This window comes from Panthera pardus, unplaced genomic scaffold, assembly GCF_024362965.1.
Source record: "Panthera pardus isolate Hobbes unplaced genomic scaffold, ASM2436296v1 HiC_scaffold_16, whole genome shotgun sequence".
NCBI lineage: Eukaryota > Metazoa > Chordata > Mammalia > Carnivora > Felidae > Panthera > Panthera pardus.
This window is the reverse complement of record NW_026526721.1, coordinates 103,418,760-103,479,707: the sequence shown is the minus strand read 5'-3', so window position 1 is coordinate 103,479,707 and position 60,948 is coordinate 103,418,760. Positions and strand designations below refer to the sequence as shown.

At 39.0% G+C, this 60,948-nt stretch overlaps 1 protein-coding gene and 1 long non-coding RNA gene across 2 annotated transcripts; both read left to right on the top strand.

Annotated features, from left to right (window-relative positions):
• The first annotated feature begins 17,990 nt into the window (after positions 1 to 17,990).
• LOC109262070 (uncharacterized) lies at positions 17,991 to 34,761 on the top strand. The gene is made up of 2 exons (XR_002077620.2): positions 17,991 to 20,506; positions 34,045 to 34,761. It is a non-coding gene; the product is annotated as an uncharacterized LOC109262070 (long non-coding RNA).
• A 22,055-nt stretch (positions 34,762 to 56,816) lies between these two features.
• Positions 56,817 to 58,383, top strand: ARL14 (ADP ribosylation factor like GTPase 14). Its single transcript, XM_019435126.2, has one exon. It carries the CDS (start codon positions 57,307 to 57,309, stop codon positions 57,883 to 57,885), a length of 579 nt encoding a protein of 192 aa, XP_019290671.1. The 5' UTR covers positions 56,817 to 57,306; the 3' UTR covers positions 57,886 to 58,383.
• The last annotated feature ends 2,565 nt before the right edge of the window (positions 58,384 to 60,948 follow it).

The following is a 60,948-nucleotide window of genomic DNA, read 5'->3' as shown; positions in this document are numbered from 1 at the left end:
CTATATGTTGATTGTGTATGCTGTGACTTTCCCGAATTTGTGTATCAGTTGTAGCAATTTTTTGGTGGAGTCTTTGGGTTTTCTATATAGATTGTCATGTTTTTGCAAATAGTGAAGGTTTGACTTCTTTCTTGCCAATTTGGATGCCTTTTGTTTCTTTTTGTTGTCTGATTGCTGAGGCTAGGACTTCTAGTGCTATTTTAAATAACTGGTAAGAATGGATAGCCCTGTCTTGTTCCTCACCATAGGAAAAGCTCTCATTTTTTTCCCATTGAGGATGATATTAGCTGTGGGTTTTTCATATATGGCCTTTATGATGTTGAGTTATGTTCCCTTTCTCCTTACTTTGTTTTTTGTTTTTTTTTTTTATCATGAATGGATGTTGTATTTTGTCAAAAGCTTTCTCTGCATCTATTGAGAGGATCGTATGGTTCTTATCCTTTCTTTTATTAATTTATATCACATTGATTTGCAAATATTGAACCACCCTTGCAGCCCAGGAATAAATCTCACTTGACAATAGTGAATGATTCTTTTAATGCACTGTTAGATTTGATTTGCTAGTATTTTGTTGAGAATTTTTGCATCTATGTTCATCAGGGATATTGGCCTGCTGTTCTCTTTTTTAGTGGAGTCTCTGTCTTGTTTTGAAATCAGGATAATGCTGGTCTCATAGAATGAATCTGGAAGTTTTCCTTCCATTTATATTTTTTGGAACAGTTTGAGAAGAATAGGTATTAACTTCTTTAAATGTTTGGTAGGATTTCCCTCTGAAGCCATATGGCCCTAGCCTTGTTTGTTGGGAGATTACTGATTCAATTTTTTGGCTGGTTACCAGTCAGTTCAAATTTTCTATTTCTTCCTATTTCAGTTTTGGTAGTTTATATGTTTCTAGGAATTTATCTATTTCTTCCAGATTGTCCAATTTGTTGGCATATCATTTTTCATAATATCCTCTTGTAATTGTTTGTATTTCTGTGGTATTGGTTGTTATTTCTCCTCTCCCATTTGTGATTTTATTTGGGTCTTTTCTTTTTTCTTTTTGATAAGTCTGGCTAGGAGTTTGTAAGTTTTATCAATTTTGTTTTTGAAGAATCAGGTCCTGGTTTCTTTGATCTGTTCTACTGGTTTTTTTTTTTTAAACTAAATTTAGTTTAGTTTAGCTTAGTTTAGTTTCCATATCATTTATTTCTGCTCTAATTTTTATTATTTCCCTTCTGCTGACTTTAGGCTTCATTGTCATTTTTCGAACTCTTTTAGGTGTCAGGTTAGGTTGTTTATTCGAGATTTTTCTTGCTTCTTGAAGTAGACCTGTCTTGCTATAGACTTTCCTCTTATGATTGCTTTTGCTGCATCCCAAAGATTTTGGACCTTTGTTTTCATTTTCATTTGATTCCATATATTTTTTAAATTTCTTCTTTAATTTCTTGGTTGACCCATTCATTCTTTTTTTTAAAGTTTATATATTTTGAAAGAGAGAGACAGAGAGAGAGAGCACACCCTCATGAGCAGGGAAAGGGCAGAGAAAGAGAGGGAGGCTCCACATTATTGGCATGGAAGCCAATGTGGCACTCAAACCCATGAACCATGAGATCATGACCTGACCTGAAATCAAGAGTCAGACACTTAACCAACTCTGCCACCCAGGTGCCCTTCCCCATTCATTCTTTAGCAGCAGTTTAACCTCCATGTATTTGTGGTGTTTCCAATTTTTTTCTTGTGGTTGACTTCATGTTTCATAGTCTTGTGGTTAGAAAAGATGTATGGTATGATCTCAATCTTTCTGTACTTCTTGAGGCCTGATTTGTGACCTAGTATGTGATCTATTCTGGAGAATGTTCCATGTGCACTTGAAAAGAATGTGTATTCTGCTGCTTTAGGATGAAATGTTCTGAATATATCTGTTAAGTCCATCTGGCCCAGTGTGTCACTCAAAGCCATTTCCTTGTTGATTTTCTGCTCAGATGTTATCTATTGTTGTAAGTGGGGTGTTAAAACCCCCTACTATTATTGTAATATTATCATTTAGTAACTTTATGTTTGATGTATTTTGATGCTTCTATGTTGGGTGCATAAATATTTACAACTGTTAGATCTTCTTGTTGGATTGTCTCCTTTATTATTATATAGTGTCTTTCTTTGTCTCTTATTTGTAGTCTTTATTTAATTTAATTTATTTAGTTAGTTATTTGTTTATTTTAGAGAGAGAGAGTGCAAGTGGAGGAAAGGGGCAGACAGGTGAGAGAGAGAGAACGAGAATCTCAAACAGTCTCCATGCTCAGTCCAGAGCTTGATCCCATGACCTTGGGATCATGACCTGAGCTGAAATCAAGTCAGATGCTCATCTGACTGAACTACCCAGGTGCCCCGTTATGGTCTTTGTTTTAAAGTCTATTTTGTCTGGTACAAGTATTGCTGCTCTGGCTTTCTTTTCACATCCATTTGCATGACAGATGTTTCTCCATCCCCTCACTTTCAATCTGTAGGTGTCTTTAGGTCTAAAATCAGTCTCTTGTGGGCAACAGATTAGATGTGTCTTTTTTTTTTTTTAATCCATTCTGACACCCTATGTCTTTTGATTGGAGCATTTAGTCTACTCACATTCAGAGTAACTAATGATAGGTATGTTTTTAGTGCCATTTTATGACTTGTTTTGTTGTTTTTTTCTGGAGATTTTCTCTGTTCTTTTCTAGTCTTTGTCACTTTTGGTCTTTTTTCCCACTCAGTCTGTCCCCTTTAATGTTTTTTGCAGGCCTGGTTTAGTGGTCATGAACTCCTTTAGCTTTTGTTTGTCTGGAAAACTCTTTATCTCTCTGTCTATTCAGAAAGATAGCTTTGCTGGATAGAGTATTCTTGGCTGCAGATTTTTCCCATTCAGCACATTGAATATATCATGCCACTCCCTTCTGGCTTGCCAAGTTTCTGTGGAGAGATCTGCAGCTAGCTTTATGGGTATTCCCTTGTAAGTTAGGGACTTCTTTTGTCTTGCTGCTTTTAGGACTTTTTTCTTTATCACTATGTTTTGCAAATTTAACTATAATATGACTTGGTGTTGGCCTGCTTTTGTTGATTTTGATGGGAGTTCTCTGTGCCTCCTAGATTTGGATGTCTGTTTCCTTCCCCAGAAGTTTTCACCTATTATTTCCTCAAATAAACCCTGCCCCCTTTCCTCTCTCTTCTTCTGAGACTCCTATGATATGAATGTTATTATGTTTGATGAAGTCACTGAGTTCCCTAAGTTTATTCTTGTGATCCATAATTCTTCTTTCTCTCTTTTGTTCAGCTTCATCATTTTCCATTATTCTTTCTTCTATATAATTTATTCATTCCTCTGCTTCTTCCATCCTTGTGGTCATTACATCTGGTCAGTTTTGAATCTCAGTTATTGTATTTTTCATTTCTGATGGCTTGTTTTTTTTAACTTTTATCTCTGTGGTAAGGGTCTTTCTGATGTTTTCCATGCTTTTCTCAATCCCAGCGAGTATCCTTATGATTGTTGCCATAAATTCTTCACCAGGCATATTACTTATATCTGTTTTGATTAGATCTCTGGCCATGAGCTTTTCTTGTTCTTTCTTTTGGGCTGAATTCCTCCATCCTGGCATTTTGTCCGAGGTGTGCATACCTAGTTAAATGAAAGACTTGATGCTACTTCCACTAGAACTGAAGTCTTGCAGAAATCTCTGGTGGATAGATGTGGTGTGTGCAGGGGTTTGTGCTGGTATTCTGTGGGAGAGGCCCACTGTTCTGGGTCTTAGGAACACTTGCCTGAGAAAAGCAGTACCAGCAGAGCTTGGGGGCGGGGGGTAGGACTTGGTGTAAGCAGGTTAGACAGCCAGTGTTGGCACTGTGCTGTTTACCGAAGCTAGTTTATGCTGAGGGGTGGGAGAGAGAAATGGTACCAGCATTTCTTTGTCCCCGAAGAGGGGTCTCTGTGCTTGCTACTTTCAGGGAATCCCTTCCAAAAGAGCAAATAATTTCTCCTCGTGTGTTCCAGGAGTTTTCAGATTGCTGATTTCACACTGTCTGTCTCTGGGTTACTTGCCTGTCTGGAGCAGCACAGTGCACTTTGGGCTCTAACCCAGCCAGGCCTGCTGACTTTTAAAACTCCAAACTTTAGGGACCTGCTGTGGCAGGGCCTGTGCTGGTCTTCTAGGGCGTGGTCTTACACACTGGGATGGATGCAGGTTTGATGGAGAATGGCAGTCAAGCCAGAGTGCAGGGGTGTGGCATTTGGAGTAAGTGGGCTAAACAGCCAGTATCCAGGTTAGCTGCCTTCAGCAGGTGTCTTTGCACCTATGCTGAAAGGCAGGGGAAGGAAATGGCACCCACTGGCTCTTTTTCCCCCGAGAGGCATCTCTATGAACACCACTTCTCGCAGATATACTTTAAGAAGAGCGAACAGTCTCTTTCCATGCACCTTAGGCAATCCTTAGATCGCCCTGGGGTGCTTGCCTGCCTTCTCTCTAGGAGTAGGGCAGCACCCTCAGGTCTCTACCCCAGTACAGCCACTGACCTCTAAGACTCCTGTCTTTGAGCACTGCTGATTTCCAAAACTCAAGAAAATCAGCCCCTCTCATTTTCCCAGCATGGCTTTGGGGAAATGTTCTCCTTGTTTGTATCCCTGTGCACTCTGTTCTCACTCCACAGTTGTAACTTCTGATTTATTTCTCTGTCTTGCTGATACACCAGTTCTGTGGAGGCAAGAGCTGTGTCTATTTTGTTCATTGTTAATGATCCCATCACCTAGCAGAGCATCTGGCACTTAAATATTTGTGAGATGAGTGAAAAATGGACACAATAAGGTAGTATATGATAGGAGAGTAATAATTAATTGTTCATTAGTTATTACCTAGAACCATAATTGTCAAAAATTTAGCTAAAATGAAACAAAATTGCATAAGCCTATATCTTCTCCTACAATGATATCAGCAATGGATTTCTTTATACCATTACCAACTTAAAAAATATTTCATTGAGGTACAACTTACAATGATATGTACAAATCTTAAATCTAAAGCTTGACTGGTTTTTTACACACGTACACACCTTGTGAAACCACTACTCAGATCAATATGTAGAACATTTCCAGCACCCCAGAAGGCTCCCTTACCCTCTCTTCCAATCAATATTTTTTCAAAGATAATCATTCTTTTGACCTCCATTACCACAGTTTTGCTTGCCTGATTTTGTACTCCATATAATGGGATCATGAAGATGGATTTTTACATATTTGGTTTCTTTTACTCAATATCATATTGGTGAGATTTGTTCTTTTCATTGTTATTTTCATTCCATTGTATGAATATGCTTTACTTTTCCATTCTATTGCTGAAAGACATTTGGGTTGTTTCAAGTTTGAATATTATCAATAAAGCTATGATGCATATTCTCATGTATAACTTTTGGTGGACATGGCACTAATATATGTTGAGTTTAGACAGGAGAGGATTTGCTAGGCCATAAGATATGTATAAGTTTAGCTTAAGTGGATATATTATTAAATGTTTTACCAAAGTCATTATACCAGCTTATACTCTCATCAATAAATGTATGAGAGTTCCCCATTGTTCTGCAACCTTGATATTAACTTCCTATTAACTTTCACTCACTTATAAAAATTTACACAATCATCTGAGATGAAACTGACATTATGAATTACTGCAATACTATAAAATTATTCAAAATAGGCTTCCTGAGGTTGGTTAGTTTTCAGGCATAAAATAGTAAGAATGGCTAATATATACTGAATATACACTGCTTGCTAGGCATATTTGGGATAGTTTATGTAGGCTACCTCATTTGATCATCACTATACCTCTGTGAAGTAGATACTGTTATTCCCATTTTATGGATGAGAAATTTGTAGCATAGAGAGACATACTTTTAAAGACCTGGCTAGAAGCACCTGTACAGACTAGTTAATGCAACTGCTTATTGTAGACACAAAGCCAGTTCAGAGAGCAGGCTGCATCATATGAAGGAAGATCACTCAGTTTGTTAGAGGTAGAATCTGGATTGACATCCAGATATCTTAACTTCTTGTGTGGCATTGATAACAAATCAGCAGTGTACAAACTATATAATATTAACAACAATGAAAATAAACACTCTTGAAAAAGTACTTCATTCCTTCAGAATTTAGTTATTACAGTTTTGGTTTGTGGAATAAATTCACCATGTTCTAAAATAATTTTAACAATTTTAAATAATTGTCAAGCAAGGTCGTATAAAAAAAGGATTCATGTTTTGTGGTGCCATAAGCTTATACAACTAGGGAGAACTCATTAAGAAAAATAACAGGGGTGCCTGGGTGGCTCAGTCAGTTAAGCATCCGACTTCAGCTCAGGTCATGATCTCATGGTTCATGAGTTCAAGCCCTACATTGGGTTCTCTCCTGTCAGCGCGGGGCACACTGAATCCTCTGTCCTCCTCCTTCTCTGCCCCTCCCCTGCTTGCTCTCTTTCTCTCTCTCCTTATCTCTCAAAAATAAATAAACATTAAAAAAAAAAGAGCATAAAAAAAATCTTTTGCCAATACTACAAAAAACATGTGAATGTATTGCTAGATCCTATTGATACACAGCCTCATATATGAAGATTTCCCCCTTCTTATCCCCCTCTTCTGGTATTCATGCCCTGGTGTACCTCCTCTCTCATATTGCATTGAGGTTGGTCTGTGAGACCAACAGAATTAGGTAGCAGTGATGTCAGTTTGGAGGCTAGGTTATAAAGGGCATTATGACTTTTACCCCTCTCTCCCAGATCATTCACTCTGGGGGAACTCAGCTTCCATGTCTTGAGAACCATCAGACAACCCTGTGGATTAGACCATGCAGTGACAAACTGAAGCCTCCAGCCCACAGCTATGTGATTACCATTTCAGAAGTGGATCCTCCAGCCCTGGTCAAGCCTTTAAATAACTGCATTTTTGGCTGACAGCTTAATATTCTGAGCCAGAGCCACTCAGAGAAGCAGCTCCCAGATTTCAGACTCTCAGGAATTGTGTGAGATAATAAGGTTATTGTTTTAAGCTGATAAGTTTTGGAGTAATTTGTTATCCAAAAATTGCTAAGTAATACAGGCCCCTAAAAGGGCCTTGGAAGAGGCCATGCAAGTGAGAGGCCTAGAAGTTTGAGTTTCATAGTTGTTTTTTTTTTTTTAACTTTAACGTTTATTTATTTTTGAGAGAGCGAGCGAGCGAGTGTGAGTGGGGGAGTGGCAGAGAGAGAGGGAGACACCGAATCCGAAGCAGGCTCCAGGCTGTGAGTTGTCAGCACAGAGCCCAATACGGGGCTGAAACTCACGAACTGTGAGGTCATGACCTGTGCCTAAGTTGGACGCTCAACCAACTGGGCCACCCCGGTGCCCCAAGTTTCATAAGTTTTATGATAAATAGGTCTCTGTCTATGTTAATGGCTAAGTCTACTAGATTGTTGTGGCAGAGACAGCTACCAACAGCTCCACCACCAAAATTTGTTCTTTTTTCTTCCACAGCAGCCTTAACTATCATGGCTGTAGGTCATGCCTGTCCAACCACAAGCCACATTGTGCAGCCTCCTTTGCTGCGGAGTGTTTCATGTGACTGAGCTCTTGATACTGGAATGCATCAGAAGCTATTTGTGCCCTTCTGGACTATGCTTTCAAGGGACTAGACATTGTGCGCCTTTCCTCCTTCTTATGGGCCAGGATGGTGACAAGCAGAGTGACCTTAGAAGCCACATGTTTAGGATGACAGAAACTCTGTTCTGCCAAGTCCCTGAATGACCTGGAGTTCATGGAGCTGAACCCTTCCAAGCTGGAACACCCCTCTGAACCATTTCGTTAGAGAGAAATAAAGCTTCTATTATGTTTGAATGATTATATTTTAAGGTCTATGTTTTCCAACAAGTAAGTCAACTTTAACTAATTAGTTATGATCTTCAAAAATTAGATAGTTTATTTTTCCCCTGGAAGTAGGCTTGATGTTATTTATTGGCTAATTTATTAAGTTTTTGTTCTTCTGAAATAAACCTTTTTTTGAATGTATTTGGTTTTAGGTCCTGGTTCTACACTTAATAGCTTTGTAATCAGGATTATTACTTCTCTGAGCTCAGTTCTTCTCTGAGCTATACAATTCCATCTATAAAATGGGGATGATACCTTCTTCATAGCCTGTTATGAGAGTTAGTGAGATAATGTTTATAAAACACTGCCTGGAACCTAGCAAAAACTCAATAAATAGTAGCAATTTTTATTGTAATAAGAATAATTATTATTTAACATTTATTTACTTATTTAAGTAATATCTACACCCAACGTGGGGCTTGAACTCATGACACCAAGATCAAGAGTCACATGCTCTTCCAACTGAGCCAGCCATGTTCCCCATTTTTATTATTAATACTACCTGTTCAGTGTTGCACTTTGGACAGAGCATGAGGTTTGGAGATATAAAATCTGAGCTCAAATTCAAACTGTCACTTCTGCTTGCTGTGACCTTGGATATGATAACTTATCCAGTCTTTTTCCTTCTTAGACTCATCATCTATATTGCTGAACACATAGTTGCACTAAATATCTTTATGTTTTTATTCTAAGCTTATCCAGGAGAGCTGTAAGTCAGACACATAGCAAATTTGACTAAATGCTTTTGTATTTCTGGGACAGGGGAAGGTGTGACTGAACATGATGGCATGTTCAAGACTAGACTGAACATGGCAGCCGAGCCCAAGTGAACAAGAGACCAGGATGGGGAACCTGGAAAATATTTCTTTTTTTTTTTTTTTTTTTAGTCATGAAGATCCATGTCATCCTACAAGGGAATGTTTGAGTTATTCTGAATTATATTCCTGGGGAGATATGATAATCACCTATCCCTTCTATTGGGGAACTCCTACTTCACTTCCTGTGGCCCTTGAGGCGTTGTCAGTTACAGTGTTCCATTTTACTCCGTCCCCTTCCTCCCTCCACATGACTATAAATGTCAGTAAAAACCTTCCCTACCACAGGGAAAGAGAACCTGTCACAATAGGGGAGATCGAGCTGGAAACAGACAGCAGTGGGAGAGAGCATGATTGGATAGCTTGAGCTCCTGGATTAATCTGTGCCTGAAGCTACACTACTCCCCAGACTTCCAAGCCACATGAGCCAATACAGCCCCTATATTCATTATACATATTTGAGTTGGGGTTTTGTAACTAAAAGTGTCCTGGCTAATATAGGAACTTTTGCAAAATGCACATATTTGGGCTCCAAGTCTGGAGCCTCTGATGTAGTTGGGTCTGAAATGGGACTGAGGCATGTGCGTTCTTTTAAAATTTCTCTAGGGGCGCCTGGGTGGCTCAGTTGATTGAGTCTCCACCTCTTGATTTAGGCTCAGGTCATGATCCCAGGTCGTGGGATGGAGCCCCAGATTGGGCTCCATGCTGAGTGTGGAGTCTGCTGTCTCTCTCTCTCTCCCTCTCCTCCTCTTTCCTGCTCGCACCCCCTCCCAAAATAAAAAAATAAAATCTCTCTAAACTCTACCTCCCTGCTCAAGTTGAGAAACACTACCTTTTTTTTTTTTTTTTTAATTTAGATTTCAAGTTCATAGGACACATTTATCATACTCAGTTCATGGCATACTATCATCATTGGTCCATGCAATGTCCCTCTCTGAGTTTGTTAATTTCATTTTTTTCACCATACTGCACTTCCATTATCACTGCCCACAAAGACCACCACTCTAATGTATTGAATGAGTGTATTCACTTTGTATCTACTTTTGTAAAATGTGTTTTGTTGTTTTCTATGCATGCATTTCTCATTTACAAAAACAGCATTTTGTTACATAACCTATTCTGTTTTTTACTTTAAAAAATTTTAGACTCTTTTTTTAGAGCAGTTTTAGATTTACAGAAAATGTGAGCAGGAAGTACAGAAAGATCCTATATACTCTTCCTGACCCCCAACCCAGTGTCCCCTATGATTAACATCTGCATTAGTGATTAACTTTTGAACTTCAGCTGTCCTAGAAATGAATGATAGGACAGTACTGGGTGGTAAGGGAGCCTTTTGACTCCCAATAAATGACAATGCTTTTCTATGAATGGAAATAAAGAGATGTCTTGGAATATGGAGATAGATTAACAACAAAACTCCAAAGTCTATTATACAAATTGGTGCTAGATCACTTAAAAATTTCTTTTCCTTCTGATTTTAAAACTCTTGACTCATCTTCAAGGAGAAAAAGAACAGAGGTCATGAGAAATATCATAGCCAAGTTGCAAGTTCTGTGATTTTATACTTGTGAGAACTAGTTTCAAAGTAAGTTTTCAATTCAATTCTTTGAATTAAATAGAAAAAGAAAATGAGAGGAAGAGTCAGCATCTGAAGAGAGATGACTGAAGTTCTTCTAATGGCGATTACTATGTGAAGATGTCACAGGGCATCATGACATCCACAGGAAAAAGAAATTTCTGTCTCTGCTGGTAAGGCTGTGGGCAAACAGGCAAACTACATTTCTGGGGAACTCCTCTGAGAGGCATTTTGGCAGTATCTGTCAAATTTCCATATGCATCTACCTTCAAATCCAAGGAAATCTTGCTCAGTTTGGACTCAACTGGAAGTTATTTCTTCCCAAAAGGAACTGAACTGGATGTAAATCTCGCTGAAGCCCTCAGTAGGGGCAGAGCACGAAGATGCTGGTCGGAGGTACACACCAAGGTGTGAGTGTGGAAAAGCTGCCACTCCCTGGAAGTAAGAAGCTGGTAGCAGGTCAGCACAATGTGTTCAAGGAAAGCTAACCCCCCATAGCCATCATCCAGGGAGATACCTTAGTAAAATCTGAACTTTGAGCAAGTGCAGATGCAGATTTTGAGAATTCTTTTAAGTTTATTTATTTGAGAGAGGCGGAAAGAAGGGAGGGAGAGAATCCCAAGCAGGCTCTGTGCTGTCAGGGCAGAGCCTGACTTGGGGCTTGATCCCACCAACTGTGAGATCATGACCTGAGCCAAAACCAAGAATCAGACACTCAACGGCCTGAGCCACCCAGGAGCCCTGTGATTTTGAGAACTTTTAATGACTTGTAAGGAAGGAGTTTTCCTAGGCAAACTTGGTGTGTAGCAAGAATGGCGTTCCTTGGAGGAAGATCAGTAAAGCCTAGATCGTAAGTGAGTAAGTGAAATACAGTTGAGAACAGAAACATCTCCCAAGAGTTGACTAAGAACTCCACCACTCCTTTGGTGTAGAGACACTGGAATATGGCACACAAAACACCTCTGCGCCGTATTCATTGTACTACTTGGTGTGGGCATAATTAGTGAACCACGTGCATTTTCTTTTATACTGTGATTCAGTCAGTTTCTATTAGTCTATATTATTTTCATAGAGCCCCAAGCTGTAGATAATGGCCCAGATGGTGGACTCAGATGACAGTTGCTGTGAGTTGCTCCAATGAGGTGACCTGGTTGGCTGGGGCCCTAACAGCATGGTGCCTGAGTTTTCTGTCTGGTGTGCTGCCTGTTACAATGACACTGGGCAAGAAGTAATGTTTGTCCTAGTGACTCTGGCCCCACAAGAAACAAACACTTTGTGTTTAGCCTGTTCTGTTCCAGAAGGCAAGGAAGTATGTCATATGCTAACGAAATTGTTTTATATAGTGAGTAATGTTTGCCATATATTATAGAAATAGTTTTATATGCGGGGCACCTGGGTGGCTCAGTTGATTAAGCGTCCGACTTCGGCTCAGGTCATGATCTCATGGTTCATGAGTTCAAGCCCTGTGTCGGGCTCTGTGCTGACAGCTCGGAGTCTCGAGCCTGCTTCAGATTCTGTGTCTTCCTTTCTCTCGGCCCCTCCCCTGCTCATACTGTGTCTCACTCTCTCTCTCTCAAAAATAAATAAACATTAAAAAAATAGTTTTATATAGTGAGTAATGTTTAAGGTTTTATGCTCTAAAGCACTGGTTCTCTAAACATTATTGTGCATCACAATTGCCTAGAGTGCTATTAAAACCCAGATTTCTGGGCCCCAACCTCAGAGATTCTGATTCAGTAGGTCTGGAATGGGGCCCAATAATTTGCATGATAAGCTTCCGTTATCTAGAACATTCACAGGTTAAATTTCTTATTCCTCGTGATGCTGAACTTAAAACTTAAGATGTTACTGCCAAGTGATATGGAAAGCAGGATGCTCATTACAACTGTCTCTGCTTCCTTTCCTGCACCAAAGGCTTCTGGGACCACTCTGCTGTACTTCCTCGATCCTCTGCCAAAGTCCCACCTCCAAATTGGAATCTAAAATGGGGATTTCACACTTCTCTGTTATTAATTTCTCTCTTCTCTTTCCTCCATTTCCTGGTGCTAACATGTAAAAGAATAATGACTAATATGGGGCACCTGGGTGGCTCATTTGGGTGAGCATCCGACTTTGGCTCAGATCACTATCTCTCAGTTCATGAGTCTGAGCTCTGCATCAGCTCTCTGCTGTCAGTGCAGGGCCCATTTCAGATCCTCTGTCCCCCTCTCTCTCTGCCCCTCCCCCACTCATTCTCTGTCTCTCTCTCTCTCTCTCTCTCTCTCTCTCTCTCTCCCCCCCTCTCTCTCTGTCTCTCAGAAAAGAAAGAATAATGACTAATATATAGCAGTATATAATTGAACAGTTGTGTTTGAGGAGTTCAAAGAAAAGGACAATCAAGAAAGATCCATGGAAGAATTGAAAAGGAAGCTCAACCTGGACAGAAGGATGTCATCTGGCCAGGCAGATAATAGCATATGTTTCTGACCAAAGCAGCCTCTTGGGCAAAGGTCCAGAAGCAGGACAAGTGGAGAGACAGGTCTGAGAGAGGGGTGTGTGCTGGAGAGAAAGGAAGAAGGAAGACGGAACAGGTAAGGTCGGACTAGAGGGCCAGGCAGAGCTCAGAGTGGATTTAGTAAGACGTGGGAAGGTGCTGAAGGTTTTATAGTGATTACAGGCTTGTTTCAGGCAGATTAGTTAGGCAATGGAGTGTGCGAGATGGCTTGACAGTGGAGGCCACCCAGCAGGCTGTTCTGGAAATTCAAATCTGCACAAGCCAGTACTGGGTTCCTTCTTACAGCCTGAAATGCATTTAATTCATAATCTAAGACATCCTTAGATATTACCTCAATGAGTCTGGGCAAGCTGGGCCACATCATGTTCTGACTTTCTTATATTGAAGCCATCTAAAAATCACTTTTATTTTCAATACTTTATATGTAATTGTTCAAAGTGATTTTAAATAAAGTCTTTTCAAGCTTACACGTCTATTCTTTCCATTTTACAGGGTTGGAACTAGCCTTTTATTTCCTTGCATCACCTCACCTTCTCATCCCTCCAAGCCTTTTCTTTCCTGCCTCAGTAAGTTCTCTCCTCATTTCATCGTCTAAGTCTAAATTATCTGTATATCCTTTTTCCACCTGGCCTAGTTTAGAGGTAAGCATTTCCTTTTGCCTAATGATTAGACTCACAAAAAGATACAGTGACAGATGGATTTTCCTCCCAATGTTGCTTCCATTTAGTTTATGTCATATATGATTCATTGATGATCTCAGGATAAAAGCAGAATATGTTCCTCATTTGAATGAGGGAATATGAGTATTTTCCCCTATGTTATACGTGTAACCACATTTCCCTAGGTCATACTGATGACATAGCAGTGTGTGGCTCAGTCTGTACTAGCAAAATGCAGAGATCCCAGTCCTCAGATCCTTCATAGAAACTTTAGGGTGTCTGCTTCAGAGGGTGTTTTCCTGGCTCTCGTCATCCTCATTTGTGCTCCTAAGGTCAGCCCTGTGGTTCCCACTACCTTGACACCTCCTCAACATAGGCGTATTCATGCTTACTCCTTAATTCCATTGTTTTTTTTTTTTAAATGTTTATTTGTATTTGAGAGAGAGAGACAGAGCACGAGGGGGGTGGGGCAGTGAGAGAGGGATATACAGAATCCGAAGCAGGTTCTAGGCTCTGAGCTGTCAGCATAGAGCTTGACTCAGGACTCGAACCCATGAACCATGAGACCATGACCTGAGCCGAAGTTGGATGCTTAACCCACTGAGCCACCCAGGCACCCCACCTTAATTCCATTCTTAATGGCTGTCATCCCACCCTTCTTTCCTGGCCTACCCTCTTCCAGGGCCCCAAAACAGATGTGCTTTGTGCTCAGAAGCAGTGGTCTTTATTACTGCTCCTTCCAGGATCAAAGCCCAAGCCAGAAGCTAGGCTGAGCTGCAATTACAGGAACAGTCATGGTGCTATCTCATAAGTCATCCTCCCTTTGATGTCCTCCAGTGAATTCATATCAAGCATGTATGCCCCAAATCTCCTCTCAGGGAATAAACAGAACCGTGAATTACACTGCAAGATTTCTATAACTCATTTCTTGAACTTAGGGCAGTTTTATCATGGTTTCTACAAAATTTTGTCTTTGGGTATTTGGAAGTGATGATGAGGCACATTTCTCCACTCCTCCTGTTTCTTTCTCCCCTCCCTAGATACTGTACACCTGGCCTCAATGGGGCCCCCTGAGGTTCTCATTCAAATCAGGTGCAGCTCTGACAGCCCCCAAATACCATCAAAATGTCTAAATATCTGATGTACACAAATTAGGTCCTGTTCATTCATTCAAAATATATTATAAACATCTACTCTATGTCAAGCATCATTCTTAGAACTTGGGTGATAGCAGTGAACTAGGCAGGCAAAATCTCTGCTCTCAGAATTTATGGTAAACAAATAATTTCAGATCGTGCTAAGTGCTGTGATGAAAATAAGGCAGTGATGGGGATGGTAAGGGAAGCCTTGCTGAAGAGGTGACAATCTGAGACCTCTATGGTGAGAGGCAGCCATGAGAAGCCCTGGGCAAAGAACATTCTACACAGGAGGAAGATTAAGTGTAAAGACCTGAGCCAGAAGTGGAAGGCCAGTTAGCCTGCACTGTAATATAAATGGAGGATGGGTGTGAGGGAAGTGATGGGGGGGGTGAGATAAGAAAGGCAGGCAGGGGTCATACCATATAGGGCCTTATAGGGCTAGGTAAGGAGGTTCAATTTTACGTAAGTGCCATAGGAAGTCATTGAAGAGTTTAACCAGTAGAAAATCATGATCTAAGTTTTTTTCCTAACTAGTATTTTTTTAAATTAAGATATAATTCACAGGGTGGCTTAGTCAGTTGAGTTTCCAACCTTGATTTTGGCTCAGGTCATGATCTCACAGTTCATGGGATCAAGCCCCAGGTCGGGCTCTGTGCTGATAGTGCAGAGCCTGCCTGGAATTCTCTCTCTCCCTCTCTCTCTGCCCCTCCCCCACCTGCACGTGCTCTCTCTCTCTCTCTCTCTCTGTCCCAAAATAAATAAACATTTAAAAAGGATATAATTCATATAACACAAACTTCATCATTTTAAAGTGTACAATTCATTGGTTTTAGCATGTCATAATGAGTGCAACCATTATCACTAATTCCAGAGCATTCCTGTCACTCCAAAAAGAAACATCATACCTGTTAGCAGTTCCTCCCCTTTCCCCAGCCCTGGGCAAACAGTAATTTGCTTTTCAAATCTATGGATTTGCCTATTCTGGACATTTTTACATAAATGGAATCATAGAGCCTATTGTGCCAACCTTCTTTCACTTAGCATAATATTTCAAGGTCATTCATGTTGTAGCATGTAATAGTATTTCATTCCTTTTTATGACAATAATATTCCATTTTATGTATAGACCACATTTTATCCATTCATCTGTTAATGGACAGTTGGGCTGGTTCAGTTTTTCGCTTTTATGAATAATGCTGCTATGAACATTTGTGTACAAGTTTTTTATGAATATGTGCTTTCATTTGTCTTGGGTATATACCTACGAGTAGAATTGCTAGATCATTTTGTGTGTAATTCTGTGTGTAACTTCTTGAGGAACTACCAAATTCCTTTCCAAAGTGGCTGCTCCGAGAAAGAGCCATTTTATATTCCAAACAGCAATGTATGAGGATTCTAATTTCTCCACATCCTTGCCAACACTTGTTATTTTATGTTTTTCTGATTAGAGCCATCCTAGTAGGTATAAAGTCACATCTCCTTGTGCTTTTGATTTGTCAATTCTCTAATGACTAATGATGTTGAGAGTCATTTCATGTGCTTTTTAGTTGTTTGTATATTTCTTTGGAGAAATGTCTACCTAAGCCCTTTGTCTATTTTTATCTTGGGTTATTTGTCTTTTTATTGTTGAGCTGTAAGAGCTCTTTTTATATTCAAGATACTTGGCCCTTCTCAGACATATGATCTGCAAAAACTTTCTCCCGTTCTGTGGGTTATCTTTTCATTTCTTGATTTTTTTTTTGACCTCATATAAGTTTTTAGTGACCTTATATAAGGCTATTCTGGCAGCTATGTGGAAGACAGACTATTAGGGAGCAAAAATGGTGGCAGGGAGATGAGTTGGGAACTATTGCAGACAAGACTATCTCTTGTCTCCAGGCAAGAAATGACAATAACTTGGATGGTAGAAAAGGTTCTGGCTTTACATCATCATTGGCAGCTCAAAGTATGCAGTGCTAGGTCAACTGTCTGAAATATTATACTTTATACTGTTTTGAGCCCAAGGGAGAAAATTGTGGCACAACTAATATTCATGTGGCTCATCCATAGACTTAAAAATCAGCTTTATCATGTAGCTTCAAGTGGCTCTGGATTTACTACACCAGTCCTGACCATGGCTACAGATTTTGGAGATCCAAACTGCGAATCTCACTGATAAAAATATGACAAATCTTATTAATAAGCTCATATACAGGAATGGGAACTCTTAAAGTAAAGAGAATGTGCTATTTTGGGAACTGAGGTACAAAAACAACTCAAAGGCCTGTGCCTGGGCCCTCCATCCCCAGTAATGAAGTCTCTTCAGACAACAAAGGAGAAATTTGAAACTTATGGTTTAGTCTGACTGTAAGAGCAAAAACTTTTAAAGGAAACTCTCTTTGTTCAGACTGCTATGACAAAATGCCATAGACTGGGTGGCTTATAAAAACAGAAATTTATAGTTCTGATTGCTGGGAAGTCCAAGATAAGGGCACTGGCAAATTTGGTGTCTGGTGAGAGCTCGCTTCTTGGTCCATAGACTGCCATCTTCTCACTATGACCTCACATGGTGGAAGGGAGCTCTCCGGGGCCTTTTTTGACAGGGCACTAAGCTCACTTAGAAGAGTTCCATCCTCACGACTTAGTCACCTCCCAAAGATGACCACTTCCAAACACCATCTTATTGGCCATTAGGATCTAAAATGAATTTGGGGAGGACACAAACAATCCACAGTAGAAACAGAATGAGAGTTCAGTGGAGAGACTGGACATATAGGAAGATCAACATAAGCTCTTGGCAACAAGAAAGGATATATGCCAAAGGAATAGGAGGTATACTGGGGAGGGGTGGGGGGGCGGGGCTGATTGTTCATAACAAGGGTATTAGAAAAGGTAAAGATGTTTTTAATTATTATTAGTTTAGGAGTCATGATTAGGCCCATTAAAAAAAAAAAAAAGAGGTAAAATCTCTGAGTCCCTGCTCCTAAGAAACCAAATTCAAGAATGAACGGAGAGGCTCCTCTGAAAAGAACAGATGAAGAATCCACACTAAAAGCATTGAAGAATAACCTTTTGAAGACTGGGGTGGTTCTACCAAGTAGTCACAAAGAATGGGGACAGATTTGAGAGGGGAAGACCAGGAAGATAAGCATAATATATTCAAGTCACTGTTACATGAGTTTGATTCAGAGACAGACAGTTAATACAGGTGGCAAGTAGGTCCTGCCTATACCTTGAGGGCACATGTCAGAGAAACTTATGGAATTGGCATTCTAAGGGAAGTCTCGTCAGAGATGAAACATAAAAATGGAAGTCAAACAGAATAATAATCGATAGAGTCCAGGCCCAGATTATAAATTTTTTTAAGTTTATTTATTTATTGGGGGGGGGGAGGAGCAGAGAGAGAGAGAGGGAAAGAGAGAATTCCAAGCAGACTCCATGCTGTCAGCACAGGGCCCGATGTGGGGCTCGATCCCACAACCCTGGGACCAAGACCTGAGCTGAGATCAAGAGTTGGGTGCTCAACCAATAGAGCCACCCAGGTGCCCCCAGGCCCAGATTAGATGTTGATTTGATGGGAAAATATCTTCCAAGTGCAACTATTCAACATGGGCAGGAGAAGGTGGCCAAGATTTGTTTACACGGTGAAGCTTCTGGTTGCCTTAGAAATTATGGATTTCATATCCCTCACTAAGGGATCATCTATACATCAAATGCCAGAGGAATATGCTAGAAAAACTATTTTCTGGGCCAGAAGGCAAAGAGAAAATAAAGAAAGGAAGGCCCTCAATTTTAGCCCTGTGTGTGTTAATAAAGGAGAGGATTCAATTTAAGAAGTAGGTTAAACTTTTAGAGATTCTACAGCCTCTGTGGCAGCAGCAGGGTAATGGCAGAGGGGAATGAAGCAGTATAGGCATATACTAGTGCATCAGTTAAAGATGTCCCAGATGCAAATGCTGTTCGAGACCTGGAATATACCAAAGTTGAGGAAACAGCGAATCAAGGAACCCATTGGGGGAAGAATTGATTCCTACAGACCATGAGAAACATAAGCTCTGAAGCATCAACAATAATCTGGTTCAGGAATCTAAGAGTAATTCTTCAGCTGAATCAAATATGACAACTAAGCAAAAATCTCCTTCCTAGAGAGATTTTATAATCCTAAGCAATTTAATAGCAAGAAGCTATAGAAGCACTTCCTGTGGTGTAGGACCAAAAAAGTCCTGCTCATGAGTTGTTGATGAGGCCTATACTTAGTTCGGCATAGGGATGCCAGAAACATGAGCTAAGGGAAAACAGGAAATCAGAGATTATGAACATGTAGAAAGGCAGGGGCATGTCAAACAAAGTCTGGTGATTCCGGCTGCCATCAACGCAAATTTCTAACTGTGCAAGATTGTAACGTCCCAAATGCTACTATCTTAAAAAGAAGACTATCAGCAGAGCCTCAGCACCCCTCCTATATGACACTACATAGCGTCAAAATGAACTCCCAGATGGGAGTTTGAACCTGATTCTGTGTAAATTCAGATACCAGATACTTCAGATAACTAGCCTGGACTCACTGGCATCATGAAGAGGTTAAACTAAGATATTTTCTTGATGTCACTTCCTTTTGTCCACTACTATTGAATCTCTGCCAGGATCTAAAAAAAAATTTTTTTTAATGTTTATTTATTTGTGAGAGAGAGAGAGGGAGAGAGACAGAGCACGAGAGGGGCAGGGGCAGAGAGAGATACACACACAGAATCCAAAGCAGGCTCCAGGCTCTGAGCTGTCAGCACAGAGCCCAACACCGGGCTCCAACTCATGAACTGTGAGATCATGACCTGAGCTGAAGTTGCACGCTTAACTGATGAGCCATCCAGGCATCCCTCTGCTAGGGTCTTTAGTGACACTAACTCAGGGCTCTGGAAACATCATCCTACTTGTGATAACGCAATTGAGTTGTTTTTCTAGATTTGGTGGTTTCGGGGGTTGCTGTGATAGTCTTTTGTGTTGTTAAGTCTTGGAGCCTTTAAATACAGGACATCCTGGAGACGCAGTCAGTATGCACCCTAGAGGATCTATATCCATTCCACAGAACATAGCCCAGCTTGTAGCTGCCAAAGACACCCCAGCTCTACTTGGCAGCAAAGACCCTTCTAGCTGAGAGTAGACAGAAATAAGAAATCAGAGAGGATGAAGTCTGGACTTCAATTTCTTTGGATCTTTAACTTACAAGTGCAAGAGAATGTGATTTTGCATTTTAATTCTTTTGACCTCTGAAATCTTTGGACTAATTTGCATGGAATTTAATTTTTAACTTCAATTTCCTCCCAGGAAAATCCATTAAAAAAGGCAGTTAAGATTAAATTTAGGACTTTGTATGTTGATGACATTTTTATGAAATGTGTTTATGTTGTTATTTTATTTCTTTGCCAACCTTTGATAAACTACATTGGACAATGTGGCTGGAATAATTTGGGAAGGGAAATAGAATATAGAAAGAATTTTTAGCCTTGGATGCAGGTTTTAGAATTAATTTAATTAATGTGTTATTCTGACCCATTTTAGAGCCTTCCGGAGTTAAAAATAAAACACTGCCCACCAGCATCCCGGAAGAGTTGCAGCTGGTGTTGGGGGAATAGTCTTTTGAAAGTGGGGGATGAGGACTGCCCAGGTAGATTGTTAACTTTGTCTCCAGAGGGCAGCCACACCACTGGTTAATGGTTAAACTAAATGGAGTAAGAGAAGAAAAATGTGGAGAACGTTGGAGGAGGGGAATCTTCTTTCCTATGACTTTCTGGTCTTTCCTCATCATCACTCACTCCTCCCAGAACTTGTCAGACTTACTGCCACTGCCTGCATGATCAGTGCTGGCCAAGCCAGCAGGCTCCTCCACCGTCTCCCTCCTCCTGGCTCCTGGAGATCTGCCTGCCTGCTGCACACATGTGTTCCACCCTGTTTTTGCATTCTGTGAGTATTCCAAGAGCAGCTCTCTGCCCTGCACAGGGGGTCTAAGGTGGCCCACACAGCTTGTGACTGGGTAGGAAGGCTGTCTAGCTGCAGGTTCACAATTTTAGGATGCATTCAACCTGCAGATAGCATGAGTCATCAATAACAGCTCTTTCACTGATAAAGATAAAGGTCATCTTTTTAGAGTGCATGGGTGGCTCAGGATGCAACTCTTGATATCCACTTAGGTCATGATCTTACAGGTCATGGAATTGAGCCATGTCGGATTCTGCACTGACAGAACGAGCCTGCTTGGGATTCTCTCTCTCCCTCTCTCTGCCCCTCCCCGCTTGTGTGTGCTCTGTCTCTCAAAATAAAATAAACGTAAAAAAAATATTTTAAAAAAGGTCATATTGGGGTGCCTGGGTGGCTCAGTCAGTTAAGCGTCCGACTTCGGCTCAGGTCATGATCTCACGGTTTGTGAGTTCAAGCCTTGTGTCGGGCTCTGAGCTGACAGCTTAGAGCCTGGAGCCTGCTTTGGATTTTGTCTCCCTCTCTCTCTGCCCCTCCCTCGCTTGTGCTTTGTCTCTTGTTCTCTCTCAAAAATAAACATTAAAAAATTTTTTTAAATTTTTTTATTAAAAAAAATTTTTAAAGGCCATCTTTTGATTGATGTTTGTGTGACTTCTGTGTTTACTTTTCAGTTGATACTTAACTTGGGCCGGGAATGTGTCATTTTAACTCTTTATCTCTGTTAGAATGACTGTAAAGTTTAGGGGATAGAGCTGACAGGCCTTGGTGACTAATTAGGTGTGGAATATTAAGGAAAATGACAGATCAAAGATGGTTCCTAGGTTCCTGGTTTGCATGACTAGGTAAACAGTGGTGCCATTTAATAATCTAGAAGCCCTAATTCTGAGAATAGTGGTAGGCATGTGGTGAGAATGACTAGTGTGGGTGGAAAGAGCTGTACCTGTGGTGAGGGTTTGGGGAGGGTGAGTGAGCACTATGCATAAAATGAGAATGATTTGGTGGGGGTTGGATGGCTTGGAGGCTGGGAGAGTGAGGAGGAGGCCACTGATAGAGTTCTGTAAGAGATAAGGTCTTTAAGTAGGGTATAGAAAGGGGGATTAATGCTGGAGACATTTAGAAAGTAGACTCAATAGAACTTAGTGACTAGCTGGATATGGATAGAGAGATGAGGGAAGGGGGTCCCGAGACACTCCAAGGTTTTAAGTTTGTGAACTTGCCCATCTAAGTTAAACATTTGGTAATGACAAATGTTGATTTGATAGAGTCTGTCATTTTAAATACAATAACTCTTTTAGCTACAATAAAGGCAAGCAGGATATAGGGAAAGAAAAATGAAAGATGCACTTCTCAAAAGGACAAATCTCCTATTCAAAGAAAAAAGAAGAAGAAACAATCCAAACCCCTTAAATCAGCAGCTCAGAGCAATCTTTTAGGTTGAGGTGACCTTCCTTGTAAATGTGATACACTCTATCAGGGGCTGGCAAAATTTTCTATAAGGAGCCATAGAGTAAATATTTTAGTCTTTGCAGACCATATGGTCACTGCTATAACTACTCAACTTTGCTGTTGTAGAGCAAAAGCAATCATAGACAATAGGTAAATTAATGGGCATGGATGTGTCCAATAAAACTTTACTTATAAAATGGGCAGTGGGCTGGATGTGGCTCACAGGCCACAAGCCACAGTTTGCTGACTTCTGCAGCTTACATAATACCTTACACATGTGGCATGGTTGCCTTGCCTTCGACTCTTAGAAGAGGGCAATGGCTAGTCCCAAGACTAGTTAATAAAAGAGGGTCATGCAATGTTATACAAAGTTGGGAGAAAAATGGTTCTCTTTGACTGATAATAATACGTTATATTAGCAAGGCGAATATGACTCCCATATATGGATGTGTTGAGAAGTACTGGAAGAAGATTAATAATCTGATGCAAGATGTTTGAATTTTTAAATGAAATGGCCAAAGCAGAGAAGTGGTGAGGGTGGGGGGTTAGAAATAGAAAAGAAATCTCGGCAGCCCATGTCCTTCTGACCACATGTCTACCTTCAGGCCGTAGACCTTCCCTCTTTTCCCATCCAGCAGCAGGAACATGTAGAACAAAGAAAGGTGGTGACTCCTGCTTATGGCAGGGACTAAAAGGACTTCCAGGTCACAGGAAGAGGGCAAAAGCTTGATGGTGTTGGCGAAGGGCCACTGCTGAAGAGGGAAGGTGGGGACCACACAGAGGGAGAAACAAAGTGAGAGCATCATAGGGGTGGGGGAGAAGAGGGTGGTATGATGGCAGATAAGGCATCTATGGGGATGTTTTCCATCCCCATGGGAACATCCATGGGGGAACAACCTCAAAGGATGGTCAGTGAGGCCTATGCTCATGGACCATGCTCAGGGATGAATCGGTTTGATAAGGAGGGCAGTGGTGTACTTCTTTCCTCTACCACAGTCATACAGTTTGGAATCTGTCTATGGAAATACTCGAGTTCAGAATTATCTGACCCTCCTTCTGTGGTGTGCATGTGTGTGTTCACTTGGCAGGGAAGGGGCATAGATCATCCCCCAGCAATACCAGTCAATGGCAAATAGGAGAGACAACGAATGATATAAATGAAAGCCAGAGAAACCAAGATAATTCTGATGTGCTATTATGATCATACTGATTTTATGATCATAAAACCACAGAACTAGAAAGGACTGTGGGAGAGTATCTGACCTAGTCTTCTGCCTTTATGAAAAGTTAGTCTTTCTTAATGAGGTATGTGACAAAAGACCAGGCATTCCTCCTCAATAATCCATTCCAGTCTTTTTTTCACTCTGGCAGTCTGGAAATTCTTCTTTATGTCTAATAGAAATCTCTCCTACTTTAATCCCATTTTCTCTTATTTGATCTTCTGTGCCATAGACAAAACAAAAACCCTTTACACTCTTTAAGACATAGTAAAGGATCATTTATTAGGGCATTTGAACATTGAGAATATTCAAACTACAGAACTGTGATGATGATTCCTTCTGCCAGTGTTGGCTCAGTGGCCCAGATCACTTAGTGCAGTCAGGGTGGTGCAGGGTATAATGGACAAATAAAAAATAACCTTGTCAGTGGCTATTTCAGGTGAAAGAACACCACACATTTTATGAAATAAAGGTCATTTACTACTGAGTAGAAAAAGTATTGTGGTACAGTCCAGATAGACATTTGAAAAGGAAAAGGGCTGCAAAAGCAAGTAGACATTGATGAATGTGTTCAAGTGAGAGTAGCATTCACGTCTCCTTTAGTTTTGCTGGAAGCAATTTCAACAAATCCTGTTAGCAATTTTCTCACACTTCTTTCTTCAGACAATCAAGAATCTCACAATAAGTAAATATGGTTTGCTTTTTTACTATTGTATATGGCTTTTGGAGGATTATTTTAAGGAAATATGCATCACAAATTCTACCTTTTGTAGTGTAAGAATTGAAAAGCATAACCTATCTGTTGTTTTTAAGATCATTTAATATTTGAAGTTTCTTATAATGTGTTACATTTTTTTTATAATGTGTTACATTGTTGTTGCTTTCAGGTAAGCCCAGATATCTTTACTTGATGCAAAACGATGACAAATCCTGAATCCGTTCTTTATTTGATGTAGCTTTATTAGATAAAATGTTTCCTAGCCATACAAAACTTTTGAATTTATATACTTATTTATTTTGATCATTAAACACATCCCATTTTAGATTCCGTTGTGTATTTATCATGGCTATGCCATGGTAACAAATTAACTCACAAATCTCAGTGGCCTAACGTAACAGAGGTTTATTTCTTGCTCACATTACATCCAACTCCTATTTGGATCAGTGGGGAGCTCTCTTCTACTCAGTCTTTAAATGTTAAAGATCTTTTATTTGATCACAGTGTTCTTTTCAAGTTCAGAATGATCTTCTCATTAATTGCTTTACCCCTCATTCACCTTTTCTCAGGTGAATTCCAGTTTCCCAGGTGATTCCAGTCCCACTTTTCTATCTGTTAGCATTCTTAGATATAGACAAAAGAATCAACTCTAGATCACTTAAATGAGAAGGGACTTATTAAGGGAAATACGAAAATCCAGGTAATCATTGGAAAGACTGGAGGAACAGGTGCCAGGCCAAGCTACCACCTAGAATCTAACTGTCTTTGTTGCAATGGGGAAGCTACTGCTCCCACTGTTGCCCCCCCCCCCCCAACAATGACATTGAAGTCACCTGTGTTGGCAGAATGGTTATCTGGACACTACCTGTTCTTCAGGTAGTTTCTGATATGTGCAATGGAGAGCCAGAAAACTAAGTTCTAGAAATTCACCCTAGACTCAGAGGCAAGGGAGATTAGGAAGTGTTTAATTTAATTTTTTTAAGTTTATTTATTTATTTTGAGAGAGACAGAATGGGGGGAGAGGGAGACAGAGGAACCGTGCACGCACACGCACATGCGAGTGGGAAAGGAGCAGAGAGAGAAAAGTAGAATCCCAAGTAGGATCGTGCTGTCAAGCACAGAGCCCTATGCGGGCTCAGTCCCATGAACCTGAGATCATGATGTGAGCAGAGATCAAGAGTCGGAAGCTTGACCAACTGAATCACCCAGGTGCCCCAGGAAATGTTTAATTTTAGAATTTACTTTGGGAAGACAGAAGTCACATGTGGGAAGCTATCAAAATGTGGGGTGGTTTCAAAAAATTTAGGACTGCTACAAATACCAGATGTTTACTATACTTTCTTTTATAGAACTCATTTTCTGTGCACTTGTAAATTTCTTTTTTTGTTATAGAGGTAATATAACTAGGAATAAGAAAGAAGTACTCATATTGCCACCACCCTAACACAGCTACTGTTGTTATTTTGGTATATCTCCTTTTGTCCCTTTTCATTGCAGAATTCTCTTCTATAAAATTGTGTCACAGTGAATACTGATTTCCTAGTGATATATTAAAACACAAACATTTTTCCTCATGTTGCCACATTATCTTCAAAATCATGAATGTGAGAGGCTGCTCAGTATTGCAACAGTTGGAATGGCTCCACTGTGTGAATTTACTATGTAAATATAATATTGTGACACAAGTCAATATGTATAACTTTTCTGATTGCAGTTGTATGCTTAGTTTTTCATTTATGCTGTGATTATATCAACATCTTGATGGTTTCTTATTTTCCTGTTTTCATCAAGATGGGTGACCTCACAGAGATATAGTTTAAGACTCAGTGTAGATAGGAAAAGAAATGTAAAATTTTTCAGGCAACTGTTTCATTTAAGTACAGAAACATAACGTTCACTCTTTAGAATAAGGTGCTTTTAGTATGTATCATCCATGCTGGCAGCCAGTCTTCCTTTATAAAATGCCAGATAATTTTTTAAAATTCCAGATAACTGTTCCATTATTCATTTGCTTATGTCATCATAAACTTAGTATAATTTGTAACCATTATATACAACAAAATCCAATTTTGTTGAACTATACTTCCCAAAAGAAAAAGTCACACACACACTATAGCCATAAGAAAAATCCATTAATTCATTTGAAATATATGTATTGTGCACTCACTATTCCAAAGAATTCTGCTAACTCCTGTGTGAACAAAACGATAACATATGATTTCTACCAAGGGGACATGTAAAATCTCTGATCAGAAAACTTTTTTTTTTAAGCAGCAATATGTTTTTTAAGTTTTATTTAAAGGCACTAAAAGAACATTAGATTGGTAGAGTTTTCACAAGTCTAGCACTGTATGACTTTGAACATGCCCAAACTCTCTGGGCCTTGGTTTCCTCATCTGTGAAGAAAAGTTGTTAAGCTCAGATTTCCTATCTGTAAGATCCTGAAAATAATGAAATATTCCACAGGCTGTCAGTGGTTCTCTATCAAAAAAATAATAATAAACATATATGTACTTACTATATGTGTGTATGTTTATACACACACATACAGACACACACACAAAAATGATACTACGTTGAGAAAACTGACAAAATGGGGATCCCATGTAAAATTCACGAAGTACTAATCTAGAATCTATCATGAGAAGAACAACTGTGCCTAAGAGTTCTTGATAGCACTTGCAGTGATAGAAGTCTTGATCTGCTTCTAAATGCCAATCAACTGCTGGGCAAGATTGTCTCAAATGGGATCATTTAGGCTCATGTAGGTACAGCATGCAGTTAAAAGAGAACAGTTACTATTTTTAACTGACTAATGGACAGCCAGGCTCTGAATAGGTTACTTTTCAAACGTAATCTTATGTAATCCTCAACAACAGCCCAATGCCGGAGGTATTGTTGATTGTTTTACAGGCATGGAAATTGAGCCTCAGGAGGTTAAGTATTTTGTCCAAAGCCATGAAGCCAGCAAGCAAGCAGCAGAGCCAGTTTCCTAACTTGGGTCTGTCTGACTCCAAAGTCCACACTCCTTCAATCCCAACCTATTTTTGCATAGCTCTCTAACTGGAATTAATTAATATTGATATTCCTGTTATAACAGTTCTTGTGAAATTATCAAAACTAATAATGATGTGGTCAAAAAGAGCAAAGTCACTTAGAGAATAGAGGTGATTTTCCAAATAAAGTTTAAAATATAATATTAACTAAAATGTGGTCATTTTACACTTACACACACACACACACACATACACACACACACACATGCATATACACTGGCATTAGTGGAAGGCATCATTATTTAGGGCATAAATAATTCCCTTTATATTCTGTTTTTCCCATGTAGCTTTTTGAAATGAAGTAAAGAAGAGTTTGCTCCCCCTGAATCCCTAGCGGCTTATGAACATTTGAATCACTTTCTTTCTGGGTCTCAATCATTCTCAAGTGAACCCCAAAGTAGTTTCCTTTTTTCTCTATGCTTCTTTTGAAGGATCCTCATTTGTAATCATTATTATTAGCATGCAACTAGCACATCAGACTTGCAAAGCCTTTTATAATTATTGTCAAATACATTTTTCTAGTATGGGAGACCAACATTTTACAGACACGCAAAATAAGATGTGGATACATTAATTACCTTGGCCAGAGTGACACAGTGACTTTCTGCAGACACAGCCAAGGGAGAGCTGAAGCAGTCTTCGATTTTAGGACAGAAACTCTGCTCCTTGGATGATAACATTTAACAGTTGCACTCATCCTATGATTGCAGAAAACCCACTTCACAAACAAATCAGTGATAGAAGTGCCTTAAAAAAAAACAAAAACAAAAACAAAAAAACCCTAGAGTTCCAATTTATTACCCAGAATTGACTCACCTTATTTTCCAGTTACTCTTCAAGTATTTGTCCTTGAGTTAATTGATAAAAAGCTGCTTTAGCTCTCCATCCTTATCTTTAATTTGTGCACTGATTTAAAAAAAATTTTAATGTTTATTTATTTGTGAGAGAGAGACAGAGTGTGAGTGGGGGAGGAGCAGAGAGAAAGGGAGACACAGAATCCAAAGCAGACTCCAGGCTGTGAGTTGTCAGCACAGAGCCCTACGCGGGGCTCGAACTCACAGACTGGGAGATCAAGACCCGAGCCGAAGTTGGACACTTAACTGACTGAGCCACCCAGGTGCCCCCTAATTTGTGCACTGATTTTAAAATAAGAGACACAATGCTATTTCATGTACAATAGACTTCCTTGCTACTATTTTGGTTTGCTCTCTCAAATTCTTGTGTTAACATAAGGCTTGATGGTAAATAAATGTGAGAGAAAAGTTGCTGCTGTCCCCAGAAACGGAAGTCCTCCTGTATTTGACTTCTAGCCAGATCCACCTGAACATGGCCCCTGTTTTTAAATCAATATTTTAAAATTCACTTTATTGCTCACTCTTGGCCAGAGGAGCTTCCATCTTTTAACCTTTCTGATGACTAAGCTGAAAATGTCTTTGATTTGGATGAAAAATAATACAGTTAAGAGAAGGTAGTGAATCTTTGCTGTATGGCTAATAAATAAGACCATGGCATTTTATATTTGATTTCATGAGGCTTTGAATTTGTAGTTAAGAAGCAGACTCTCCAGCATATTAGAAATGAAATGCCAACTTTATTTAAAATTTCATATTAGGTCATGTGACAATTTGACAATAATTTTGATAGCTACAAAGGAAATGAGCACCAACAGAGTTTAAGAAGCTGTGTCATCCTGTTCATTTAGGAGCAGAAAAATAAAACTCCAGGAACAGAAGCACTAGTTTGTTTTATTAGGTAGAATCTGAGCAATAATCTTTAGGTTGATTTATTGGTAATTTTACAGATGAGATATTTGCTAATTTCTCTGAAGTATAATTTGGAAGACAGAGAATTTCATTACTTGACAAATATTGGCAGTCTTCCTTGCAGATGATTTTTCTCTGAACTGTCTGCTAAGAATGTTTTCTTAATTATGATGCTATTTTACAACTAGTTTTATTTAATCTTTTGAATTAAATTATGTCTTTGAAAATATTTATGGAAGGTCAGATTTTTTGGGAAATCTGGAATCAGTGAAAATAAATTTATGCAGCTGAGAAACTTAACATGTATATCTAAAGTGTAAACACAAATTCAAACATTTCTGTTTGATGGCTCTAGTGTGATGCACTTTAGTCTTTATAGAACAAGGAAAAAATTGAATTAATAAAATGTTGTTTCTGTCACCAGATTAGTTAATTGACTCATTTCTTGGCACAGGGAGTGAGGCAGTCCATATGCAGTAGTCATTGGACTGGGGATCCAGAATTACTAGGTGTATCAGATACTCACCAATCTAATGTTGTAATTTATAGACTTAGGTGGCTGGTGAAGGATATTTTATCAAGTAACTACAAAATACTTTGAAGGTTGCAAGTCCTGAACGTTATTAGATCATAATATATAGAGTAGATAGATGTTAAAAAACTGCTCACTCATTACTGTCATGTTTGAATGGATTTCCTAGGATTGAGAAACTTACTTAGCTAAATATAGAGCCCAGTTGCTAGTGTTTGGAGGAAAACTGCTATACTAGACTCCCTGAGCAATAATATGTCAGTCTCTAATGTAACATGGATATAGAATTACATACTCTATTGACTTATTTTGGTTCTTTCAAACTGGTCCCCTGGAGATTTCGTAATTTTAACTTTGAATTATTTATTTTCATATTTCTTTTGGTCCCATCCAATCCTTATGGTCAGGGAGATATTTGCTTGAATCCAATCAGAGAAACATAAATGGGTCCACTACATATTGGTCTAACTATGACTCTTTTATTACCAATGCTCTGATTATTGTGTCACTGACTACTGGGGGCTCCAGTTTGGGACTGACTTGGTTGTATGAATTTGACGGTCTTCCCAACTGGTAACGGTCCTGGGAATGACTTTTCCTTTCTAAATCACCCATTACAGAAATACCTTCATTAAAAGTACTTCTGAGAATCTCCAAACAAAAAAACAAACAAAAAGTCTCAAAATCCAGAATATTAGCAGACACATAAAATTACATGATTATTAAAGCCTCTTCTTGTCCAAATTCTACAATTTAAAGGGGGGAAAAAAGCTCTCCCAGCAATTTCTACTTATCCCACCCAGTGGATGTTACCCGGAGTTGACCCGCGACTGTGTTGCAATTTCTTCATTGTTCCAGGGGGATGTGGTTGCTTGGGAGAGACCTGGGACACTGAGGTGGGAACAAGGCTGTCCACAAAGACAGACTACAGGAGAGGCCAGGTGCCAGAAGCTGTTTTATTTCTAGGTAATAGAAAGTGACAGGGCCTAGGTGAGGGTGAGGCAGTGAGTACGTGGGATGCAAAATTTAAGAAGGTGCCTGCTCTCAGGGGCAGCCAGAGAGTGAATGCCTCCTTGAATTTGGTACCCAAGGAATCTGGCCCTGGAAAAAGGTCTTAACGAGGTCTGTGTCAAGCAGAAAACCAGCCACAAACCTGGGAATCTTGAAGCCGGGAGTGTAAGTTGGAGAAGCCAATCAAATCAAAAGGAGAGCTAGACAGAGAAATTCTCTGTGTTCTATTGTGTCCTATCTCTAATCTCAAGTACCAAAATCCAGGAGTTTCACAGGAATTGTAAAATCTCTCCCTGCTAATTCCTTGTTCTCCCAGGAGCACCCACAAAGAGGAAGGGACAATTCCAGGAGTCAGAATGGAGACTGCAGAAAAGAAATAGGTGTGAAACGGAGGGGGGAAAAAAAGGCCAGGTCAAATGAATTATGCATGCAAAGACTTAGTCATGGTGTTCCTCCTAGGCCAACAATCTCTCTGCTGAGCTAGGCATGGGTCTTTGATGGAGGCATCTTGCCAGGTGGCTTTAAAGCTGCTGGTTGTGCTTTGAGGGATGCTTTCACTCTCTTGGTAGTTACTGTTCTCTTTTGCACAGAGTCCAGGGTAGCTAGACCTATGTTTTTATTTCACAAAACTGAACTTAACTTGTAACTCAACTTAAATTTCTATTTCAAGAATCCATTCTGCTTGATAGCAGAAATATAGTTCAGTAGACTGCAGATAAGTGTATTTCTGGTTTCTTTCATCATTTCTGGTAGACTCCATGAATTTAGAATTTTGTCCTTTCCCTTCTCTCTCCCCAGAGTGGCATCTAAGTTCTAGGGACATAGGGTGAAGTGTTGGGTTCTTGGACGCTAATGGCCCTCCAGGCTGCCATTCATGGCTATGTCTATGACATTACTATCATCTTTGGTCCTGGAAACCTGTAGCTCCCTGACTGTGATGGCTCTCCCAGAGCCATGTCTTCATCCTTCTTAGGGATTGGAAAATTGTTGGATGTGCCATTCTGGAGACTATGGGCACCGTGGAAGACTTGTCAGGGGGGAGGGGGGGCTGTATTAGACACATCTGGATGCCACTTCTACCTTTTTCTGTTTACCATGTCAACACCTGAGAAGTGAGCACAGGTCCCTCTGCTCTCAGATTCCCAACATTTGCCTGGGAATTCTATCAGTCATCATGACTCCTTCTCAACCCCTTCTCTTGGGACATCAGCCATCTCTTGGGACCACTCTCTCTTGCTCTCTTATTTGAGTTCTCTCTTCAGCTTAGAGAATTATCTGACACTACATTGTCCAATATGATAGCCACTAGTCACATGTGGTTGCTAAGCTCTTGAAATGTGGCTAGTCCAAAATGAGATGTACTGAAGCAAATTTCAAATACTTAGTATGAAGAAAAGATCATAAAATATCTCATTATAGTTTATACATTGAAATGATATTTTGGATATGCTGAAATAGACAAGAGACAGTGTTATAATTAATATTACTTGTTTCTGTTTACTTTTTGAAAAAATGTGGCTACTAGAAAAATTTTAATTACATGATATTTGTTTTGAACAGAGCTCATGTAACAAGTTTGAGGAAGTGTTATGGACTAAATTGTATGCTGCCTTTCCCCTCTCCCCAGTTTATCTGTTGAAGTCCTAATCCCCAATGTGACTGTATCTGGAGATAGAACCTTAAGGGAGGTAATTAATGTTTAATGAGGTCATGATGGTGGGGCCCTAATCCAGATTGGTGCCCATATTAGAACAGGAAGAGGCACCAGGAAAGCACAAACAGAAAAAAGACCATGTGAGGACACACTGAGAAGGCATCAGTCTGTAAACCAGGAAGAGAGAACTCATCAGAAACCAACCCTGCCAGGCACCTTGATTTCGAGTGTCCAGCTTCCAGAACTATGGGTAAATAGATTTCTGTTGTTTAAGCCACCCAATCCATGGTATTGTATTAGTCAGCCTCAGCAGACTAATACAGCGAGAAAAACTCATTCCAATATCACGTATCCTTCCAAAATTAAATGGTTACAGCATTAATTTTAGCTTTAGATCCTCAAAACCCTTTCTCACAGCCAATTGGTTATGCCAAGAATTTTTAAAATCTAGTTTGAAACTCAAAAGCTGAGAGAAATGGACTCTTTAGTTCTGTGTTGTCTGTGACCTTTCCTCCCCAAGGCCATAGAAACAGCTAATCTCTGCTGCCTGAAGTTGAGGAAAAGGTCACATAGCAAAAGGGAAATATAGAAAATGAAATATACATTGGTTAATATCGAAATATCAGTCTGCTATAGCAGTTACTTTTTTTTCCTTTCAATCACAATTCGGGAGGATCTGATTTCATTTATTTGGTCTCTCATTAATTTGCTCTGTACTTATTGCCTACAGTTTAATTATGTATTTTTTAGTATGAATAGCTTTCAGATAGCATTTGCATTAAAAATTTCAAATCTTCAATAATGAAAGATATTTTCTGTTAAAGGAATTGAAAGTATCATAGAAGCTGCATGGTAGTGGTGGAGAGAGGTGGTTAAAGGACTAAAATCCTGCTGTCCATCTCATTAGAGCTCATTTTGTTAGCTGTGGAGGAGACCTTGTTACTTATCCCCAGCACAGCTCCTACTTTGCCTGAAGTCCAATGATTCCTGACATAACACATACAACACACACAGGGTTGTGGTGGTCCCTGGGGGAAGCAGAAAGCCAAGTCTTGCGCTTGGATGGACATGGCTGGCTTCTTCCATCCTTTGTACTTTTCTGATTCACCAGGCTTAAGTAGGCCTTACTGCTCATCTCACTGCACTATAAATGTCTGCTTGCTTCTCTGTGAACCTTCAGAAAGCAGGAAATCATAGGTTTCGTTTCTGAATATTCCGTACCCAATGCCTACCATATGATAGGTGTATAATAAAAGTTTTGGAAATGAAACAAAATGAATGCATGAATCCTACAAGTTCTGCCCACAGATCCTCACTTCAGGCCATCTCCTACCTCTTTTCTCTGCTGGCCTGGACACAGGTCAGGCATTCTCCTCCAGCTCCTTTCATCTTAACCAACCTCTCCTCTTCTTTATAAAAGTAAATTCTTTTAAAAACTTGTTTCATTACCCAAGAACTATATGAAGATATTCTCAGTATAAAATAATAAAATGATACAAATAAAATTATTTATTTACTTTAAAGTTAATTTTTTTTTATTTTGAGAGAGAGAGAGAGAGATCACGGATCACGAGCAGGTAGGGGAAGAGAGAGAGGAAGAGAGAGAATCCCAAGCAGACTCCATGTTGTTGGCACAGAGCCCAATGCAGGGCTCAATTTCATGAAACATGAGATCATGACCTGAGCGAAAATAAAGAGTTGGATGCTTAACTGATTGAGCCACCCAGGTACACCTTATTTATTTTTAATACAAAGAAAATTTAAATGCCCATTACCACTCCATAGCAATTCTACCGTCTATTGTTTAGTACTGTGGGAACAGCCTTCTAAAACTTTTCCCATGCATTTTTATATATGCAATGTATATCTACTAAAATAGATATATATGTGTGAGTATATTAATATGTGAATGCTAATGTATATTAAATATTAATATATGTTTAGTCTAAATGATTGTATACTATTTTGCAACTTACTTTTTCATCCCCACTTAATAAGTTGATATCCTTTTATGTGAGTGTACATACATCCTCCTCATTCTTTTTTTAGTTGCTGTAAAATATTCTATAGTGCAAGCCAAAATGCATTTAAAATTTATTTTTTTATTTTTTATTTTTCACTGCCAGAAACAATGAAGCAATGAACATTGACCTGTATAGCTGCTTCTTTGGACACATGTGCTAATGTTTTTTCTGATAAATTCTTAGAGGACGACTTGCTGAGTTAAAGATACATGCAGGTGCGAGGGACATTCCTGGGGAAGAGCCTTTCTTGGCCATTTACCACAGTGTTTCCTTACTTAAACACCAAATGGACTTACTAAACTGTACTAGGGCAGATGGCACAGCAAGACTTAGTCTGTTCCAGTCCAAAGAGATAATTTATGTAAATTACGTGACCATAGACATTGTAGGATATCCTTTAACATCCCTTTGACATACCATGGCAATCTTCCTCCACCGCATAGCAGTATGGGAAGTGTCCTTCTAAGTCCTTTCCCATACATTTACTTCCTGTCTTAAGGATCTTTGCATGCCTGCTACTTTGTAATACCTCTGCTAATGAATAGAGGAAGCTGCCTTCAGTACTCCAAATGAGGAAAGAAATGCTGTTACTGGATTCCATTCCTGTCTATCATCTTGTTCAAAAGGAGGGGAGTGAGTCAGATCAAGAGAATGAGTCACCAAGTCATAGCCAAGGTGATAAACCTCAAGACTTGCATCTATCTGCTCCATGGTCAAACAGGAAAACCTTACCATCTGAGTGGTGAGAAACCAGAGTGTGTACTATTTGAACATGTAATGTTATTTTGAGAAAAAAATAAAGTGACTTTCCTAAAAAACTTTTCTGGTGTCTGTCTTCTGAAATTCAGAACTTTTTTACTCACTGACTTATATTTAAAAAAATATTAATTACTGAGGTTTTGGCAGGAGGATGAATATATTAATTCAAAATTCCCTGAAATATTGTATTTTAAATTTTAATAGATATATTGCCAAACTACCCTCCAACAAGCCTGTATCAATTTGTACTCCCACTAATATTGAATGTGTCTAACATACTATCAATCTTTTAAATTATCATCTGGTGGGTGAAAAATGGTATCTTACTAGTGTAATATGCATGTCTCTGATGACCAATGACATTCAGCGTAATTTTACATAATTTTTGACCATCCATGTATCCTCTTCTCTGAATTATCTGTTCCTATCCACTGTTTCTTTTCTTTTTTTTTAAATTTTTTTAATGTTTATTTTTTTTGAGAGAGAGAGATAGAGTGCGAGTGGGGGAGGGGGAGAGAGAGAGGGAGACACAGAATCCGAAGCAGACTCCAGGCTCTGAGTTGTCAGCATGGAGCTCAACGCGGGGCTCGAAGTCACGAATGGCGAGATCGTGATCTGAGCTGAAGTGGATGCTTAACTGACCGAGCCACCCAGGCGCCCCCATTGCTTATTTTCTAATTGATTCTGTATGTCTTCTTTATTGATGTGTATGAGTCAATTATATATTATGTATATAAATCTATCATCGTACATTGTTAATATTTTCTTTTAGTTTCTTTTGGTCTTTTGATTTTGTTTAAGGTATTGTTTTCATACAAAATTTGTATTTTATTTTATTTTATTTTTATTTATTTTTATTTTTTAAAGGTTTTATTTATCCTGAGAGAGAGAAAAAGAGCAAGGCAGGGGTAGAGAGAGGAGAGAGAGAAAGCAAAGAGATTGACACAGGGGGCTTGATCTCACAAGCTGAGCTAAAATCAAGAGTCTGACACTTAACCAGCTGAGCCACCCAGGTGCCCCCATACAAGAATTTTAAATTCTTATATAATTAAATGTATTAATCAACATTAATTCTTTATAGACGTTACAATTTTGCAATTTTAGCTTAAGAAGGCCAACTATAATCAAAGTTATTAACACATTCTTCAATATTTTCTTCTAACATTTTATTATATTTTAAATGTATTTTTAATTAAAATTCTAAAATAAAATTTAACTGAAAATTTAATTTCTGGTAATACAATAAAGTACATGTTAAGTAAAACCTTTCTCAGAATAGCACATGTAAAAATACAGTATAAAATATTAAAGCCTCAAACAAAAATCCAGTAAACATTTTTTATGTTTGTCTGAGCCTGAGCTGGTGAGAAATTAAGAGAATTTTTCAGAGGCCAGGGAAAAAAGAAAGCAACAATCTGTAAAGTTAGGCAAAGCCCTGAGTATTTATGAGATCCCTAGTGGCCACCAGCCTAGGTTTTAATGAGTTCATTGTACCAGGGCAGATGAATAAAGACTGGGTCCTAACCAAGGTGGGAATTAGAATGAGCTAGAGCTTCAAAGATGACTCCATGGCTGAACTAGAAAAACCCCACCCAGCAGAAAGCATTAATGGTGATATTTGCCGATCTTATCTGGGCTCTGGGAAGAGCAGAACAAAGAAGAAAAAGACTTAATTATAAGGCTACCTTACGATATGTTTAGAACTCAAATTCATATTAACTGTACATTCCTCAAAGCCTCAAGTCAGAAATGTAGTTGGTAGCATTCCTCAATAGCTAAAGGAAACAAATCCAAATCCTCTTCAAAAGAACAGTCATTAGAATTGAGGAGGGCACTTGTTGGGATGAGCACTGCGTGTTGTATGGAAACCAATTCGACAATAAATTATATTACTAAATAATAAATAAATAAATAAATAAATAATAAAAGAAATTCAACTCCACATATACATTTTCAAGGATTATGACTTCGGATATATGAAGAAATAGTAGAACTAATATACTATAGAGAAATTCAATGGCAGGTATAGATTAAGCACAGTTCAAGAGACAATTCGTGATGAATAATAAAGAATTAAACTCAGAAAAGAAGACAAAGAGAATGAAACTACAAAAGAAATATTAAGAGATATGGAGAACACTGAGGTAAAACTCCAACAAATATTTAACTGGAGTTCCAGGAAGAGATAACATAGATGAAGGGAGGAATAATACTATTTAAAGAGATAATGGCTGAAAATTTCTTGAAATCTGTAGACAGAATTTCTTCTTTGCCTCTAGTGATGAGAAACACAGATTCAGAAAACAGAACTACAAAAAGAATAAATAAAAAGAAATCGCCTAGCTGATTTTTTTGAATACCCAAATTTAATTTCTGAATACCCAAAGTAAGGAGACTATATTAGGAGCACCTAGAGAAAGAGACAGTGTATCTATTAAAGAACTATATTTAAACTGACAGGTTATTTTCCCACAGCAACAAAGGAAGTCAGAAGACAGTGGAATGGTACATTTAATGTGCTGAGAGAAGATAAATGTCAAACTGTACTATTATATCCAGCAAAATAATCTTTCAAACGTGACGTTAGAATAAAGTTATTTTCTGACTAAAAAAAATGAGCACTTTTTTTCTTTTATAGCAAACTTTTTTTTAAAAGATTTTCTAAGAGAGTGTACTTCAGGATGAGGGTAAATGAATACAGGAGGAAGTCTGAGTATAAGAAGAAATGGTGAGCAAAGAACATGGTAAACATGTGGATAAATCTAAGCAAGCATTTACTGAATAAACCAATGATAATAAGGTTTACTTTAAGGGTTAAATAAGTCAAGCTAGACATTCTCACACAACATTAGTATGTATAATAAAAGAGTGGTAAAAGGGAGTTAAAACATTCTGAGGTCCTTTTATTTTCCTAAACATGGCTAATGATATTTATTATCTTCAGACATGAAGTTAAATATGAATATTAAGATTTCTAAAGTAAGTGTATTAATTTTCTATTGCTACACAGCAAATCCCCACAAATTTAGCAGCTTAAAGTAATATATAATTCTATTTCACAGTTTCTACGGGTCAGGAGTCCGGGCATAGCTGAATCTGCTCAGGGTCTCACAAGTCTATTGTCTAGTGCTGACCAGGCCTGGATTCTCATCTGGAGCTCAGTGTCTTCTTCCAAGCTCATTCAGGTTATTAGCAGAATTCAGTTTCTTGTGGTTGCAGGCCTGAAGGCTCAGCTACTAGGGCTACCCCTTGATGGGCAATTAACAACATGACTGCTACCTTTCAGGCCAGCAGGACAAAATCTGATACTTCAAATTTCCCTTTTCAAGAAGGGTCCAATCCCTTTTAAGGTTCTCCTGATTAGACCAGGCCTACCCAGGATAATCTCCCTTTTGATCAACTCAAAGTCAACTAATATGGGATCTTAATATCTTAAAAGTTTCTTTACCTTTGTCATAAAATTTAATGAGGAGAGTAACATCCATCACATTCACAGTCACATCTGCACTCATAGAAAGGGAATTACAACCCACAAGATGAGAATTTTGGAGGATATCTGAATTTGACCTACTTCAGTAACCATTAAAAAACTGAATTAGATTCTATAATTTCCAAATCACTAGAGGTGAAAAAAGGATAAGGGAAGAAAAAATTATAGTCAATTGAAACAAAGATAAGGGTGAAAACATTGAAACGTGGGGTAAAGAAAATATAAAATAAAATGATAAATAAATCACAGTCAATGTCAAGAAACTATATTCTCCAGATGTAGACAAAGATTTGTCAAATGGAATTTGAAAAGGTTTATCTCTGTATTATTAACAAGAAATACATTTCATCATAAGAGCATAGAAAGGTTGAAAGGTAAGAGAATCAAACACTAACCAAATTGAGGTGGCTATATTAGAAATAGGCAAACTCAAGGTCAAGAAAAAAAAATACTACCAGAGATCAAATGGGTCATTGCTATAGAAAAAAACCTCAATCTACCAGCAAGATATGACACTGCAAAAAAAAAAAAAATTAAATTAAAAAGGCAATTGTGTAGTTGTTAAAATTAGGATAGCATGTTATGACTAGGTTAGTGGTTAGGATAACTCCATGCTGGTCTTAGAAAGGAGGATTGGAGCTGCTTAAGTACTTGATGTCTCAGATCAGGATTGAGGCTACAATTAGATTCTAAAAGAGAATCAAGTGGCCTCATCTATGGGTATGAGGGATTGCAGGCTTGGGAACCATATTGTGTCTGATAGCAGCAACTAAGAATGGCAAAAAGGACGCTATGCCACTCCTACACTCATAATAGACTGTATTTGAGTTCTCCACAGAAAAGAACACATACAGATATGTATATATAGAAAGAGATTTATTATGAGGTATTGTTCATGTGATGGAGGCTAAGTCCCATGATCTGTGGTCTGCAGGCTGGAGGCCAGAGAAGCAGGGGTTATAATTCCAGTGCAAACCCAAAGGGCTGAGAAGTATGGGAGTCAATGGTATAAGTCTCACTCTGAATCAGAAGGTCGGAAGGTCCGAGGACCAGGAGTATTGATGTCTGAGGGCTGGAGAAGATGGATGTCCCCGATCAAAGAGAGAGTAAATTCACTTTTCTCTTGCATTTTTCTTCTATCAGGTACTCAAAGGATTGGATGATGCCCAAATGCATTGTTGAGGATGACCTCCTTTTCAGTTTACAGATTCAAATGCCAATCTCTTCCAGAAATACTTTCACAAACACACCAATGTTTTGCTAGCTTTCTGGGCATCTATTAGCCTGGTCAAGTTGACACATAAGATTAACCATCCCACAGACATTTGTAATGGAGAACAGTACTCTTTCCCACAGAGTCAAGATAAAATTTTATACTCCCTTTCAAAAAGCTGCTAACAATAAATCTCATTTGGTCAACAAATATAAAGCTATCTGCTATCCTATGACCAATAATAAAATAATAACAGCTACCATTTACTGAGTGTGTACCATGTGTCACATACAAGACTGCCTTATACATCATTTATTACTTACAATAACCCTGAGAGGTAGATAATATTATTTCCCAATTTACAGATGAAGAAATTAAGGTGAGAAGTAAGTTGCTCAGGTTTATACAGAAAAAAATAAAATAAAATAAAAGCAGTATAGTTGTGACTGGAAGTCAGGTATGTCTGATTTCAGAGTCTGTGCTAAGCTAATTAAATCTGCACAGTTTAATACTTTGAGCCTGTACCCAACCAAATACTCTGATTTGCTTCTAGAGTATTTAATCCATACCCTGATGTTTCTCATTCTGGAGTTAATTTTAGCTGTGTCCTTAAACCAGTTGTGCACCTCACGCTGCATTATTTGAGCAAAGAAGGCTATCAATGAAGGGCAAGAGCAAAGTCTAATGAAAATAATTTCTTCTCATCTGACCCTTGGTGGCATTCCTGGAAAGCCAAACCTGCAGCAATGGGACTGGGCCTAGGGAACCTTGAGGGGCTGCCCTAACTCTTGGTGGCCTTTTTATATCACTTGTCACTTTAAATGTGTTAACATTTCCCTTTCTTATCCTAACATTCCTTTCACCTATTTACTCAAAAATTCCCTTTGGAATTTTTTATCAAAAACTGTCATCTAGACCCTAAGAAAAAACTACTAGAAGTGATAAATGAATTCAGTAAAGTCTCAGGATACAAAATCAATGTACAAAAATCTGTTGCATTTCTATACACTAATAATGAAGCAGCAGAAAGTGAAATTAAGAAAACAATCCCGGGGTGCCTGGGTGGCTCAGTTGGTTAAGCCTCCGACTTCGGCTTAGGTCATGATCTCATGGTTCATGAGTTCGAGCCCCACATCGGGCTCTGTGCTGACAGCTCTGAGCCTGGAGCCTGCTTCAGATTCTGTGTCTCCCTCTCTCTCTGACCCTCCTCCACTCATGCTCTGTCTCTCTCTCTGTCAAAAATAAATAAACATTAACAAAATTTTAAAAGAAAGAAAACAATCCCATGTATAATTTCACCAAAAATAATAAATACCTAGGAATAAACTTAACTAAAGAGGTGAAAGACCTGTACTCTGAAAACTATAAAACATTGTTGAAAGAAATTCAAGATGACACAAGAAATGAAAAGACATTCCATGCTTATGAATTGGAAGCACAAATATTGTTAAACTTTCTATATGACCCAAAGCAATCTACAGATTTAGTGCAATCCCTATCACAATACCAACAGCATTTTTTTCACAGAACTAGAGCAAAAAATCCTAAAATTTGTATGGAACCACAAAAGACCCTGAAAGGCCAAAGCAATCTTGAAAAAGAAAAGCAAAACCGGAGGCATCGTAATTCCAGATTTCAAGTTATATTACAAAGGTGTGGTAATCAGAACAGTATGGTACTGGCACAAAAATGGACACATAGATCAACAGAACAGAATAGAAAACCCAGAAATAAACCCACAATTATGTGGTCAATGAATCTTTGATAAAAGAGGAATGGATATACAATGGGAAAAAGACAGCCTCTTCAACACATAGTGTTGGGAAAACTGGACAGTAACATGCAGAATGAAATTGGACCACTTTCTTACACCATACACAAAAATAAATACAAAATGGATGAAAGATATAAATGTGAGACCTGAAACCATAAAAATATTGTAAGAGAACAGAGTAATTTCTCTGACATCAGCCACAGTAACTTTTTTTCTAGGTATGTCTCCTGAGGCAAAAGAAACAAAATCAAATATAAACTTTTGGGACTATATCAAAATAAAAACCTTCTGCAAGGGTGCTTGGATGGCTCAGTTGGTTGAGCATCTGACTCTTGATTTCAGCTCAGGTCATGATCCCAGGGTCATGGGATCAAACCCTGCATTGGGTTCTGTGCTGAGCATGGAGCCTGCTTAAGATTCTCTCTCTCTCTCTCTCTCTCTCTCTCTCTCTCTCTGCCCCTCTCCCCTCCTCATGCTCTCTCTTTAAAAACAAGAACAAAAACAGAAACAAAACAGAGCACCTGGGTGGCTCAGTTGGTTTAGTGGCCAACTTTGGCTCAGGTTATGATCTCATGGCTCATGAGTTCAAGCCCCACGTCAGCCTCTGTGCTGACAGCTCAGAGCCTGGAGCTTGCTTCAGATTCTGTGTCTCCCCCTCTCTCTGCCCCTCCCCCACTCACTCTGTCTCTCTCTCTCAAAAATAAATAAACATGAAAAAAATTAAATTAAAAAAAACCCTTCTACACAGTGAAGGAAACAGTCAACAAAACTAAAAGGTAAACATACCCAATAAAGGGTTAGTATCCCAAAATATATAAAGAACTTATAAAACTAAACACCCCCAAAACAAAAAATCCAGTTAAAAATGGGCAGAAGACATGAACAGACATTTCTCCAAAGACAACTTACAGATGGCCAACAGACACATGAAAAGATGCTCAAAATCACTCATCATCAGGGAAATACAAATTAAAATCACAATGAGAAAGCACCTCATACCTGTCAGAACACAAGACACAACACAACACAAGAAACGAGACGTTTGGAGAGGATGCAGAGAAAAAGGAACACTTTGTGCACTATTGGTGGGAATGCAAAAAGGTGCAACCACTCTGGAAAGCAGTATGGAGGTTCCTCAAAAAGTTAAAAATAGATCTATCCTGTGATCCAGCAATCATACTACTGGGTATTTACCCAAAGAATACAAAACACTAATTCAAAGGGATACATTAACTCCTATATTTATAGCAGCATTATTTATAATAGCCAAGACAGGGAAGCAGCCCCAGTGTCTATTGACTAATGAATGGATAAAGAAGATTCAATTATATAATGGACTATTATACATAGATAAAGGCTAGAGAGTATAATGGTAAGGGAAATAAGTCAGTCAGAGAAAGACAAATACCATGTGATTTCACTCCTATGTGGGATTTAAGAAACACAACAAAAGAGCCAAGGGGGAAAAAAGAGAGACAAATTGAGAAACAGACTCTGATTATAGAGAACTGATGGTTACTGGAGTAAGGGGAGTGGGGGTGGGAGTGTGGGTTAAATAGGTGATGGGGATTAAGGAGTGCATTTGTTTTGATGAGCACCAGCTGATGTATGGGATTTCTGAATCACTATATTATACACCTGAAACTAATATAACACTGTATGTTAACTAACTGGAGTTAAAATAAAAACTTTAAAAAAGTTTAAATAATTTCTTCACGGGAGAGTTAAGATGTGGAGGACCAGGGGGATCCTAAGCTTGCCTTGTGCCTTGAACACAGCTACATAAATATCAATCATTTTCATCAATCAATCAATCATTCTGAACACCCAAGAAATTGATCTGAGGACTGAGAGAAAAAAGCTGCAAGTCTACAAGTAGAAATCCGACCACCTCAGGGAAGGTAGTAGCTGCACAGAGTTGATTTGGGGTAGATAAGAACTGCTGTGGAGGGGAGGGAGCCCTGCTTACAGAGGGCCTCAACTTAATAATAACACCTCAACTTATTATAAGTAACAGAGTGCAAAATCTGAAGTTTTAGGAGTCTGCCATCACTGGAGTTGTGCCTGGCCGGCTTAGCAGTGCTCCTATAGAGAAGGAGGATGGAGACCCGGGAGTAGGCAGCATGGTCTGAGGGTCCCCTGAGTCACACCAGGAGAAATGGTTATGCTGCTTGGAATGTATTTTGGAGTGGTGGCAAGACCTCTCCAGGGACAGAACTGGTGGCACCAACGTACTCCACTGTTCCCAGGTGTAGGAGTGGAGATGCTGGCTGAGGAAAGTAAGCCTTGGTGCCAGCTATCTGTTGTGTTTTGCCATAAACTCTGAACTGCTGCACAGTCCGGTGAATGCTTTTCTGGGGTGGGCCAGCAAAGGGCAAAAGCACAGTGAGACCCTCCCCCAGAGAATTAGTATGCATTCACACCGCAGGAGTCCCTAAAATTTGCAGTTTAGAAACCCAGGCATGTGTCTGAGATAAAAACACAGGAGTACTGTGCTGCCTGGCAGGGTGACTGCTTAGACACAGAGAGGGTGAAGGCAGGAACATAAGAGGGGTGATTGTTTGCTCTTCCATGAGGGCTTGCTGAAGAGTGGCAGGCATGAGCTCTCCACTCTGGGGACAAGAGACCAGGGCAACACCATTTTGCTCTGCACCTATCAGCACTGATCTACTCCAGTGAGTTAAACAGCACCAACAAGTGGGAACTGGAGGTGCTTACACAAAATCCCACCCTGCTGCACCCTACAGGTGCATCTCTACTAGGGAAAGTCCACCTAAGAGTCAGCACAACAGGCCCCTCTCACAGAAGACTAGTACAAACCCCTTGCACACACCAAGTCTACTGATCATTGAGTGCTACAAACCTTCAGCTCTAGGGGAAACAGGATCTAGCTTCTTTTTTATTTTTATTTCTAATTTTTTTAGTTTTAATTTAATTTGATTTATTTTTATTCATATATATTTATTTTTATTTTTTGGATCTGGCTTCTTTTAACAGGCAGACCAAGACACACCTAGGATCTAACTTTTTTTTGGACAAAATGACAAGGAGGAATTCACCCCAAAAAAAAGAACAGAAAGAAAAAATAACGGCCAGAGATTTAATTAATACAGATATAAGTAAGGTATCTGAACTAGAATTTAAAACAATTATAAGTTTACTAACTGGGCTTGAGAAAAGCACAGAAGATACTAGAGAATCATTTACTGCAGAGATAAAGAACTAAAATCTAATGCTGAAATTAAAAATGCTATAACCAAGATGCAAACCCAAATGGTTGTCATGACAACGAGGATGGACAAAGTAGAGGAATGAATCAGTGGTACATAAGATAAAATTATGGAAAATAATGAAGCTGAAAAGAAGAGGGAAGGAAAGGTATTCAATCACAAATGTAGACTTAGGGAACTCAGCAACTCCTTAAAGCGTAATAACATTCATATCACAGGCATCCCAAAAGATGAAGACAGAGTGAAAGGGTAGAAGGTTTATTTGAGCAAATTATAGCTTAAAACTGCTCAAATCTGGGGAAGGAAACAGACCTCAAAATCCAAGAAGCACAGAGTACTCCCATTGAATTCAACAAAAGCCAGCCATCACCAAGACATATATCATAGTCAAATTTACAAAATACATAGACAAGGAAAGAATCCTGAAAGCAGCAAGGGGGAAAAAAAAGGCCTTCACCTACAAGGGAAGACAGAGCAGGTTCATAGCAGATCTGTCCACAGAAACTTGGCAGGCCAGAAGACAGTGGCATGATATATTCAACGTGTTGGATGGGGAAAATCCGCGGCCAAGAATACTTTATCTAGCAAGGCTGTCACTCAGAATAGGAGACATAAACAGTTTCCCAGACAAACAAAACCTAAAGGACCACTAAACCAGCCCCACAAGAAATATTAAAGGTGACTCTTTGAGTGGGAAAGAAATACCAGAAGCAAGAAAGACTAGAAAAGAACAGAGAATAGCACCAGAAATACCAACTTCACAGGTAACGCAAAGGCACTAGGTTCATGTCTATCAATATCACTCTCAATGTAAATGAGCACTGTAAATGGACACCTGCATGTTGAAAGTGAAGGAATGGACAACCATCTATCATGCTGATGGACATCAGAAGAAAGCTGGAGTTACCATAGTTACATCAGACAAACTAGATTTTAAACCAAAGCCTATAGCAAAAGATGAAGAAGGGCATTACATCATAATTAAGGGATCTATCCATGAAGAAGATCTAACTATTGTAAATATTTATTCCCCCAACTTGGGGGTACCCACATATATAAATCAATTAATAACAAACATAAGCAAACTCATTGATAATAATGTAATAATAGTAGGAACTGTAACACACCACTTGCAGCAATGTACAGAGCATCTAAGCAGAAAAATCAACAAGGAAACAATGGTTTTGAGTGACACACTGAACTGAATGTACTTAACAGATATATTCAGAACATTTCATCCTAAAGCAGCAGAATACACGTTCTTTTTGGGTGCACATGGAACATTCTCCAGAATAGATCACATACTGGGTCACAAATCAGCCCTCAACAAGTACAAAAAGACTGAGATCATACCATGCATCTTTTCTAACCACAGGACTATGAAACTTGAAGTCAAGCACAAGAAAAAATTTTGGAAACACCACAAATCCATGGAGGTTACAGAACATTCTACTAAAGAATGAATTGGTTAGCCAGGAAATAAAAGAAGAAACAAAAATGTACTTGGAAGCAAATGAAAATGAAAACACGACAGTCCAAAACCTTAGGAATGCAGCAAAAAGCAGTCCTAAGAGGGAAGTATATTGCTATACAGGTCTACATCAAGAAGCAAGAAAAGTCTCTGGGGTGCCTGGGTGGCTCAGTTGGTTAGGCAACCAACTTCGGCTCAGGTCATGGTCTTGCGGTTTATGAGTTCGAGCCCCACATTAGGCTCTGCGCTGACAGCTCAGAGCCTGGAGTCTGCTTCGGATTCTGTGTCTCCCTCTCTCTCTGCCGCCCTCCCCCTCCACCCCCCCCCCCCCGCCACAGCCCTGCTCATGCTCTGTCTCTCTTTCCTTCAAAAATAAATAAACATTTAAAAAAAAAGAAGCAAGAAAAGTCTCAAATACACAACCTACCTTTTCGTCTAAAGGAGCTAGAAGAGGATCAGCAAATAAAGGCTAAAGTCAGCAGAAGGGAAATAATAAAGATTAAAGCAAAAATAAATGATATAGAAACAACAACAACAAAAAACCAGTAGAACAGAACAACAAAATTAAGAGCTGGTTCTTTGAAAGAATTAATAAAATTGATAAAGCCCTAGCCAGACTTATCAAAAAGAGAAAGGACCCAAATAAATCTAATCACAAATGAAAGAGAAGAGATCACAACTAACACCACAGAAATTTCTATGAACAATTATACGCCAACAAACTGGGCAATCTGTACTAAATGGACAAATTTATAGAAAAACACAAACTACAAAAACTGAAACAGGAAGAAATAGAAAATTTGAACATACCCATAACTAGCAAAGAAACTGAATCACTAATAAAAGAATCTGCCAAGTTGAGGCACCTGCTGGCTCAGCTGGTTAAGCCTCCGACTCTCAATTTTGGCTCAGGTCATAATATCATGGCTCATGAGATTGAGCCCCATGTTGGGCTCTGCGCTGACAGTGTGGAGCTTGCTTGGGATTTTCTCTCTCCCTCTCTCTCTGCCCCTCACCTGTTCATTCTCTCCCCATCCCCCAAATAAATAAATAGATGTAAAAAAAAAATCCCCCAACAAACAAAAGTCCAGGGCCAGATGGCTTCTCAGGGGAATTCTACCAGACATTTAAGAAGAGTTAATATCTATTCTTCTCAAATTGTTCCAAAAAATAGAGATGGAAAGAAAACTCCCAAATTAATTCTATGAGGCCAGCATTACTTTGATTTCAAAACCAGACAGACCCCACTAAAAAGGAGAATTACTGGCCAACATCCCTCACGAAGATGGATGCAAAAGTTCTCAACAAGATACTATCAACTCGAATCCAACAGTACATTAAAAGAATCATTCACCACGATCAGGTGGGATTTATTCCTGGGCTGCAGGGGTGGTTCAATACTCACGAATCAATCAGTGTGTTACTTGATAAAAACTCTCAACAGATTAAGTATAGATGGAACATACCTCAACATCATAAAGGCCATATACCAAAGACCCACAGATAATATCGTCCTCAATGGGAAAAAACAGAGGTTTTCCTCTATGGTCAGGAACATGACAGGGATGTCTGCTCTCATCAATGTTATTTAATATAGTACTGGAAGTTCTAGCTTTAGCAATCAGACAACAAAAAGATATCAAAGGCATCCAAATGGGCAAGGAAGAAGTCAAACTTTCACTATTTACAGGTGACATGATACTCTATGTAGAAAATCCAAAAGACTCCAACAAAAATTGCTATAACTAATACATGAATTCAGCAAAGTCACAGGATATGAAATCAACATGCAAAAATCTGTTGCATTTCTATACACAAAGAATGAAGCAGCAGAAAGAGAAATCAAGGCATCAATCCTATTTCTAACTGCACAAAAACCTTAAGATACCTAGGAACAAACCTAATCAAAGAGGTAAAAGATGTGTACTCTGAAAACTATAGAACACTAATGAAAGAAATTGAAGAGGACAAAAAGAAATAGAAAAACATTTCATGCTCATGGATTGGAAGAAGAAATGCTGTTAACATGTCTATACTATGCAAAGCAATCTACACATTTAATGCAATCCCTATCAAAATAACACCAGAAGTTTTCACAGAGCTACAACAAACAATTCTAAAATTTGTATGGAACCAAAGACCCCAAATGGCCAAAGCAGTCTTGACAAAGCAAAGCAAAGCTGGAGGCATCATGATTCCAGATTTCAAGCTATATTACAAAGCTGTAGTCACCAAGAGAGTATGGTACCGGTACAAAAACAGACACATAGATGAATGGAACAGAATAGAAAACCCATAAATAGACCCAGAAATATATGGTCAACTAATCTTTGGCAAAGCAGAAAAGAATATCCAATGGAAAAAAGCCTCTTTAATAAATGGTGCTGGGAAAACTGGACAGCAACAGGCAGAAGAATGAAACTGGACCACTTTCTTACACCATACGCAAAAATAAATTCAAAATGAATGAAAGACCTAATGTGAGACAGGAAACATCAAAATCCTAGAGGAGAACACCAGCAGTAACCTCTTTGACCTTGGCTGTAGCAACTTCTTACTACGTATGTCTCCTGAGGCAAGGTAAATAAAAGCAAAAATAAACTAGTGGGACCTCATCAAAATAAAAATCTTCTGCACAGTGAAGGAAACAGTCAACAAAACTAAAAGGCAACCTACAGAATGGGTGAAGATATTTGCAAATGACATAGCTGATAAAGGGTTAGTATCCAAAATATAGAAAGACCTTATAAAACTGAACACCCCAAAAACAAATAATCCAGTTAAAAAATGGGTAGGGATGCCTAGGTGGCTCAGTCGGTTAAGCATTGGTTGTTTTCAACTTCGGCTCAGGTCATGATCTCATGGTTCATGGGCTCAAGCCCCACATCAGGCTCTGTGCTGACAGCTCAGAGCCTGGGATCTCTCTCTCTCTCAAAAAAAAAAAAAAAAAAAAAAGAATAAACATTTTTTAAAAATGGGTACAGACATGAATAGACATTTTTCCAAAGAAGACATACACATGGAAACAGGCACATGCAAAGTTGTTCAACATCACTCACCATCAGGGAAATAAAAATCAAATTTACAATGAGATACCAGCTCATAGCTGTCAGAATGGCTAAAATTAACAACACAAGAAACAACTGCTGTTAGTGAGGATATGGAGAAAGGGGAATACTCTTACACTGTTGGTGCAAATGCAAATTGGTGCAGCCAATCCAGAGAACAGTATGGAAGTTCCTCAAGAAACTAAAAATAGAACTAACCTACAATCCAGCAATTGCACTATCAAAGGATAAAAAATACAGATAGAAGGGGTACATGCACCCCAATGTTTATTGCAGAATTGTCAACAATAGCCAAACTGTAAAAAGAGCCCAAGTGTCCATAGGCTGATGAATAAAGAAGATGTAGTATATATATATATATACAATGGAATACTACTTGGCCACCAAAAAGAAAGAAATCTTGCCATTTGCTAGGACATGGATGGACCTAGAGTGTATAATACTATGTGAAATAAGTTAGAGAAAGACAAATACCATAAGATTTCACTCATATGTGGAATTTAAGAAACAAAACAGAAGACCATATTGGGGGGGGGGGGTGTGTGAAGAGACAGGGAAACGAACCATAAGAGACTCCTAAAGATAGAGAACAAACTGAGGGCTGATAGAGGGAGATGAATAGGGGGATGAGCTATATGGATGATAGGTATTAAGGAGGGCACTTGTGATGACCACTTGAGCACTGGATGGTGTGTGTAAGTGATAAATCACTGAATTCTACTTCTGAAACCAATATTGCACTGTATGCTAACTGGAATTTAAATAAAAAATTGAAAAGAAAAAAGATAATTTCTTCACAAATGTTCTTTCTACATCCAGAAGAGTCTACTTAATTTTTCTAAAAAATAAAATTTTAGGGGTGCCTCAGTGGCTCAGTTGGTTAAGCGTATAACCTCAGCTCAGGTCATGATCTCTTTGTGAGTTTTTGAGTTCAAGCCCTGCATTGGGCTCTGTGCTGACAGTTTAGAATCTGGAGCCTGCTTCAGATTCTGTGTCTCCCTCTCTCTGCCCTTCCCCTGTTTTTGCAATCTCTCTCTCAAAAATAAATATATTAAAAAAAATAAACAAAATATTAGTTTTAATAAAAATAAAACCTGTATATCACATGCCTTTTTAAGCTCTTTTAAAAATCAACTTGAGGAGGAGGGGCCAAGATGGCGGAACAGTATGAAAGGTTTTTTTGCATCTCTTGTCCCTGAAATACGGACAGATTAATGCTAAACCATTCTGCACACCTAGAAAACTGATTTCAGAATTAACACAACAATCTGCACAACCTGAACCACAGACCTCAGCAGGTATGCAGTGCAGAGAGGTGAACTGGGGAAGAGAGAAGCCACAGAGGGCAGGGAGCTGTTTTTGCTTGTGGAGAGAGGATGGAGATGGGGGGGAGTTCAGGGAAAGCACCCCCCATACACACCCAAATGCAGCTGGAGAGAAAAGAAAGAGTACGCAAGAGACTAAACAAAAAAAGGGAGAAAGGAGAGGGTTTAAATTCCATTAAGACCCTACAAACAGGGGGAGAGCAGAGTCTGAAACTCCACAGCTTGATACGTGGCAGCGCTCTGGTGGGAAGGGTGAATCCCCAGGAGCAGAAAAAAAGGTCCTTGGGCCACACGGTGGGGAGAAGGTTCCTCTTCGGGAGGACATTTGGTAGAGACTGTGTGGCCACCCCACAGGCAAAGGTCCCAGCAGATCCTGGAGAACAACCACATTTGCTGGTGTGGAACAAGGTTGTTAAGGGAGAAGCCTGGTGCCAGATGTGTGTTGTGATTTACCATAATCCCTGAAACCTGCTGCTGCTACACGACTGCATAACTTTTTCTGGGGCGGGCTGGCACCCAGCCACAGTCTCCAGGCATCAGCAGCAGCAGCGCAGTCCTGTGAACATTCCTGGGGGCAGGCAGGCATCTGGCCATTGCTCAGTGAAACCCTCCCCCAGAGAGTCAGAACAGGTCAAAGCAGCAGTCCCTCAGAACTGAGGGGTTGGGAAACACAGCTGCGTCTGAGATATAACTCAGGAGGGAGGTGCTGCCTGGCAACCTGTCAGCTTGGTCACAGACAGTGTAAAAGCAAGAAGTAGATGGAAGCCAGAGACAAAGGAGGGGTGTGCCATTGCTGATCAGGGAGAACAGAGTTCCGATACTAGAGGCTGGGTAGTTGGGTGACACCATTTTCACCCCTCCCACGCATGTGCATACACACCTGCATGCTCCACAACAATCCACCCCAGTAAGCTAAACAGCACCATCTAGTGGAGAACGGAGCTACTACACTAAACCCTGCCCAAGTGGGCCAACAGTGCTCTTGACAAACACAAGTCTCTCCGCCTGCTTAGTTTACACACTATAAAGTCCTTCAGAGTATGACTCCTAGGGGAAACCTATGTAACTTCAATCATATTTCAGTCTGTTCACTGATCCATCTATTCAAATTTTTTTCTTTTTCTTTTCTTATCCTTGAATACAGAAAGAGAAAAAATTTATTTTCATTTTCCATTTTTATTAAAAATGTTTCTCTTTAATTTTTTTCTACTATATTTTTTATTTTCTTGTGAATTTTTCAAATTCTATTTTACTTCCATCATTTCATTTTATTCTATTTCACTGTATTCGTTTTTTCAAATTTTCAAATGTCTTCCTTTTTTTCTTTCATTTAGTATCTTTCCCTTTTTCCTCTAATCTGTCAAGCTCCTTTCAACAATCAGACCAAAACACACTTAGGATCTAGCATCATTTGCTTGATTTGTGTGTGTGTGTGTGTGTGTGTGTGTGTGTGTGTGTGTGTGTTGTTTTTAATTTTTTAATTTTAATTTTTTTACCTTATTAATTCCTTTTCTTCCTTCAAAATGACCAAATGAAATAAATCACCCCAAAAAAGAATGGGACGAAATGACAACCAGGGACTTAATCAACACAGATACAAGCAAGATGTTTAAGCCAGAATTTAGAATCATGATAATAAGAATACTAGCTGGGGTTGAAAATGGATTAGAATCCCTTTCTGTGGAGATAAAAGTAGTAAAATCTAATCACGATGAAATAAAAAATGCTAAAACTGAGCTGCAATCTCGAATGGATGCCACAGCAATCTCGAATGGATTCCATGTATGAAGCAGAACAGCAAATCAGCGATATAGAGGACAAACTTATGGAGAATAATGAAGCAGAAAAAAAGAGGGAAACAAGGCAAAAGAGCACAATTTAAGAATTAGAGAAATCAGTGACTCACTAAAAAGGAACAACATCAGAATCATAGGGGTCCCAGAAAATGAAGAGAGAGAGAAAAAGGGGTAGAAGGGTTACGTGAGCAAATCATAGCAGAAAACTTTCCTAACCTGGGGAAATACACAGACATCAAAATACAGGAAGCACAGAGAACTCCCATTAGATTCAAAAAAACCAACCATCAACAAGGCACATCATAGTCAAATTCGCAAAATACTTAGTCAAGGAAAGAATCATGAAAGCAGCAAGGGGAGGGGCGCCTGGGTGGCTCAGTCAGTTAAGCATCCAACTTTGGCTCAGATTATGATCTCGCGGTCCGTGAGTTTGAGCCCCACATCGGGCTCTGTGCTAACAGCTCAGAGCCTGGAGCCTGTTTCGGATTCTGTGTCTCCCTCTCTCTCTGACCCTCCCCCGTTCATGCTCTGTCTTTCCCGGTCTCAAAAATAAAATAAACGTTAAAAAAACAACAACAAAACGAAAGCAGCAAGGGGAAAAAAGTCCTTAACTTACAAGGCAAGACAGATCAGGTTTGCAGCAGACCTATCCACAGAAACTTTACAGTCCAGAAAGGAGTGGCAGGATATATTCAATGTGCTGAATCGGAAAAATATGCATCCAAGAATTCTTTTTTTTTTAATTAAAAAAAAATTTTTTTACATTTATTTATTTTTGATAGACAAAGAGAGACAGAACACAAGTGGGGGAGGGGCAGAGAGAGAAGGAGACACAGAATCCAAAGCAGGTTCCAGTCTCCAAGCTGTCAGCACAGAGCCCGACATGGGACTCGAACCCACAAAACACAAGATCATGACCTGAGCCAAAGTCGGATGCTTAACTGACTGAGCCACCCAGGCACCCCACAGCCAAGAATTCTTTATCCAGCAAGGCTGTAATTCAAAATAGGAGAGATTAAAAGTTTCCCAGACAAACAAAAATTAAAGGAGTTCATGATCACTAAACCAGCCCTGCAAGAAATTTTAAGGGGGACTCTCTGAGGGGAGAAAAGAGGGGAAAAAAAAAAGACCAAAAGCAACAAAGACCAGAAAGGACCAGAGAACTTCACCAGAAACTCCAACAGGCAACATAATGGCAATAAATTCATATCTTTCAGTACTCACTCTAAATGTCAATGAACTAAATGCTCCAATCAAAAGACACAGGGTAACAGAATGGATAAGAAAACAAGATCCATCTATATACTGTTTACAAGAGACCCACTTTAGACCTAAAGGCACCTTCAGATTGAAAGGAAGGGGATGGAGAACCATCTATCATGCTAATGGTCACCAAAAGAAAGCCAGAGTAGCCATACTTATATCAGACAATCTAGACTTTAAAATAAAGACTGTATCAAGAGATGAAAAGGGCATTATATCATAATCAAGGGGTCTATCCACCAAGAAGACCTAACAATTGTAAACATTCATGCTCCAAATGTGAAAGCACCCAAATATATAAATCAGTTAATCGCAAACATAAAGAAACTCCTTGATAATAATGCCATAATGGTGGGGGACTTTAACACCCCACTCACAGCAATGGACAGATCATCTAAACAGAAAATCAACAAAGAAACAACGGCTTTAAATGACACACTGGACCAGATGGACTTAACAGATATATTCAGAACATTTCATCCTAAAGCAGCAGCATACATATTCTTCTCAAGTGCACATGGAACATTCTCCAGAATAGACCACATACTGGGGCACAAATCAGCCCTCAACAAGTACAAAAAGATCGAGATCATACCATGCATATTTTCAGACCACAACGTTATGAAACTAGAAATCAACCACAAGAAAAAATTTGGAAAGGTAACAAATACTTGCAGACCAAGACCATCCTACTAAAGAATGAATGGGCTAACCAAGAAGCCAAAGAGGACAGTAAAAAGTACATGGAAGCCAATGAAAATGATAACACCACAGCCAAAACCTCTGGGACACAGCAAAGGTGGTCATAAGAGGGATGTATATAGCAATCCGGGCCTTTCTAAAGAAGGAAAAAAGGTCTCAGATACACAACCTAACCTTACACCTTGAAGAGCTGGAAAATGAACAGCAAATAAAACCCCAAACCAGCAGAAGACAGGAAATAATAAAGATTAGAGCAGAAATTAATGCTATCAAAACCAAAAAAAAAACCCCAGTAGAACAGATCAATGAAACCAGGCATGCCATTTATTAAGTATGAGAACCTCTGTGCACTGAAAAGCTGATTGGGGATTTTGTGTACATGAACAATGTTTGCCAACTGTCAGGTTGGCTATAGGTTAATTAAATATTGAGTTAGGCATTATGATGTGGAAACTCCCAACTGTGAAAACTTGGAGGTCTTTTTTCTGACACCATTCAATTTCTTTAAAACATTTTTTTTAATTTAAAGGTTATTTATTTTGAGAGGGAGAGAGAGATCACGAACAAGGGAGGGCAGAGAGAGAGGGAGAGAATCCCAAGTAGGCTCTGCACTGTTAGCATGGAGCCTGATGCGGGGCTTGGAGTCTTGAAACATGAGATCATGACCTGAGCCAAAACCAAGAGTTGGATGCTTAACTGGAGTCACCCAGGCCCCCCAACACCATTCAATTTCTTTAAAAAATTTTTTTGTTTTTGGTCTAGAATGACATCTTATTGCTGAATGGTCAGCAGCAGAGGTGCATGTACATGTGGTTTTTTTTCCTGGTCTTTATTCAGATTTTTATTTACCCACCCCCTATGTTTTTAGTCCCTTATTTCATCTGTTCCCTCTGTATCTTGTGTATGAGCACTCCGAGCTTCACCTTTATCCTGCTGTATCAATTACCACTGTTAGAAAGAAAACCACAGGCTCAAAATGGAATCATTTGGGACAGGCTAAGTCACCAAACTGGGGCTTAATTCCTAACCTGACTGCAGTTTCAACCTCCCCCCAGAAATAGGTCTTCACCTGCCAATCAGAAATTTTCTGAACAGCACCAATGAGATAATCTGTCACATGGGCTCTCTCCATCCCCCAAAGGAAAATGAGGTAATCCATCTAAAAAGATTCCTTGCCACCCTTTTGCACTGTTGGTGGGAATGCAAACTGATGCAGTCACGCTGGAAAACAGTACAGAGGTTCCTCAAAAAATTAAAACTAGAACTATATATGACCCAGCAATTGCACTACTATGTATTTATCCAAAGGATACAAAAATGCTGATTCAAAGGGCCACGTGCATCCCAGTGTTTATAACAGCACTATCGACAATAGCCAAAGTATGGAAAGGGCCCAAATGTCCATTAACTGATGAATGGATAAAGAAGATGTGGTAGATATATACAATGGAATATTACTCAGTGATCAAAAAGAATGTAATCTTGCCATCTGCAACAATGTGGATGGCACTAGTATTATGCTAAGCGAAATAAGTCAGTCAGAGAAAGACAGATATCATATTATTTCACTCATATGTGGAATTAAGAAATAAAACAGATGAACATAGGGGCAAGGAAGCAAAAAAAAAAAAAAAGATAAAAACAGAGAGGGAGGCAAACCATAAGAGACCCTTAAATACAGAGAACATACAGGGTTGCTGATGGGGTGTTGGGTGGGAGGATGGGCTAAATGGGCAAGGGACATTAAGGAGGGCACTTGTTGGGATGAGCACTGGATGTCATATCTAAGTGATAAATCACTAAATACTATTCCAGAAATCATTATGACACTATATGTTAACTAAAAAAAAAAAATTTTTTTTAATAAACATAAAAAGGTCCCCTGCCCTTCTCCCTAAGTGAAGATGACTGCCTGAAACAATCCTTTCTTTTCTTTTGCTAATAACTTTCTCGCCCTGTCTTCCTTTCTTTTTTTAATTTATTTTTTTAAATCGAAATATATTTAATACACAACGTTACATTAGTTTCAGGTGTACAACATAGTGATTCAACTTCTCTATATGTTATGCTCTGCTCACAAGTGTGGCTACCATCTGTCACCACACAGTGCTATTATAACATCATTGACTGTATTCCTTATGCTGTGTCTTTCATTCCTGTGACGTCTTCATTCTATAACTGGAAGCCTGTATCTCCTACTCCCTTCAACCCATTTTGCCCATCCTCTGCCCCATCCTCCTTTTCATAGAAAGCTTCCATTTCGTACAACTCCTTGAAACTCCCCTTTACTTAGTAGAGCAGCTGCTGCCCAATTCATGAATCACTTCATAAAGTCAATCAGATCCTTAAATTTACTCAGTTGAATTTTGTTTGTTAACTTCACTCATCTTCCATCTATATTCCACCTTGCAGGATTTTGTTGAAATCTCTTGCCCTCTGATGGACTCTCCTGCCCTTGTTATGGGTTTATATGTTCTTTTCATTCCTTCACCATAATTTTGGTGAAATCTTGAGGAAAGGAGATAAATACATGTATTCAATTTACCACCTTTAATCAGACTGCTTAATTTCAAAAGTGTTTGTGTTACAAACTCCCCCTCCTATCCTTCTAAATCTGGTCTTGTGAATAGTATAAATTTTTTAGACGATTAAAGAAGTGTTTCTGTATATTATGGGAGTAAGGTTCAGATAATCTTGGGTGGGTTAAAGTATCCTACTGAGTAATCTGGACAAGGGGAAAGTACTAAAGATTCTTAGGGCAGTATGAGATAAACTCTTTCTTCATGACTTCAGAAGTCTGGTTACTCATTTACAACCAGGATAAGATAAATGTTCAAGTAACTAGAGAAGTTCTATAAACCACTTGTAAACCACTTGGGAAGTTTTTATTCTACTACTGAACCATGTTCCCATAAACATTCGGTTACCTCTAAACTTCCCACATCTGGAAGAGAACAAGCTGTGGCATCACACCATGCTACCCCCTCCTATGTCCTACTCACTCCCAAAGAATTTCTCCTTTAAGCGACTAGAACATTGGCTGCTTACTCACACCAGATTCCTCAGGATTGGCTAGGACTGCAAATAAACTCTGTTTGCCTATAGTCAAGTTGATAAGCTGCAACATAAATGCACACAAATTCCCAGTCTTAAAATATAACATGAAGCATTTGCTATCTTCTTTCCTCCTATTATTTTCATGCGAGACCTGGAGAATAAACACTGTCCTTGGCCAAAAGAAAAAGGTCTTTGAAGAGAGAAAAAAACTCTAAGATGGGTCTACTGAGTTCTAAAAACCCACAAACCAAGCAAGCCCGGATTCTTCTTCTGGGACTTGACTCAGCTGGGAAGTCTACCCTCCTTTACAAATTGAAGCTTGCTAAGGATATCACGACCATCCCAACAATAGGTTTCAACGTGGAGATGATCGAGTTGGAAAAGAGTCTTTCGCTCACGGTCTGGGATATTGGAGGACAGGAGAAAATGAGAACCGTGTGGGAGCACTACTGTGAGAATACCGATGGGCTGATGTATGTTGTGGATAGTACAGACAAACAGCGGCTGGAAGACTCCAGGAGAGAGCTGAAGCACATTTTGAAGAATGAGCACATTAAAAATGTGCCTATTGTCCTATTAGCCAACAAACAAGATGTGCCTGGAGCTCTGTCTGCTGAGGACATCACTAGAATATTCAGAGTGAAGAAGCTGTGCAGTGACAGGAACTGGTATGTGCAGCCCTGCTGTGCCATCAGTGGGGACGGGCTGATGGAGGGGTTCAGGAAACTGACCGGATTTGTGAAAAGCCACATGAAATCAAGAGGAGACACCTTGGCATTCTTCAAGCAGAACTGAGGTCCAAACAACGAAAGAGTTAGTGGTGAAGTTGAAAGGGTAATTTTCTTTTTCAATGCCAAGTGAGAAAAGCAAGTTGCTGAGTTAGCAAACTTTTCCTAAGATATGTTATTTCACCTAAATTCAGCTAACCAACCTAGCAAATATTATTTTTGGCCAGGCACGTTAGTAAACTTTGTGGTTAATGATAAATTGAGAATGAAAATTTTATAATTTTGTGCATGTTGGATGAATCATAATAATCATGTTTGGGACCAAATAAATTATTGTTTTATTATTTTTATATGACTACTAGAACAAAGTTTAAGTAAAATGCTGATAGGTTCAGAATTCTTTCAGATGGTTTCCAGTTGTTACAGTCTTGAATCTCCACTGTGCTCCTATGGAATAGCGAGTAAAAAAATGAACTTTAAATTATGGAAAGGAAAAAGTTTGATGTTAACATTTTGTAAATCTCTATGCCCTAAATAAAGTTTTGTTTTGTTTTGTTTTCCTGAATTCCTACCAACCTCTTGAAATCTATTGCCAGGATCTTCCTACAGTGAGTTAAACAATGAACTCCAGGCTGGTAATTGCCCACTAGCACAGGGAGAAGTTTACATCTTAAGGCTCTGGGGATCAGGGAAGCTAGCACCTTAGAGTTTAGGACAAGGCCTGGGTTTATCGCTCAGCTCGAGCCTATAGCTCCAAGACTGGCTTCGGTACAATTCAGTGTAACAGTTATTACTTGGGAATATGTGTACAGCTCACTGTACTGATCAAACAGGAAACAGAGCCAGACTTTAATCTCAGAGACCTTGCAATACACAAGAGGAAACAACATAAAGCTAGTAGCTAGAATAGGTCAATAAGTACTATAACAGGAGAGACTCTTTCTGACCTGGGAAAACAGGAAGTGCTTCATGTAGGAGGCAGTGTTTAAGAAGGTCCCCAACTCCTGGGGACCCATGAAGGTGGAGGTTACTCACTGGAAGTTCCCATCACTGGGACACCCTGCAGAGCCACTGTGGGGGAGGGGAGAAGGAACTAGAGATTGAATTGGAATTCCCCTGAGAGGTTCAGAACATCCAGGGAAGTCCTGGTCCTAAGAGATGACACTTTTCTTCCTGCCCCACCTCTAAAAAGTTCATTTGGTCTAGAAGAAAGCCTCAATCCCCAACACCAGTCCCTGGTGTTTCAAATATTAAGGTCACAGAGGAAAATATAAAGGTCCAGTAAACCAAGGGTGCTAGACCCTAAATTACTCTCATGGTTTCCTTTTCACCTTAGCCATGATCTTTATAGCAAAGACTGGAGTGCTGCAAGTAGGGACTCAAATAATAAAGTAGACATACACATGATAATAGTTACTGTTGGTTGAATACTTGTCTGTGCCAGGTATTGTGTAATTACTTTCATACATCTCCTCATTTAATGTTCACAACTGCCTGGAGAGAAATCAGCATTATTATGTCAATTTCACAGGTGACATTACTGAGACTAAACAAGGTAACAACAGTAACAACCACAAAAAAAACTACTCGGTATTTTAACTGAGGAGTGGCAGAGCCAAGATTCAAATTCATCTGTTTAGCTTCAATGCCAGTAGTGTTACTTGTCATATTGTTTTGTAAATAACATATGGTGTCTGTCTTCAATGAACTTACAGTGCACAATTAAGAACAGATCCAAGCTAAGAGCACCTGGCTGGCTCAGTCCCTGCAGCATGTGACTCTTGATCTCTGGGTTGTAAGTTTGAACCCTATGATGGGTGCAGAGACTACTTAAAAAAATAAATAAATAAAATCTTAAAAAAGTAAATCCAGGCTAGGTTAAAACTACCATATGATCCAGCAATCCTACTACTGGGTATATATCTAATGGAAATGAAATCACTACCTTGAAGAGATATCTGCACTTCCATGTTTAATTGCAACATTGTTCACAATGGTCAAAACGTGGAAACAACTTAAGCATCCATCAATGGATGAATGCATAAAGAAAATGTGGTATGTATACACAATGAAATCTTTTACGCCATAAAAACAGGAAATCCTGACATCTGTGACAACATGGATGAAACCGGAGGGCATCATGTTAAGTGAAATAAGTCAGACAGAGAAAGACAAATGCTACATTATTTCACTTACATGTGGAATCTAAAAAAGCCAAACATAGAAACAGGAAGTAGATTGGTGGTTGCCAGAGATTGGGGGTGGGGGAAAGGGGATATGGGGGGGAGGTTGGTAATGGGGTACAAACTTTCAATTATAAGATAAATATGTTCTGAGGATCTAATGTACAGCATGGTGACTATAGTTAATAATACCGTATTGCACACTTGAAATTGGCTAAGAGAGTAAATTTTAAGCATTCTCATTTAAAAAAAGAAAGTAACTATAGGGCACCTGGGTGGCTCAGCTGGTTAAGTGTCCAACTCTTGATGTCAGCTCAGGTCATGATCTCACAGTTCATGAGACTGAGTCCCAAGTCAGGGTCTGGGCTGACAGCACGGAGCCTTCTTGGGATTCTCTTATTCTCTCTCTGCCCCTCCCCCACTTGTGCACCTGTGTGCGCATGCACTCTCTCTCTCAAAATAAATAAACTTTATTAAAAAAAGTAACTATGTAAGGTGATGGTGGATGTGTTAACTCAATTGTGGGAATCCTTTTATAATGTGTATATATATATATATATATATACACACACACATATATATCAAATCATCACTGTGCACTTTAAGATATTATTATATAGATAACATATTATATATTATATATAACATATAACATAATGTATTATAACATAATATATAACATAACATGTAACGTATTATATATATAACATATAAATTTTATTTATCAATTATACTTCAATAAAGCTGGGGCAAAAATAAATTCAAGCCAACATATAATACTTTTATATTAAGAAGGTTCTTTAAAAAACAAGCCAGGCAGAATAAATTAAGTGCGATAACAGAGATATAAGAAGCATGCTGAAGGACTGGCAAAAGGATCTTCTGATTTCAGGAAGATCTCAGGGGAGTGGTAAAAATATAACTTTCCCCTCTGTTCTTAATAAGTA

Coding starts and splice junctions, on each gene's coding strand:
- ARL14 (XM_019435126.2), top strand. CDS start 57,307: ATGGGTCTACTGAGTTCTAAAAACCCACAAACCAAGCAAGCCCGGATT.